The sequence below is a fragment of the Castanea sativa genome, chromosome 4 (assembly GCF_040712315.1).
Source record: "Castanea sativa cultivar Marrone di Chiusa Pesio chromosome 4, ASM4071231v1".
In the NCBI taxonomy this organism is placed as follows: domain Eukaryota; kingdom Viridiplantae; phylum Streptophyta; class Magnoliopsida; order Fagales; family Fagaceae; genus Castanea; species Castanea sativa.
Window position 1 is genome coordinate 37,591,962 of NC_134016.1, and position 68,180 is coordinate 37,660,141.

At 35.0% G+C, this 68,180-nt stretch overlaps 3 protein-coding genes and 1 long non-coding RNA gene across 4 annotated transcripts; all 4 read left to right on the forward strand.

Moving 5' to 3' along the window:
• The first annotated feature begins 3,215 nt into the window (after positions 1-3,215).
• On the forward strand, positions 3,216-10,762 carry LOC142631938 (uncharacterized). The gene is made up of 10 exons (XM_075806305.1): positions 3,216-3,480; positions 4,414-4,580; positions 4,699-4,763; positions 5,805-5,845; positions 5,973-6,061; positions 6,149-6,262; positions 7,553-7,630; positions 8,440-8,505; positions 9,226-9,306; positions 10,475-10,762. Exons 1-10 carry the CDS (start codon positions 3,336-3,338, stop codon positions 10,607-10,609), a joined length of 981 nt encoding a protein of 326 aa, XP_075662420.1. The 5' UTR covers positions 3,216-3,335; the 3' UTR covers positions 10,610-10,762.
• A 4,649-nt stretch (positions 10,763-15,411) lies between these two features.
• Positions 15,412-19,368, forward strand: LOC142633149 (transcription factor bHLH47). Its single transcript, XM_075807420.1, has 5 exons — positions 15,412-15,730; positions 16,286-16,394; positions 18,018-18,136; positions 18,341-18,468; positions 18,697-19,368. Exons 2-5 carry the CDS (start codon positions 16,327-16,329, stop codon positions 19,075-19,077), a joined length of 696 nt encoding a protein of 231 aa, XP_075663535.1. The 5' UTR covers positions 15,412-15,730; positions 16,286-16,326; the 3' UTR covers positions 19,078-19,368.
• A 310-nt stretch (positions 19,369-19,678) lies between these two features.
• Positions 19,679-21,860, forward strand: LOC142630698 (uncharacterized). Its single transcript, XR_012843415.1, has 3 exons — positions 19,679-20,211; positions 20,940-21,048; positions 21,607-21,860. It is a non-coding gene; the product is annotated as an uncharacterized LOC142630698 (long non-coding RNA).
• A 16,805-nt stretch (positions 21,861-38,665) lies between these two features.
• LOC142632823 (uncharacterized) lies at positions 38,666-55,153 on the forward strand. Its single transcript, XM_075807151.1, has 4 exons — positions 38,666-38,734; positions 40,304-40,382; positions 54,640-55,045; positions 55,144-55,153. Exons 1-4 carry the CDS (start codon positions 38,666-38,668, stop codon positions 55,151-55,153), a joined length of 564 nt encoding a protein of 187 aa, XP_075663266.1.
• The last annotated feature ends 13,027 nt before the right edge of the window (positions 55,154-68,180 follow it).

The window sequence follows — 68,180 nt, forward strand, 5'->3', positions numbered from 1 at the left end:
TCCCTGCAAGAAAATCCTGTAACCCAAAAATAGCATGATTAGACTATCTAAAAACCATGTATTCTTAATTTATAGCCATGGTTGGCAAGGATATTTGGGATATAAAAAGGTAAAGCTTAATACATCATAGGTGCTAAAGAATCGGCAGATTCTATTAATTTGGCCCATAAAATCTCTTAATTCCCTTTTGATTTGTTGGGTTCTGGGCCCAGAAAATCTATTAATCCCACTGTTCTTTTTGGATGATAGATGCATGTAGTTACACACCATCACATGCTTGCCTACTGCAATTTTAGCCTACAAGCCGGTTGTTGGCATGAAAGTTAATTTGGTCAAGACCCACCAACACATTACACATCCACATCCATTTCCACCAAGTATTTTGTGTATGTGAATGTGTGTGTGTGCTTGTAATTGGTGCATGGTGGCCATGTTGGGGAACTTGGGATGGGATGTGTAACATGTGTTTGTCTGTGGACAAATTTACATTACTGATTTTGATGCATTGACGCATTTAGTATACCAACTTGTCAGTTCCAAAACTGGTTATTCATGACCTTCAGCTTTACTTTGAAGCACCACCCCCTTCATTTACTGGTTGATTATCAGAGCAAACAGAACCAGCTTGGCCCAAAGTCCATCCAAGTACCTATTGAAAGAAATCAATATCTGTAGTTAAGGGCCCAGTTAAATAAGAAACAAAGGGTGCAAATGGGAATAGCAGTCTGCTAGGTGAAAGAGGTTCACGAGTGTTTTTTATTTCTTAAGTTGGAAGTTGGCACTTGCCACTTGGGGTATCCACAGTTCAACGCAATTAATTGGTATCCCCTTTTCTCTTTTTTATTTATTTATTTTTTTAAAAAAAAATTTTAAAGTTATTGTTTTTTTGTTAAATAAAAAAAGGGATCTTTGATGTGGACTCATCGACCCTACGTCACATGATGGTAAAAGTAGTACTACGTGTACCACCAAAGTCTTGATGGGTCTATCATTGTGGGCATAACATATCTGTTAAAGCGTTGTGTAAAGTAATACAAAGACTTCTACTACCAAACCACACCCATAGTTTTTAATTGGTATCCAATTAGTTTCTTCTTTTTTTTTTGGAGAAACAATTAGTTTCATATATTAGCTTCTCAAATTATCCAATGAAATTAAAAACTGTGTCTTGTTCAAATGAAGATATTCTCTGTCACGTATAATAAGCTTTGTTGTGATATGACATTATGAATTTTCTAATGTCAATGACCTTCTTTTTTTTCTTCTTTTTTTCTTCTTCTTCTTCTTTTGTTTTACTCCTATTTTTGATAATTCAATAATTATGAAAAGATTTAAATCCTTGACATCTTCCTTCTAAACTTCATTTCAATACACATAAAAGTTTGAAAACATGAAAGATAAAACTTAACAAATGCATAAATTCTTAAGTTTAAAGTTGAAGGTTCACTTGTCTAATCATTTCACAAAAAATAAAATAAAAACCAGATTATCGCACATAACATACATTCTATACTTAGAACATAATCACCATATTTTTCTTATCTAAATCCTTTATATGTGTCAAGAGTCTTGTAACTCAATTGACACCTCTTATTATTCCAACAGGGATATTTATGGTTTAAATTATTGAAAGAAACGATCGAGGAATGAAGAGAATGGTCTATTTCTTTGTGAGAGAAAGACCGAGACTTGAGAGACTAAAATAAATGCTAAAAGATGAGTTTTCCCTCCCTAAATAAAAGGGTAGAGTAGTGCAACCCAGTGTTTCAACATGCCAAGTATGGATCAATCTAAATTTTTTAGACTAAAGTATACTTTTGCCCTTAACTTTGAAGTTGTTTTCATTTTGGTCAACATTTTAAAATTTTACTTTGGCTAATCATATTTGACCATATTTTCATATTAGTGACTAAGGTTGTTCACAAGTCTGCCCGAGTCGGGTTTATACCTAGCCCGAGTCGGGTTTATACCTAACCCGAGCTCAAACCCAATCACTTTAGGCCCCCAAGAAGTGCACTTGCTACCGATCAGGAAGAAGAGTGGGTTTGGGCAAGTCGAGTCTCTTCAAGTATTGGTCAGTTGTCATTTGGTGTCAAGGAAAAGCAAATCGGGTCAAAATTTCGTTGGGTCTCGCACAAATCCTGTTGGATTTTGGTGAGATCTCGGCTAATCTAGTTCATATTGGCAAAAAAAAAGAAAGAAAAAAGGCAAGAACAAGTGAAGAACAACAAAATTTAGTGGGTGGAGATCAATCAGGTCAATTGAAATTGGGTTTTCATGTAAGAACTCGCCAATCGACTGCCTGTGATTGGTCTTTGGAAGGCAAAGACTTGTTGTCAATTGTCATAGGCAGCTAGTCAATCGATTTTAGGGTCGGACCAATTATTTTAGGCAATTGGGTCGGTTCCATAGGTTGGTTGAACAACCCTATTGGTGACGTTGTCTATATCAATAACACCCAGCATTATATGGGTGACACGTGCTAATGAACCAACATCATTTATCTATCACTTAATGGTTAGATAGATTATTAACATAAATGGATGACAAAAACAATATAAAAATAAGATAGATTTTTATATAGATAGATTTTTATAGCTTCATATTCCATTAAAAAAAAAATTATAGTTTCAAAACTTCAAAGTAAATATATCTACTCAATAAAAATTATGACAAAGTTTAGCTACAAAATTGGTTGTAACCTAAAGTTACAACCTTATTCAATAAAATAAATATTATTACATATTTTCAAAATCTAGCTGTTAAATTGTATGTTCTTTATGTTTTTAATATACATGTCAAATTTTGTGTCAGTTGAATATTATTTGTTATATAATCTATAAACTTATATTTTATGCAGAATTTTAAATTACAAAAACTTGCAATTTAAACAATTTAGTGATAGCATAGCTATAGATATTTAATTTTCAAGAAATTTTACAAGTGAGAATATAAGAAAAATATTTAATCCAACAATAAATTAACTTCCAATAAAAAGATATTAAATTAGACAATAATCAATTTTATATCTAAATTTGGTCTTAAAAATTCATAGAAACAGACAAAAAGTCTTTTAACTTTAGTCTTTTTTTTACGGTAAGAAATCACAAGGAAATTAAAAGAAGTAAAGCCTTTATATGGCAATCAATCATCAGAAAAATTCCTTCTCAAAAAAAATTATCAGAAAATTAATTCTAACAGTAACGAAAACCAAAAAAAAAAAAAAAATCAAAAACCGTCCATGTGATGTGAGACTGTTGAACTTCTTCATCACGGTTAGTTCAGCAGCCCCTCACATACGTTACCATCCAAATGGGTGTATATAGCAGTACATTATGCACAGAGCACACAGATCAATGGTGAATAAGAATTGGTGGAAGTGGAATCACCCAAAAACTGTAGCTCTCATCTTTGTAACCTCTGCTTTCCTCTTCTACTCTCTCTTCAACATGGCTCTCCACAACCAATCTTCATCTTCAGGTGATCTTTTTTTTTTTTTTTGGCAGTATTCTATTTATCAATCTAATCAAAACCCATGTTTGCAAATTTAATGATGTTTTGGTTCCATTCTAGTTTGTGCTATTTTGGAAATTACCCACTTGCATTAAAACCCAGATTCATTTATTGAATTCATTGTTGTTGTTGATTTTCTGCGCGATTGGTGGGCTAAGATTTTTTTGCAAATTTCAGTTACTAGAAACTGATACTTTTATATCTGCACTATTGGATTAGTTTGTTTTTCATCAATCAAATCAAAACCCATGATTGCTTATTTAATGATGCTCGGTTTCATTCTACTTTATGCTATTTAGGAAACTACCCACTTGCATTAAAACCCAGACCATCTTTTATTTTTCTCATTTGTTTATTATTATTGATTTTCTGTTTGATTTGTGGACTAAGATTTTTATACAGACTTGAATTTACCAGCTAATATTCTTTTTTGCAAAAAAAAGATCACATTGTTATGCAAATTTCAGTCACTAGATGCTGATATTTATATATGCACTATTGAATTAATATTTTGTTAATCAATGTAATCAAAACCCAGAATGACTTATTTAATGATGCTCGGTCTCATTCTTCTTTATGCTATTTAGGAATTCACCCTCTTGCACTAAAACCCAGACTATCTTTTATTTATTTATTCATTATTATTATTGATTTTCTGCATGATTTTTGGACTAAAATTTTTATACAAAATTGAGTTACTAGAAGCTGATATCCATATATGCATTATTGAATCGGTATTCTATTAATCAATCAGATCAAACCCTTAATTACTTACTTAATTTGAGTTACTAGAAGCTGATATATATATATATATATATATATATATATATATATATATATATATATGCACTATTAGATTAGTGGTGGGTTTATGTTTAACTTGGGAGAAACTTGCATCAGATTCTGTAATTTCGAATGAGGAGCAGAGGTCGAGATTGTATGATAAGATGGAGAGGGATTTGGATGAGAACGGGCCTGCTTTTCTTAAACAAGGCGAAACATCTCAATCATTGTCACTTTCGGATATTTTCACTTTGAAGGATGGACATGTAACACCCGTACTTAAGGTATGAATCAAACAAATAAGCTTTTTTTTTTTGGATTACATGGTACTACATTGTTAATTCTTGTTTCAATTGAGTGAGCAAATGATGGATTGCCTCTTTTGTGTGTATCTTTGTGTAGGCAGCAAACCCTCCTGTACGGGCTACTGTTTTGTATCTTAGCACCGAATACTCAGTGCGCATCTCGTAAGCATTTCATTTTCTCATAATTCATGCTGTTACAGTTTGTTGTATGTTGTTATATGTTTGATCCATGTATTATGATTTATTTTTAATGAATCTGTGTATTGTTTTTATTGTGATTTATTGCTAAGAAAATTTAGGAAGTTTTTAGTTTTAGAAATGATTGAAACTTAGGCGATTTAGTGAGAGTTAAAACAATGGGAAATGATGCAGTCATATAAAGTTCAAGTCCCTATTCTGAGGACTTGCCTGATATTCTTAGAAGTTGAGATGGCCAAACTAATTCAAACATGTTAATTTTTATTAGAAGGTGGCCACTGTTATATGGCCTTCTACCCTCTGATTAATTGAATTCGCATGCTTCTTGGGTGTAGGAATGCTGTTTATCAACAGCTTTCTTTTTGTCAGCAGCCTTGTGATTGCAATGGGCAGTCACTTGTCATCCTTTGTGGGTTACTTACTGAAAGGGTTCCATCCAGCTTCCAATCTTTGCTCGGAAAAATCAACATAACTGAATGGATTTATTATGTAATTGCATACATTATGGCCTAATAATGATGGATGCCATTGATGGGATTAATTATGCAAACAATTAGCATGCTTTTAAAGATTTTTTGTGCATTTGATTTACATTTTTCTCATCTATAAGATTATATAAAACACATGCAAATTAGATCGTTAAAACCCATTAATCATGATGACGTTTTACATACTGATCCCAAACTCATCAGATAATGAACCTAAGTCTTCAGAATACAAAATGAATAGTGGAAATATGGTTTAAATTGTTTAATGGGATTAATGTTTGCAGTCCTAAGAAAAATATAAATTTGAGCATCATAATAATAACATAATTATTAAGATAGTAAAAAAACTGTGGGGAAAAGGATGAAATTTCAGTGCGATAATTTTTACATTAGCATCTTAATCTCATAGGAAGTTTTCTATAGTTTTTTTTTTTTTTCAAATTGATGCATGCTTGCTGCAGGCAGCAATTACATAGTAGTTTATTTTGTAATTTCACACATGCTTTGATTGCCACAGGGAGGCTGTGAAACATATTTTTAATCCGTACTTCGATAAAGGTAGGCTTTTAAATTGCTTACTTTTTCACATGTGTTATTTGAATTTGAGTTGTGGTTACATTTTTAAATAAAATTATATTTTGTGCTTTTTTTTTTTTTTTGGCATTCTTATTTGTATTTTGTTTAGCAATCTGGTTTCAGAACTCCAGCTTGTACCATTTTAGCATGTTTCATGCTTCACATCATATTACACCTGTTCCTGCTACTGAAGATGAGGTAAACCTCCTTTTTGTGTAATCTTATGTTTCTATTTAATTCTTGTTGGAGTATCATTTGATTCTTGGACCTTTTTTGGTTTTTCAGATAGAAGTGGAAGCAAGTGCTGTTCGTGCTGTTGCAGATGATCTCTGTCCTTTAAAAATTGTTTTAGACAGGGTGGTTTTAACCTCAACTGGTGTGCTTTTGGGTTGCTGGCAGGTTACTTTCTGAACTTTTCTACACTCTTTGGGCTTTCCCCTACCTTTTGATGTAGCTATAGATGAGGTACACACTAAAAATTTAAGAAAATTACCCCTTGTGGTTTGGCTTTATCACACCATAAACTTCCAACTGTTACATTTAATTAATATAAAATTGTTAGGGTTTCATTTAAATAAACAGAGTTTACAATTTGTGGAAATATTATTCACCTCTCTGTGATTTGGCTGTCACAATTTAGTACCTTTAACTTTTCAATTGCTGTAATAGTATATTGTCACCCCTTAAAGTTTGGATTTTTGAAATTCTAAACCCTATTTTGGATGGAAACATAATAATTTCATTTAATTCCTAAGTCCAAACCTTAGTTGGTTACATATAGCAACTGAAAATTTGCAGTCTTAATTGTGACAGGGCCAAATCACATGAGGGAAATTGTTTTTACCCTAAAATTTTTATACATCTCAATATGAGTTGCAACTTTGCTCTTTGGAATGGTGGTGTTAATTTTTTAGTTGACAACCATTTACTACACTGCGGTATGGAATCATGAGAATTCTCCCAAGTGATTGTAATAGCTGCAATTATATTGCAACTTCTTGGAGTGTCCTCCTTAGTTTGAGTAATATGAATTCCTCCATGAGGGGTGGCAGGGGGGGGGGGGGTTGAGGGCAGAGTCAAAACAGCAACCAGTCCAACATAGGAAGTGGTGTATGATCTGTCCTTACAGTGCTTAAGCTCTTCAAATTTCTTAACCCACAAAATGCAAAAGAACCTATAGAGTGTTTTTTTTAACTTCTTTTTTCACAATTCCATTTATTTTCATTTGTGGGTTTCTGAGGCAGAAATTATGATTTAAAATTGTCATCATCCGTGTGTGTGTGTGTTTTCAATATTAAATTTCACCGCTCAATGCTCAAGCTGAACTATTACTTGGTGACAAAAGACAAGTCAGTTATTACTTTGGCCTTCTTATATTTACCTCAGGGAGAAATATATCAATGTTTTGGCCAAAGCTTTTTTTAAAACTTAACCGTTGAATTTTCATCTTACAAATCTTTTGTTTCCGTTAGTGGATGAATGTTACCATCAGATTGGATAATAGCTAGGGAGATCAACTGGGTAAAGAAAGTCCTTTAACGCGGGAACCACTCTGTGTGTGACTGAAATTTTTAAATAGCATAGTTTTTGGAGAATTTCACTGTGAATCTAATGACTGAAGGATTTTTGTAGGTAATGAGATGTATCAACAGTTTATATAATGAATTAATGAATCATTATTTAATATAGGTAATCTCTGGGACAGATCCCATAACCATTCGTGCCAAGCTGAGGACTGCGCTTCCACATGCGCCAGAAAAGCAACTTGTAAGAATAATATGAATCTCTTAATTCCTGTTGAATCCTTAGATAGATATATATATATGATCTCAATGGCTTGAGGTATGAAATATGAATGTCTCATGCAGGGATTTTTCAGCACTTATTATTTGATGATTGGTACTAGGATACTGACTCTTAAGATTTGCAATAGATGATTGTAACTGTTGCTTGGCTTATGAAATTTTATAGGACCTCTTTTTTCCTGGCTAACAGAGTAACAGATACTTGCATGCTTGGTTTTGTGTCTGAGGAGGCCATGGCCCCCCAGAAGTTTAAAACGTCCTCTCAGAAAAAAACCTCATTTCCCTTTCTTAGAATAAGTTTGAAATGTCTTTTCTGGGACTCCTTTGTATGCTCCCCAAGGACTTTAGTTCTAAAATTATGTATGTAAAAAGAAGAGGCCCTCAAAAATAATAGAGACTTCAAATCCCAAATTTGACGTTATCCTAGGCACTTTTCAAAAGAGCATATTTTTCTCTATGGCCTCCCTTAAGGAAAACCTTTTTTGGTACACTACTGCCTGGTGTTTTTTTAAAATATAGTGACTGATGACATATGCATCCAATAATGCTGGTTTTCTTTTAAAAATAAAGAGATGGTGATTTATCCTTTGTTGGAACTCACTGCTGCATGGTGGGTCCTATCTTTATGTCCTGGCCTTATTGGTGCCTTATTCAATAGTATCGGTAAATGTAAACTGGATATCTTCTCTTCCTCAGGTTAAATGGTGATACAATAAATGATGAGTATGTGGTTGCTATCATTTTCTAATCAGTAGTCTTTTTCTGCTACAGTATGATGCTGCTATTCTTCACACATCATTTGCAAGGCTTCTGGGACACCCAACAGCAACTCCAATGGTAGTACATCATGAGTATCTCTGACTTCTTTTTGCATCTTAAGTCATGATCAAGTTAGTGCTTGACACCACTCTTTTTTTTGTTGTTGTTTGGGTAGAAACTAGAAAGGGATAGTGCATTTAACTGAAAAGTGGCAATTGCAATTAACTACGAAGTATGTGCGTTGGCTGTCTCAGCTCTAGTTTATTAGAATCCTATTGAAACAAATGGACATGCAATATACTTTTCATGTCAACTTGGCACACCATACAAATGCAAAAGATATCAGCGCATTTTAGTGCACATGCAAGACAACTTGCACAAGGAATAAGCATTACTTTCATGAATATGAACTATAGATTTGTTTATGGGAATATTGATATCTTTTCTGTTTTTTTAATTTTTAACCCCTTTTTTTTATAATAATTTTATGGGAGGTGTTTTGGGATGGAAAATGGTAGTAACAGGATTTGAGGAAAAAACAGAAGTAACGACTAAGCTTGAAATTATAGTATATACAAAAGTCCAAAAAATCTTTCTTACTAATTGTGTATGTGGTCATGACTTGATTACTTGTAAGAAGTTTGATACAAGTGTCTTGGAAAATCTGGCATTTTGAACTCATTCAAAATGAGAGTTGAAGGAACATCTGTCAGTTCTCATGTTAAGATGAATTGCATGTATATTTTCTTTTATATACTTAGTTCTAAGTTCGACTCTTGCAATTCTTGTCATATTTAGGAGCTGCATAAAACTTCAGATGAAGTTCAATTCTTCCATGACCTAGTTGCTAAGCTAAACAATCAAATCCGTGCAATGGAGGTAAGTTCTTATGTTTAATTATGATTGGCAGTTTATATTTGAAGTTTTGAATTACATAGTTGAAGCTGAATTGGGCTTTTATTTAGTAGCATGCAGTGCTATAGTTTCACCAATTTCTGTTTCTACTCGTGTTAAAAGATTCCATTACGTGGGAATTTTAAGGCATATATTTGGAAGAATCGTTGCATGCGACCATGTATAAATAACCTTCACTTCTTAGTCATCTGATAGTCTTTTGTGAATGTGGCATACCATTTGATGATCGCATCTAGGTCATATTGTACATTTCAGTCTGGTTGATACATAAATGGAATTATGGATTATGGGTTTACAGTTTCCCACTTTTCTTTCAAATCGATTTGAAGTACACCTTTTTCACATGGGTGGTTTTTTATTGTACATTCTAGCACTCACTATAATGATTTCCATCAGTAAAGTGTATATTTTCTGGAATAATGGCAACAACCAGTATGTCAATATCATTGGGACTGTATTATCCTTCCTGTGAAATTAAGTTGAAACTTCATCCTATATTTTTGATAGTTTTGACTTTGAAACTGAAAAATTTTTCAAGGTAGATATTTGGTTATAGTGAATAGAAGATTCACATGGCACTTTGCATTTTCAGTGACAAATCATTCTAACTTTTTACCAATTGGGGATGTATTCTCCTTTTCAAGATTCCTTGTTGACAATAAGGTTGGAAGTAAATGTTCAAATGGACATTTCCTGTGATCACCAAGCAACGTCTACTCTTTTTCCTGTAGCATCCTATATAAGTTATCCGTCTAGAGTCCTAGCACAGCTTTGGGATCAACTTTAGGGAAGAATGATCTCAATAGCCACATTAGTGATATAAAATCTACCGCAACATTGACATGACGAATTTTTTTTTATTTCCACTTTGATGGGTTTTCAACTTTTGTTACTCTTCTGGAAAGGCAGTTGATTCTTCTCTGTTTTTGAAGTCAATCATTCAGTATCAAAGTATTGACCATGACCATCTAGACATCATGACTATAGACTTCACACAAATGGTTACAACTTTTAGACTTCTGGCAAGGCACACCCTTAATTTTTGCAAACTCTTATTTGATTCTTTTAATGATTTTTTTTTGGGTATGAAATCTATGTCTCATACGGTGGCATTTGGCCTATGAATATTCAGGCTGTGGTGTCTGAGCTCTGGTATGTGGAGGAATATGATGTGCTTGCACTTGCATTGGATGGAAGAACGAAGATTCGCAGGTTTCAACTTGGCTGCTCAAGAACCCAAGATTCCAAAGCTGACAAACATAATTAAAAGCATATTTCATTGCTTATACATATATAAAACATATCAAAAGCATAGTTCATAGATTTACAGGATCTTTCACGATGGAAGTGTGTATTTTAATATACATTTTCGGTTAAGATGGTCCTAATATTAGAAAATCTCGTCACGGCTTACATTCCATATCTCATTTCTATATTCTGTGAGTACGCTTTTAACCCCAATTAAATTGTTGATTGAAAATCCCAAAATTAAGGAAGCCATCTTCTCCAAATCACTCAAATCCCCCAGTACTTGATGGTTTTCAACCCCATTTTTCTTCTAGAGATTTTGGGATATCATAGGGAATTTAGTATATTTTTATTTTTTTTCATAACTTATATCTTCTAGACCAGGAAAATGCCGAGTAACTTTGACTTCATCTACATCCTCCTCTACCTCAACCTAAAAATAGATCACCCTGAAAAGGTAGCCAATTTTCAAATTCATTGGTACTCTTTATAAGAGTGTCACTACAATTTTGGTTAAGAGATGGCCTTTCCTCAACGATTTCATTCCTCCCTCCCCCCCCCCCACCCCCACCCACCCACCCACCTCCAAAGCCATCTTCATTGAATATTTTTTCCATTTCACCTGGTCCTTTCTTCTTCCGTGGACTCTTTGTTCTTTGTTCTTTGTTCTTCTTTGTTCACCTGGTCTTGACTTTTTCCGTGGAATCCTTCATCGTGTTCAGATCTTCCCGTGCGAACTATTCTTCTTCTTCTTCTTCCTTTGGGTTCTTCTCTTCGTCTTCAATTTCTTCAGAATCTCTCTCTCTTCAATTTCTTCAGAATCTCAGATCTTCATCGTGTTCTTCATATTGTTCTTATTCTTTTATGGAAATCGAGTCTTTAAGACTCAAGATCTATGTGACATATTAGTGTCTAACTTAGCAAGTAGGAAGCGAGTCTTTAAGCCTCGAGTTCTATATGGAACTTGAGTTTCTAAAACTCGAGATACTAGTTTGCTAAAATCTTTCAAACACGTGTTAACTTACCATGTTCTATCCCCTTTATATGCTAGTCCCCAAATATTCCCCAACTTCATTCCTGGAAGGAAAGCTAGGAAATCATTTCACTCCATGTCAGTCTCCAAAAGTAAATAAAATATATGATAAAAGTTGCATCTTTAATGTTATGATTACACCAAGTGAATGTGTGTGTATATATAATCAACATGTTATATATATCTTGCCTTATATTATATAATATATACAATATCATATCATATATTATATAACAGGTTTGATTATGCCAACTTTCATAGTTTATATATATAATTTTTCTCTTTTTGCCATGTGACATACTGTAGTTATTAAACTGTTGTGAGAGTTTAAAAATACTGATTTTATTAGAATTTTATTGCCAAAAGTTTCTTTCAATTAAACGTAAGTACTACACGTCAAAGAGCTTGCTTTGGCTATGTAACGCATTGTAAGTACATTAATATTATTAGCATGGATTGCTTTAAATAAAATTCTATTATGAAAGTTTCAAGAAATATAAATTTTATTCTAATGAAAACCCAATTCCAAAAATCTTAAAAAATTAAAAGATTATTTTTTTAAAAAAATAATATTAATTTTAGTGTGCTTTCGTTATTATTTTATTTCCCAATTCTAATAATAGTATTAAAATATTTGTAGTTAACACCTGCACCAGAGGAGAATGAAGTTAAAGTAAACTTTATAATAAAAAAAAAAAACTATTGTAAAATAGAAAACTATAGTGTTTTGTGCGCATGGGATTAGTATCACTCCATGAAAATTGGCAGCAATATAGGAGAGTTAAAATTGTTGTTATTGTGAGCTATTGCATGTGGAGGAATATGCTACATGTGCGTGACTTAAGCACAGTCAGCAAGCCTTTTCCCATTCCATTGCTTGTTGTTTTAAGTGCGTTGTGCATTGGTGGATTGAAATGATGAATGCATTCTTGTGGATAGCACGCGCTTTCTTTGTATGAGTGTGACAAAACCATGACAACAAAGTACTGCAATATAATAATATCTTGCTCTCAAATCAATACAAGTTTTAGATAAGTATGGTTCTTCGTGCACGCCACACTCCCCCTTGTGGGGAAGTAAAAATTTGTTGGCTTAGAATCCACAAATCAATAGGTGAGATTGAAAATGTTTGAATGAGAACTAGTTTTTATTATTATTTTTTAATAGAGTAAAACTATTCAAGACTCGAGATTAACTATTGTACAAGTAATACAAGTGAATAGACAAATTAAAAATAAATTAAATTTTATATAAGTGTTTTTAAGGTATTTGTTAATAGACTATTTTAAAAAACTTTTAATATTATTTTTATAGGAAATATAAAATAGTATTAAAAAGGTAAGTTCCATTTCTTTTTTCTTTTCTTTTTTTCTATAAAGAGTTTCTAAAAATATTTTCTAAACCAATGTTCTGAGGGCATTCGTTAACTTTTCTTTCAAAACTCTAATTGTGAAATTGGGAAAAGTGAGAGTTATTTAATGAAACATTAAATTCTAATAAAATAAACATTGTATTTCTGAAATTTATAAAAATTGTGGCAATTTTAAAACAAAATTTGAAATCATAATTTTTAGGTTAAAATTGTGAGTTAAACGCATTATTTTAAATTCTTTCTTAAACATGTTAACATGAAATCATGATTTGAACTTGTTTTTTGAAAAATAATTTTAAAAAAAGCTAGAAGTTTCAAAAAGAAGATGGACAAAAATTGTATTTTAGTAAAAGAAGAAATGCACTTTACTCTTTGTACTTAGAGCAACATCACTTTGCCTTTCTAACTTTTCCAATATTACACTTTATGCATTTGTGTGTAGAAAAGTGAAAGCATTATCTTTTTTATTATATTTACAAAATTATATAAGTGTGACACAATTTGGGAACCCTATGGTTTAAACATTCAATTTGTCACTATTTAGTTACAAAAAACACATACAACCTAGTAAAATTAGCACTTTCAACTTGCCCTCTCCCTATTCATTTTGCTTAATATATTAAATATATAATTAGGCTTCTTTTTATAATATCATTTGAAATTATGCTATCAATAATATAAAAATGCTACTAAGTGTATATTTGGTATCAGTTTATTTAGTTTTTTTGTTAAAAATATGCTCAAGTATACTTGTATTTTGAATAAAATGAGAAAAAAATTAAGTTTCAAAAAGCTGTATGTAAAAGCTAAAAGCTAACTAAAAAGCTAGACACAAATGGACACTAAATTAGAATATAATAAAAGAATTAAATTAAAATATATATAATTTTTTTTGTGTTGTATATTACATTAAAGCTTATCATGTATTTTTTACATATGTATTTATACTTTTTTGTCTCAATTTTATTCTTATAAGATATTTCAAAACATTTTTGTAAGATATGAATAAATAAAATGCACACGAAATCCATATAATATAAAATAGTCTTGCCCAATGGGTAAAAGACTAGTCTCACTCCACTATTTGTTTTTTTTTTTTTTAATACAAAACACTATTTTTTGTAGATAAATGATATGCTTATAACATTTTCACAAAAAATCACAAGTAGCAGGTTGTTATTAGTTATTATAGGTGGCAAAAAAGGAATTTAAGTAATAGATTTGAATTAGAACCAATAATAACTTACTATCTATAATTTATTGGTTTCTCAAAAAAAATCTATAATTTATTGTGAAAATATTGTAAATATAACATTTCTCCATGCTCAAAGGACATTGGTTTATTAAATTTTTAAAAAACATTTGATGGGAAAAGAAAAAAAAACTAATTTTTTTCACAACTTTTTAGGGTCTGTTTATTTGGAGGATTTTTGTTTTTGTTTTCAAAACAGTATAAAATTTTTTTTCAAAAAATTGAAATTGAAAATTAGTTTTCAGATAATAAGTTTATATTGTATGTGTTTGGTTTCCATTTTAAGAGCAATTCTCAAAATACTAAAAAAAAGAAGTGTTTGGGAGATCATTCCTATTTTTGAGCTTTTAAAAAAAAAATTACAAAATGTAACGTGTAAAATAGGTAGATTGCTTTTTTTTTTTTTGTATGGATAATGATAAGGAAATAGAGCTATGTAGTAATTTCTTTTTTTGGATAATGATAAGTTTTAAATTTGAAGTGTGAGAATTTCTTTTTGTGGTAAAATTAAGCTTCTTAATTTAAGAGATAGAAGAGTTTGAACAAATATATAGGGTCATTATTTTCAATTTATTTACAACTATGCCATTAAAAACATTCTCTTTATCTTGAAAACATCATCTCAACCGTTTTCAAAATTTTATTTTGAACAAGAAAAATATGATACAATTTTTTGAAAACTTAATTTAGAAAACATCATCCAAAAATAAAATTCAAGAATATGACCCACCATTTTATGAATTGTAAAAAAAAAAAGTTATATTTAAATACTCTAACCAAATATACTCTAGTTTCAAAAAATTTCTAAAATAATCCATTTACAAATTTTAAATCCATTAACAAGATGGTTAAACATATCTAGCACCAACCACCAAAAGAAGAGTGTGACATTATTCTTTATCTTTTCTTTCTTGTATCCAAAACTAAAACATTTTCCAACATAAAAATAAATAAAAAATAATAATAAAAAAAAAAAAAAAAGAAAGAGAAGGAAAGAGAGTAAGGAATTTAGCAACGAGTGGGGATCCAAATAGCTAGAAGACAAAAGACAAAGAAAGAAGGAAAGGAAAACAGCACATGGGGAGGTGTGTGTGTGTGAGGTCACATATAAGCCAAAACAAAAACACTAACACACACACACACACACACACGTCCTGGTTCATTGCACCAACCCCCCACGCGCTCTCGTGTGTCTTCAACACTCCCGCCACACACGCCCACTCCTTCTTTTCCTTTTTTCTTATTTTTTCTTTCTTTCTTTCTTCCTTAAACACCTTACAACCTACGCTATTTCTTTTTTCATCTCTATCTCTGAGTTTTTGTTCTTAATTTCCTCGAAAATTCTACGATTCATTTCATCTGAGTACTATTTTTTTTTTAAAAAAATTTATAAAGAAAGGTTGTTAGGGACCGTTTTCTTGTGGAACTGTTTGTGGGTTTGACTTGTAGACTTCCTGGCCTTTGGTTTCTTTTTGATCTCCAGGTATCAATAATTCAATATTGTTAGCTTTTGCTTTTGTGATCTGTGGCTTTTTTTATATTTGATTTGCTTGGGGTTTATTTAGTGATTTCATTTCTGGGTTTTTAGCAACTTTTCTGTTTTGTTTCTAAGAAACTGGAATCTTTTTAGTCATTTTGGTTCCAATCAATATGTCAAATTGGAATTAACCCAAGTCTTGCCCATCTCTTTAATGGGTTCCAGTTTTTCTTTTCTTTTTTTGGTTCTCCCGGAAATGAACCATAAAAGTTTTTTTTTTGGTACTGAAAATGAAATGATACATAGTTTTCTGGGAAAGAAACCAAATAGAAGCTGATCGAATTAAGAAGCACCCATGTTTGGAAAATAAACAAAGTCTCTGTTTTTTTACATAACTGTTTGATGCATATACGGTAGAATAGTAAATTAGATAATTTTTCAGTCATAATATGTATATGTAGGTATGTATGTGCGTGTGTGTGTATGTCATTTATTCTTTTTTATTTAGTTATCTGCAATAATAAGACAAGAAAGTTTGACTTTTTTGGTTTGTGATTTTAGGGGATTGATCCTTGGCTGGATTTTAATTTATTGGGACTAGCATGAGTTCAGAGGCTCAAAGTCCATTGGTGGACATGGCCAATGTGGTGGCGGAGGACTCCATAGACAGGTAATTTGCTTATAGATCCTAAGTTTGTTGCTGGATGGTAGTGTGATTCTAACTATGAGATATATGTTGTAATTTAAGCAGTGCATCTTAATGCTTGAATCATAGATTGATATGCATATTGAGTAGTGTGGAATGTACACATGTAGTTACTACATGGTTGGTTTTCTCTATTTGTTAACTAGTTTACATGAAACTGCAAATTACAATTTAAGAGAATGTTTTACTTGATAGAAGGTATTGTTAACATTAAATGCAATTGGGTATAAAATGTATAGACCTGTAAGATTTTAATTAGGAGAATGATGTTATGGGTTGGACATGCCTTACAAATGACCGGTTATATGAGTTTACTAAATTATTGCAATATAACACAATTTTTTTGGTGCTCCCGCAAGCCCCTTCCTCGACGAATGAAAGGTTAAAATGTTATTCCCACTTGTTAAGTTATAGGTGCACCTATATCCTTTGGGTCTTGAATTTATGATGTCACCCTCCACCTATTCTTGGGATAGAGGAGGAGGTGCTGTTAGAGCCAGAGCCTATTCTTATTAAAGGTGTACAATTTAATGAAAGGTTGATGTCAATTAGGTGCCATCATTCATTTTGAGAAATTTGTGAGTTCTCTGTTAATTTGCAGTATACTGCTGGGAAATTTTCAATATCCATTAAAGTTGGTGGTAGGTGGATTATAGCTTGTGTAAAATATAAAAGGAAATCTTAAATATGCTTTGACAGAAAAAAGAAGCGACAAACATATATGAACTTGAAATTAGTTTGCCGTAAATAACTTTCTGTCATCCATGTCAAGGAGGGAGAATACGAATAACAATAACAATTTGATTCAACCCCATTTCTGAAGAATTACAATTTGATTTAAAAATTTTATATCATTTTTTATTTTGTGCATTCTATCTCTGTTTGTATTTGTTTCTAGTACATTCTGTTCATCATTGTGAACATGACGTACTTTATTTTTAATGAAGATGTCTATTATCTATATAAAAAAGGGGGTTTATGTGATGTTATGCTGGCTTAGATTGTCTTCATGATTTCTCCAAATTCTTAATTCACCTTTTCTGTCAAGCTCTAATTCATAGTGTTAATATGAGGCTACCGGGGGCTCTATCTATCTAAAGGACGTATGGACCCCTCCCATAGTATGGTATGGTACGATTCAGTTGAGGAACCCACCTTTCTATCACATGCAACATGAAGAACAAACTCTATATCTATTCAGGCTATGTTATCTTTGTTTACCAACCTTTAGACATCTTGGCATTGTCTCAATCTTTTCATCTATTACTATTAGCTAGTTTTTATTTTGCATTCTTTAATGCCCCCCTTCATTTATGTTTTCCTTAATACTTTTGTTGGAGTAGCACACTTGAGCTATACTTGGATGCATTGTTCTGCATAAGCAGGCATCTTTGGCATATTCCTACAGATGCTAAATGCTTATAACTTTTTCCTAGCAACATACGTTTTGGCAATAACCAGTGTGCATGATTAGTTTTTGAGACTAGTTGGTTATAACACATCTAAGTGGCTTCACATGGTTTGCATATTTGGATGAAAATAGCTAGGGCACCTTGTTTAGATGCCTTAAAGCTGTTTGTGTCGCAGGGATTGTCCTGGCAAAAAGAATAAGGGGAAAGTTCCTAAAAGAATACAAAAAGCCGAGAGGGAGAAATTGAAGCGTGAACATTTGAATGATCTTTTTCTCGACCTGGCCAATGCTCTTGGTAACTTTCATTCTTCTCATGATATTTCTTTGCCACCTACACATGTTTTAGATTTATAAAACTCCACTGTCAACATGTTTATTCTAATCAATCTTATAGTCTTGATTAGTTTTTTGGTATTCAGTATATAAACAGCAGATGTTTTTGTGTGATGATGGATCATGGTGATAGATCATTACTTGTGTCAAAAATTTTCATGTGTAGAACTGACCCAACAGAACAGTGGAAAGGCCTCTGTACTTTGTGAAGCTACTCGACTGTTGAGGGACTTGTTAAGCCAGATTGAGTGCCTCAAAAAGGAGCACACATCTCTCTTGTCTGAATCTAACTATGTAAGGCCCTTAACTATCTCTGACTGATCTTTGGTAAATAGTTTTATCCCATTTGTGAGTTTATCCAGTTTAAGTGGTAGAAACATAAGTTCATCCATTCAAGTAGTATTTTTATTTTCTACTAGTTACCTTGAGCTGACCCTCAACCGTTGTCCTTTTTGTAAAAGAGGCCTGTAAATCTTGAATTTCTGAGAAGAAACTATATGAAATTAAAGTTGTCTTGAACAGGTGACCGTTGAGAAGAATGAGCTGAGGGAGGAGAATTCTGCCCTAGAAATCGAGATTGAAAAACTGCAAAGTGAACTAGAAGAGAGAATAGCCCAATCTAAACCCGACTTGAACGTACCACCTCCCGAATTTCAACAACCAGAACTGACATCACATTTCCCGGGAGACTGTGTCAGATTGCCTGCTGTAGAACCCTCATCACAGCAAATATCTGCTGTCTTTGTCCTCCCCATTCGTCCAGAGGCATTGCCTGATGTTACCCAGCAGACATTTAAGCCCAACTCAAATGTGAGCAAACCACATGCCAGGTATCCCACGCCAATGGATTCATGGCCATCCCAACTTCTTGGGGAGCAACCAACAGCAAGGAAGGAATTTTAACTTAGTGGTAGCAATTCCTATACTGGAAAAGGTGGCCTTGAAAGAATTTAGTACTTTGGGGGTGCTTATTAGTCTGTAGCTTAGCAGTTCCTCATTATTTTTTTTTTTGGGGGGTGGGGGGGGCTAATTGGTCATGCATTAGGAGGTTTGTGTATCAATATAGAGAGTGGTTATAATAGTGTCCTCGATGTGTAGTGGCTAATGTTTGATGTCTGGCCACAGCAGGTGGTGGCTGCTCACCAATGCAATTATAATTAGAAAAAGTTATAACATAGTGGGGTTTACTGATTATTTGTTAACTGGTCCATGAAACCTCTCTCTCTCTCTCTCTCTCTCTCTCTCTCTCTCTCTCTCTTCTGGGTTAATGTAGGTAATATTTTTTTTCCCCCAAAATTACAAAGAAACATTCAGAACATAGCTAATTACAGAGTCTACTTAAACCAAATAAGAATAATGAACCTGACCATTATATTAAAGAGTACATAGACACAGACAAAACAGGTAGTTCATAAAAAGAGAAAAAAAAAATCTACCTATTTGTTTACAACTTATTCCACAAGTTTTACAATTTTGAACATCACTCCAATTTTCATCCTTTCCTTATAAGCATAACTACTTGTCTCTTGGCACTCTTGCGTAAGCTTAAGAAAGGAAAAATTGGTGTGCAGTTGAAAAATAATCCATGCAAGGTTATGAGTTTTAGCTAATTTAGGCTGGTGATCTTACAATATCTTTGCAAATATGGAGAATTAATAAGAACAATAAAGTTATAGTTGTTGGGCTTAAATTTTTTAGCATATCATGTCTTAATGAATAACATTTTACAACTTGGATGCCGCGTAGGAAGCATATGAAAACATACCTTCAGGGCAACATAAATGTAAGTTACAGCACCTATTTTGATCGTTGCACTAGTGAGTTCTAGAAAAGGGGTTAAACTAGAAAGTGAATATCATGGAATACCCTTCTTTTTTGAAAATTTTCTTCTTCACGATGAATGCTCAACTTATTAGAAACATTTTTTATTATTAGGAGGTCCATACCAAAGCTGATGAAAAGCCTAAAAGAAGGTCGTTGTTTATGTTAAGAGTACCAAGAGAGCTTTTTCTAACTTGGATCTCTCCTAAGCAATAGGTAACCAATCATGTTTTCATTGTTATTATGAATAATTTTAATTTTTTTTTTTTCTAGTAAAATGTTAGCTCTTTTGCTCTTTCTAGTAAAACCTAAGTGAAAATTTTTATTTTCTTTTATAGATGACAAAATAAAATATGTTTCAAAATTTTAACCATGAAAATCATGACATATTTTCTTCATGAGAAATATAATATAGAATATGTTTTTTATATTTAATTTGCTTGGGGTTTATTTTGTGATTTCATTTCTGGGTTTTTAGCAACTTTTCTGTTTGGTTTCTAAGAAACTGGAATCTTTTTAGTCATTTTGGTTCCAATCAATATGTCTAATTGGAATTAACCCAAGTCTTGCCCATCTCTTTAATGGGTTCCAGTTTTTTTTATTTTTTTTTTATTATATTTTATTTATGGTTCTCCCGGAAATGAACCATAAAAGTTTTTTTTTTGGTACTGAAAATGAAAAGGATACATAGTTTTCTGGGAAAGAAACCAAATAGAAGCTGATCGAATTAAGAAGCACCCATGTTTGGAAAATAAACAAAGTCTCTGTTTTTTTACATGACTGTTTGATGCATATACTGTAGAATAGTAAATTAGATAATTTTTCAGTCGTAATATGTATATATAGGTATGTATGTATGTGTGTGTATGTCATTTACTCTTTTTTATTTAGCTATCTGCAATAATAAGACAAGAAAGTTTGACTTTTTTGGTTTGTGATTTTAGGGGATTGATCATTCGGTGGATTTTAATTTATTGAGACTAGCATGAGTTCAGAGGCTCAAAGTCCATTGGTGGACAAGGTCAATGTGGTGGCGGAGGACTCCATAGAGAGGTAATTTGCTTATAGATCCTAAGTTTGTTGCTGGATGGTAGTGTGATTCTAATTATGAGATATATGTTGTAATCAGAGCATCTAAGTGCTTGAATTATAGATTGATGGATGATGCATATTGAGTAGTATGGAATGCACACATGTAGTTACTACATGGTTAGTTTTCTCTATTTGTTAACTAGTGGACATGAAACTACAAATTACAATTTAAGAGAATGTTTTACTTGAGAGAAGGTAAAACATAGTGGGGTTTACTTATTATTTGTTAACTGGTCCATGAAACCCCTCTCTCTCTCTCTCTCTCTCTCTTCTGGGTTAACGTAGGTAATATTTTTTCCCCCCAAAATTACAAAGCAACATTTACAACATAGTTAATTATAGAGTCTACTTAAACCAAATAAAATAATTAACTTGACCATTATATTAAAGAGTATTATATAGACAAGACAGGCAGTTCATAAAAAGAGAGAAATAATATATTAAAGAGTATATTTTTTCCCTATTTGTTTACAACTTGTTAGACAAGTTTTACAACTTTATATAATTTAATTTGCGTAGGCAAGGGTACAGTTGTTGCTGCTATTGGTTGGCATTGGGCACAGAGGCCAGATATGATGAATATGCCTTTGTTGCTGTGGGGCACTAGCACGGGGCTTGTTAGTGAGTGTTGCATAGCTATAATGAGAGCACTGGGCTTGCCATTTGCTATCCCTACTCTACCCTACTTTTAATACATACTTTTTGCATTTTATCCCCTCCACCATTGCCCCCGTTCTTTTGTTTCCACTCTAAATTTTATCCTCATTTTTGGGAACACCCTAACTTTGTCATCTCTTTTACTTTAATTTTGAACAAAAAGTAAGAAGTAGTAAGAGGTATTGTAATGCAGTTAGTTCACCAATTTTTTGATTTTATGTTTTCAAATTTAGAACACAGTTTTTCTAAAATTGTATTTGAAATCAGTTGTCAAAACACAATTTTACCACATATTTTGTTTGATGCCTATTTTAAAAAATAAGTTCTCAAAACTAAAAACTGAGAAAAATGGTGTTTGAGAGCAATTTTGTGTTTTATAAGAATTGAGAACCAACTTAATTTAGTTCTCAGTTCTTATAAAACACTAAAAACTTATTTCCTATTTTCAGTCTTGTACGGTAAAAGTTGGATTCAGATTTTTTGAACACAAAAAAACATTTGCCAAACAACATTTTTCTTGGTAGGGCCCACGATTTTTAGTAAATGAAAACAAACAAGTTGAAAACACCTTCACCAAGGCAAAGAGTATCGAGTTGGAATTCCCCACCAAATCCCTATTATTCTTTAGAAAATAATTTAGAGCCTATTTGGTCAAAATTTTTTGTTTTATGTTTTCAAATCTAAAAAATAGTTCTCAAAAATTGTAAGGAATAAGTTTTCAAACACACAATTTTACCGCATTTTTTGTTTGGTACCTATTTTAGAAAACGAGTTCTCAAAACTAAAAACCAGAAAAAAAAAAAATGATGTTTTATATAAATTTTTAGTTCCCAAAATTACATGTTATTCTGACAAAAGTAACAATACAAAATTGTTAGGACTACAAAAACCCACTTAAACAAACCCCATAAATCCACCACCGTGACTATGTCCTACCACACCAAAACAAACCTAGCAATCTCTATATTGACAACCTAAAATCGCGAAAATCATATCATTAAATATAGTTATGTCCTCAAAAAACATCAAAAAATTGTTTAATGTTTTGAATTTGGAATTTTGCAAATTTGAAAACCAAAAACTAAACATACTTGTCAAACAATATTTCTCTTTATGTGGTCTAGGGATGGAGCCAGGACTTAAAGTTAGGAGGGGCAGCTTTGCTGTTAGTTGCGTGTGGCGACTCTAGCATCTGACTCGATTGCTTAACAACTAATGGGTTTTTTTTTTTTTAAATTTTTTTTTTATGTATGTGTCCAAGTATGGACAAAATTATTTTGTTTAAAATTTTCTAACGGGCTAGGTTGTTTGTTTTGGGTAAAATTGGTTGATTAAGTTTAATTGTTTTTAACTCTATTGGTAATTTTTGTTGTTGAATAATTTTTTTAGGCTTATTTATTTTACTTTAGATTTTAGATCTAGTCTTTAAAAACAGAAATGTGCTAGAATTACAAATTTTTTTACAAATTATTAATGTGGTGATGGTTATTAGTAAGTAAAAATGCGATATAAGTGATGAATCTAGGTGCAAACCAATAAAATTTTACTACTGCAACAGTTTGTAAAAATGTTATAGGAAAGTTTGTGGCTAGAGTAGTACTCTTAAAAGAATCAATAATAATGTTAAGTGGGGTAAAGTGTGATTTTATATAACAAAATTGCTAAAATGAGTGCCTACATATATATATATATATATATATATATATATATATATATATATATATATATATATATATATATATTAATTTAAAAAAAAATAGGGGGGCCACTGTCCCCTCGTCCAAGTCTCCCTGACGTGGTCCACAGTATTTCTCTTTTATTTGTTGTATTCTTGTGGTGAACAGTTTCCGAAGGTACTATTGACAGAGATGTTGTTTGGGTTTATTTGATGACCCAGGTGGAGATTTTAGAGATGAGTGTGCCAATTAAGGAATTTTGTTCTTCACTTTTCAGTGCAGCAATCTTCACCTTTTTTTTTTGCAAACAAATGTATTATATGTTCACATCATTTTCACAATATGGCAAGTTGTTACTAGTTATTATTATTGGGGCAAAAAAGTAATCTTAGTGTTAGGTTTAAATTTGAACCAATAACAACTAACCACCTATAATTTGTTGTGAAAATATTGTAAAAATATTATGAACGTAGTACCTCTCTCCCTTAATATAATTTTTACTTTATCTCCCCTCCAAGCAAAACATTCTCATACCAACAAATTTAAATTTTCGTACTGCATGGACAGATTTGGTAGATGCCACCTGTCTCACCCGACAAGTTTGTAACCTTATTATTATTATTATTATTACATAACCTTGGGATCCAAATCCCTTTAAAGCATCTTTTGCCCTACCTTTTCTAAGAGCTGTTTGTTCTCCACTTTAAGCTGCTTCTTCATCACTTTGAGCTCCTCCTTCTTCTCAGAGCTGCTTCTTCTCCACTTTGAGCTTCTCCTTCTCCAAAAATGCCATCTGTTTCTCTCAAACCCACCCTTAAGCCCCACAAATTCCATTTCTCCAAAGCTCCTCATCACAACTTTCCTTTTTCCCAACTCTATTTCTCCAGATCTACATCTCATAACAACTTTCCTTCTTCCCTACTAAGCTTTCCAAATAGTTACAACTCATGCTTTCTGAGTTTAACCAATAGATGTTATTGCAAAGTTGGATCGTACGAGCACTGGGTATCCTCTCTCTTTTTCTCTCTCACTACAAAAAAGGGGCAATCCCAGCGTATGCAAAAGCGTTGGGCTATCCCGACCCTTTTTTTCCCAGCGCTTTAAACCGCCACACAGTGACAGTTAGTATAGGGTTGCCAGACCTATATTATTATTATTATTATTATTATTATTATTATTATTATTATTATTACTATTATTATATAACCTTGGGATCCAAATTCCTTTAAAGCATCTTCCGCCCTACCTTTTCTCGGAGCTGCTTCTTCTCCACTTTGAGCTTCTCCTCCTCCAAAAATGCCATCTGTTTCTCTCAAACCCACCCTTAACCCCCACAAATTCCATTTCTCCAAAGCTCCTCATCACAACTTTCCTTCTTCCCAACTCTATTTCTCCAAATCTACATCTCATAGCAACTTTCCTTCTTCCCTGCTAAGCTTTCCAAATAGTTACAACTCATGCTTTCTGAGTTTAATCAAGAAATGTTATTGCAAAGTTGGATTGTACGAGCACTGGGTATCCTCTCTTTTTTTCTCTCTCACTACAAAAAAGGGGCAATCCCAGCATATGCAAAAGCGTTGGGCTATCCCGACACTTTTTTTCCCAGTGCTTTAAACTGCCACGTAGTGACAGTCGATATAGGGTCGCCGGACATATACTATACTATAAAATACTATACTATTATTATTATTATTATTATTACTATTATTATTATTATTATTATTATTATTATAATTATATAACCTTGGGATTCAAATCCCTTTAAAGCATCTTCTACCCAACCTTTTCTTAGAGCTGCTTTTCCTCCACTTTAAGCTTCTCCTCCTCCAAAAATGCCATTTGTTTCTCTCAAACCCACCCTTAACCCCCACAAACTCCATTTCTCCAAAGCTTCTCATCACAACTTTCCTTCTTCCCAACTCTATTTCTCCAGATCTACATCTCATAGCAACTTTCCTTCTTCCCTGCTAAGCTTTCCAAATAGTTACAACTCATGCTTTCTGAGTTTAACCAAGAAATGTTATTGCAAAGTTGGATCGTACGAGCACTGGGTATCCTCTCTCTTTTTCTCTCTCACTACAAAAAAGGGGCAATCCTAGCGTATGCAAAAGCATTGGGCTATCCCAACGCTTTTTTTCCCAGTGCTTTAAACCGCCACGCAGTGACAGTCGGTATAAGGTCGCCAGACCTATACTATACTATACTATACAATACTATACTATTATTATTATTATTATTATTATATAACCTTGGGATCCAAATCCCTTTAAAGCATCTTCTGCCCTACCTTTTCTCAGAGCTGCTTATTCTCCACTTTGAGCTTCTCCTCCTCCAAAAATGCCATCTGTTTATCTTAAACCCACCCTTAACCCCCACAAATTCCATTTCTCCAAAGCTCCTCATCACAACTTTCCTTCTTCCTAACTCTATTTCTCCAGATCTGCATCTCATAGCAACTTTCCTTCTTCCCTGCTAAGCATTCCAAATAGTTACAACTCATGCTTTCTGAGTTTAACCTAGAAATGTTATTGCAAAGTTAGATCGTATGAGCACTGGGTATCCTCTCTCTTTTTCTCTCTCACTACAAAAAAGGGGCAATCCCAGCGTATGCAAAAGGGTTGGGCTATCCTGACGCTTTTTTTCCCAGTGCTTTAAACCGCCACGCAGTGACAGTCGGTATAGGGTTGCCGGACCTATACTATACTATACTATACTATACTTTTATTATTATTATTATTATTATTATTATTATTATTATTATTATTATTATTATTATTATTATTATTATTATATAACCTTGGGATCCAAATCCCTTTAAAGCATCTTCTGCCCCACCTTTTCTCGGAGCTGCTTCTTCTCCACTTTGAGCTTCTCCTCCTCCAAAAATGCCATATGTTTCTCTTAAACTGACCCTTAACCCCCACAAATTCCATTTCTCCAAAGCTCCTCATCACAACTTTCCTTCTTCCTAACTCTATTTCTCTAGATCTACATCTCATAGCAACTTTCCTTCTTCTTTGCTAAGCTTTCCAAATAGCTACAACTCATGCTTTCTGAGTTTAACCAAGAAATGTTATTGCAAAGTTGGATCGTACGAGCACTGGGTATCCTCTCTATTTTTCTCTTTCACTACAAAAAAGGGGCAATCCCAGCGTATGTAGAAGCACTGGGCTATCCCAATGCTTTTCTTTCAAGCGCTTTAAACCGCCACGTAGTGACAGTTGGTGTAGGGTCGCCGGACCTATACTATACTATACTATACTATACTATTATTATTATTGATGATGCAAAGAAGATCAGTAGGCTAGATGCTTTGGACTTGAAAGGACTACTGGTTCTCTTTGCGGCCTGAAAAAAGAAAGAAAAGCAAATCAAAGGCGACCGGGGCTGCTGGCCAAAAACCCTCCGATGGCAAAGTTAGTTTTTCTCTCTATGTTATCTGAGTTCCAACTTTTTTGGAGTAAAAAATGAACATACCTTGGCATTTTCTGAAACAGCCTTTATATAGTGTTCTTATAGGCGGTTATCAAAATTGGAACTTCTCCTGGATTCAAGGAGAGGTAGAAATCAAACGTAACTTGCATAACCGTTTAGAAGTTATGCTTCTGTTCCACAACGGATACCTGGCGGTTATGCATGGGATAAGGGATTATCACGTCATATTCGGAGATTTTCCTAAGTATGATACCCTCGTCCTGGAGTTCCTTAGTTGAGTGTGCTTTGGTACACGCGCAGGGGCTGTCTCGTCTAACAGGAAAATTCCTTCAAGACGAGGTTGTCGGCACTCTGGATGAGTGCATCACTCTGGTGGTGCTTACCTCGTCCAGAGCTCTTCTCCCTTGGACGAGGTAATTGTAGGTAAGTTTCTGAGGGTGTTTGCAATAGTAGGTGGGTTATGGACGACCTGTATGGACGACTCGGAGATAGGCTAAATCAGTTCCCTATCAATTATTATTATTATTATTATTATTATTATATAACCTTGGGATCCAAATCCCTTTAAAACATCTTCGGCCCTACCTTTTCTTAGAGCTGCTTCTTCTCCACTTTGAACTTCTCCTCCTCCAAAAATGCCCTCTGTTTCTCTCAAACCCACCCTTAACCCCACAAATTCCATTATCCAAAGCTCCTCATCACAACTTTTCTTCTTCCCAACTCTATTTCTCTAGATCTACATCTCATAGCAACTTTCCTTCTTCCCTGCTAAGCTTTCCAAATAGTTACAGCTCATGCTTTCTGAGTTTAACCAAGAAATGTTATTGCAAAGTTGGATCGTTCGAGCACTGGGTACCCTCTTTCTTTTTCTCTCTTACTACAAAAAAGGGGCAATCCCAGTGTATGCAATAGCGCTAGGCTATCCCAATGCTTTTTTTCCCAGCGCTTTAAACCGCCACGCAATGACAGTCGGTATAGGGTCGCCGGACCTATACTAGCACTTTTCAAAAGTGCCGGGATAGGTCTCGGCACTTTTCAGACCTTGTTCTAGTGCTTTTACTTGTGTCGGGACAGTCCTGACCAACAACTTTGAAGACCTGTACTAGCGGATTTCAGGGCCTATACCGGCGCTTTTTAATAATAATAAAAAAAGCGCCAATATAGGTCTATCTATACTAGCGGTTTATAACCGCCCCTATAGGGTATTTATGAAAATATGAATACATCGGCATAGGCAGTAGCTATTCTCGCGTTTTCGAAAGCGCTAGTATAGGTCTTCAATAAATTAAATAACAAGGCCTATACCAGCACTTTTAAGACGTCGTAATAGGCCCTGCTTATACCATACACTTTTCTGGCGGTTTGTAAAGCTCTGCAATAGGGTTTTTTTTTTAAAAAAAAAAAAAAAAAAATTATAGCACCTATAATGAACCTACAATTCATAGCACCTGTAATCTATACTTTATATAACCTACAATTCATATTTTCCAAAAGCAAATACAATACCACTTTAAACCAACAAACCAAATATATTTAATTACACCATATCAATAATTACATCCCAAATATCTAGATTATTATACACAAAATAATACATCCCAAGTGTCTAGAATTTTATAATAAATTTTCCAACTATAACATATATAGATCAAAGTTTGAAAATTTATTATACATATCAAAATGTCCAGGTAGTTACTCCAAAATAAGGCCCACTATCTACGTCAACATCGCCTAATGTCTATCATCGATGATACGCGATTATCACTGGGAGAATGGACATCCGCTTCCAAATCATCACCATCCTACAATATAATAAACACACAATGGATTAGTTTACATCAATGTATTAGTATTTTGTCAGTACCAACATTAAATCACATCTATTTATAATTATTGTGAATGTCAAATTTTGTATCAATTTATAATATAAAACTCATGAATCCATGCATATAATAAATTCAAAACAATATTAAAAGAAAAAAACTATAGTTTTGAATAGTTTACTAATGAGATGGTTTTATCTCCTATCATTTTGAATAGTTTTGGACATTTTTTTGCGTTTACGTGGGCATTTTGGTCACTTTTTCGATTTATGGGGGTAATTTGGTCTTATTCAAGTAATTGATGGTATTTTGGTCTTTTTCGATGTTTTGGGGGTACTTTGGTCATTGGCCAAGTTTTAGGAGGGTATTGGTCATTTATTATGAGAAATCCTTAGTCTAGCTCTTTTCAAAGCGCCGGGATAGGTATACCCCATAATGGAATGGAGTAATCCTATTCTAGCACTTTTAAAAGCACCGGGATAGGACTACTAGGTCTCCCCCATAAGGGAATAGAGTAGTCCTATCCCAGGGCTTTTATAGCACTGGTATAAGTTAACCCTATTCCAGCGCTTTTAAAAGTACTGGAATAGAGTTAACCTATCCTAGCGTTGTATGGACAGATTTGGTACGTGCCACCTGTCTCACCCCAACAAGTTTGTAACCTTATTATTATTATTATTATTATTATTATTATATAACCTGGGGATCCAAATCCCTTTAAAGCATCTTCTGCCTTACCTTTTCTCAGATGTGCTTCTTCTTCACTTTGAGCTCTTCCTTCTCCAAAAATGCCATCTGTTTCTCTCAAACCCACCCTTAACCCCCACAAATTCCATTTCTCCAAAGCTCCTCATCACAACTTTCCTTCTTCCCAACTCTATTTCTCCAGATCTACATCTCATAGCAATTTTCCTTCTTCCCTACTAAACTTTCCAAATAGTTACAACTCATGCTCTCTAAGTTTAACCAAAAAATGTTATTGCAAAGTTGGATAGTATGAGCACTGGGTATCCTTTCTCTTTTTCTCTCTCACTGCCAAAAAAGGGGGGCTATCCTAGCGTTTGCAAAAGCGTTGGGATAGCACTAAAAGGCGCCAGAATAGGCCAAAATGCCTATCTCTATACTTTTTTTTTCCTGTTGCTTTAAACAGCCGGTATAGGGTCACCAGACTTGTACCAGCGCTTTTCAAAAGCGCCGAGATAGGTCCCGATGCTTTTCAGATCCTATTCCAGTGCTTTTACTTGTGTCGGGACAGTTCTGATGTACAATTTTGAAGACCTGTACCGGCAGATTTTCAGGCCTATACCAGCGGTTTTATAACCACCCCTATAGGGTATTTACGGAAATATGAATACAACCTATACCAACGCTTTTAAAAGCGCGGGGATAGGTATATCCCATAATGGAATGGAGTAACCCTATTCCAACACTTTTAACAACGTTGGGATAGGTTAATTCTATTCCAACGCTTTTGAAAGTGTCGGGATAGGTCTCCTTCATAAGAGAATAAAGTAATCCTATCCTAGCACTTTCGAGAGTGCAGGGATAGGGCTAACCTATTACAGCGCTGTTAAAGCATCGAGATAGGATCTTTTCAAATAAGAAAATAATTTTAAAAAAATCGATAATTTTGACCTATAGCAGCGGTTTGAAAACGCTGCAATAGGGCTTTCTATACTAGCGGTTTTGAAAACCACCACTATGGGTCTTCTATTGCAGCGATTTATGAAGCATCGGTGTTCAAATGCTGCAATAGGATTTCCTATACTAGTGGCTTCAAAAAGCGCTGCTACATGCTCTTTTATTACGGCAATTTTTAAAAGCGTCAGGGAAAAAACGCTGCAATAGGACGATTTTTTTTGTAGTGTCTTTGTTCTTTTTTTTCTCTCTTTTTCTATGTTTTTCTATGAAGAAGCCGCTCTTGCAGCTGTTGCTTCTGATTCTCCTACCATGTATTGTGTGTGTATATATATTATTATTATTATTATTTTCCTGCTGTGAACATAATACAAATACAATAATATTCAAATATTTTGTCTTACGTTTTTGTTTAGATTCTGGTGTAATGTGAAGGGATATAATATAATATATATTTGGGGGCATTGATCTATTTTTATTAGGGCATTGCTTCAAATTAAATAAAAAATACAAAAAAATTCAAGTTTCTATTGTTCTTGATTGCTACTATTTGTAGTGGGTTTGGGATTCAATTTTCTTTGATTTGAATTTTATTTATTTTATAACATAATATATATTTGCTATTTTGTTTTTTTGTTTATCAGCTGTTGGTTTGAAGTTTCTCTTAGGTTGTTGTGTGTTGGAGTTAGTGTTGTGGTGTATGTATGTCTTTGGTAGTATGTGTTGCATAATATTTCTCACGGTGTTGTGTGTTGTTACTTTTCTAAGTCTTGTTGTACTCTCTGCTTGTTCTAGCTAATAAAATCCCTCCTTTTATACAATATATATATATATATATATATATATATATATATATATTTATTTATTTATTTATATTTAATTCAAATATTTGATTTTTCAGCCTGATGACTATATCCCCAAACGGGACTAGCCAAGCAAAAGAGGCATCATTGCTAACCTGCCACATCAAGGGGATCGAGGTAAGTTATTTGTGCTGTGCTATTAATTAATAACTAGCTTGAACAATAGTGTCAATATTTTTGAGGTTATTAAATTATTAATATTAGTTCATTTTTGAAAAGTACTTTTTAGCTTTAGCACTTATTGGGGCAGTCATGTGAATTGGGGTCTTTATATATTTCATTAAGATAATAATGACTTTTTAGCTTTTGGTTATTGTTTATTTACTCCATTCCATTATGGGGTATACCTATCCCGGCGCTTTTAAAAGCGCTGGAATAGGGTTCCCTTCCCCTATTCCAGCGCTTTTAAAAGTGCCGAGATAAATATACCCCATAATGGAATGGAGTAACCCTATTCCACCGTTTTTAACAGCGCTGGGATAGGTTAACTCTATTTCAGCACTTTTAAAAGCGTTGGGATAAGTCTCCTCCATAAGGGAATAGAGTAATCCTGTTGAAAGTGCTGGAATAAGGTTAACCTATTGCAACACTTTTAAAGCACCAGAATAGGATCTTTTCAAATAAGAAAATAATTTTTAAAAATTGGTAATTCTGACCTATAGCAGCGGTTTAAAAATGCTGCAATAGGGCTTCCTATACCAGTGGTTTTGGAAACCGCCGCTGTAGATCTCTTATTGCAGTGATTTATGAAGCGCCAATGTTGAAATGCCGTAATAGGATTTCCTATTCCAGCTATTTCAAAATTCATTGTTACAGGCTCCTCTATTACAATGGTTTTTGAAAGCACCAAGAAAAAAATGCTGCAATAGGACGATTTTTTTGTAGTGTCTTTGTTCTTTTTTCTCTCTTTTTAGTGTTGTTCTTTTTTCTCTCTCTCTTTTTTATTGTGTTTTTTAGTGAAGAAGCCGCTCTTGCAACTGTTACTTCTAAGAAAGAAGTTGCTTTTGAGAAAGAAGCAACAGCTGTTGCAGTGAAAGAAGCCGCTCTTGCAGCTGTTGCAATTTAAGTAGTGCATCTTAGTGCTTGAATTATAAATTGATGGATGATGCATATTGAGTAGTATGGAATGTACACATGTAGTTACTACATGGTTGGTTTTCTCTATTTGTTAACTAGTGTACATGAAACTGCAAATTACAATTTAAGAGAGTGTTTTACTTGAGAGAAGGTAAAACATAGTAGGGTTTACTTATTATTTGTTAACTGGTCCATGAAACCTACCTCTCTCTCTCTCTCTCTTCAAGGTTAACATAGGTAATATTTTTCCCCCCAAAATGACAAAGAAACATTTAGAACATAGCTAATAATAGAGTCTACTTAAACCAAATAAGAATAATTAACTTGACCATTATATTAAAGAGTATATAGTCAAAGACAAGACAGGTAGTTCAGAAAAAGAGAGAAAAAAAAATCTCCCTATTTGTTTACAACTTGTTCGACAAGTTTTACAATTTTATATAATTTAATTTGCGTAGGCAAGGGTGCTGCTGTTGGTTGGCATTGGGCATAGAGGCCAGATATGATGAATATGCCTTTGTTGCTATGTGGCACCAGCACTGGGCTTGTCACTTGTCAGTGAGTGTTGCGCAACTATAATAAGAGCATTGGGCTTGCCATTTGCTATCCCTACTCAACCCTACTTTTAATACATTCTTTTTGCATTTTATCCCCACCCCTATTGCCCCCTTTCTTTTGTTTCCACTCTAAATTTTATCCTCATTTTTGGGAACACCCTAGCTTTGTCATCTCTTTTACTTTAATTTTTGAACAAAAAGTGAGAAGTAAGCGGTAATGTAATGCAATTAGTTCACCAATTTTTTGGTTTTATGTTTTCAAATTTAGAACACAGTTTTTCTAAAATTGTATTTGAAATCAGTTGTCAAAACACAATTTTACCGCATTTTTTGTTTGACGCCTATTCTAGAAAATAAGTTCTCAAAACTAAAAACTGAGAAAATGGTGTTTGGGAGCAATTTTGTGTTTTATAAGAATTGAGAACTGACTTAATTTAATTCTCAGTTCTTATAAAACACAAAATTGCTCCCAAAACACCATTTTCTCAGTTTTTAGTTTTGAGATCTATTTTCAATCTTGTACTATAAAAGTTGGATTCAAATTTTTGAAAATAGAAAAACATTTTCCAAACAACATTTCTCTAGGTGGGGCCCACGATTTTTAGAAAATGAAAACAAACAAGTTGAAAACATCTTCACCAAGGCAAAGAGTATCGAGTTGGAATTCCCCACCAAATCCCTATTATTCTTTAGAAAATAATTTAGAGCCTATTTGGCCAAAAATTTTTGTTTTATGTTTTCAAATCTAAAAAATAGTTCTCAAAAATTGTAAGGTATAAGTTTTCAAACACACAATTTTACCGCATTTTTTGTTCAGTACCTATTTTAGAAAGCAAGTTCTCAAAACTAAAAAAAAAATGATGTTTTATATAAATTTTTAGTTCCCAAAATTACATGTTATATTGACAAAAGTAACAATACAAAATTTTTAGGACTACAAAAACCCACTTAAATAAACCCCATAAATCCTCCACCGTGACTATCCTACCACACCAAAACAAACCTAGAAATCTCTATATTGACAACCTAAAATTGCGAAAATCATATCATTAAATATAGTTATGGCCTTAGAAAACACCAAAAAATTGTTTCATGTTTTCAATTTGGAATTTTGAAAACTAAAAACTGAAAATACTTGTCAAACAATATTTCTCTTTATGTGGTCCATACTTGTCCACACTTGTATGGAATTTTGTCCATACTTGTCATATCATTAAATATTTCTCTCTTGAAGTAAGGAGGGGTTACTTTGCTGTTAGTTGCGTGTGGTGACTCTAGCATTCGACTCGGTTGCTTAACAATTGATGGTTTTTTTTTTTTGGTATTTTTTATGTATGCGTCCACGTATGGACAAAATTACTTTGTTTTAAATTTTTTAACGGGTCAGGTTGTTTGTTTTGGATAAAATTGGTTGATTGAGTTTAATTGTTTTTTAACTTTACTATTGGTAATTTTGTTGTTGAATAATTTTTTTGGGCTTATTTATTTTACTTTAGATTTTAGATTTGGCCTTTAAAAAGAGAAAAATGCTAGAATTATAAACTTTTTTACAAATTATTAATGTGGGGAGTGGTTATTAGTAAGTAAAAATGCGATGTAAGTAATGAACCTAGGTGCAAACTAATAAATTTTACTACCGTAACAGTTTGTAAAAATGTTATAGAAAAGTTTATGACTAGAGTAGTATTCTTAATAGAATCAATGATAATGTTAAGTGGGGCAAAGTGTGATTTTATATAACAAAATTGCTAAAATTAGTGCCTATATATATGAAGGAAAAATTCTGGTTTTGTATCTCATACAAAACACATAGCGGAAGCAACAAATAAGGATATATTTCATTCATGATTGATAACGTGCACTATGTAAATTTTAGAATTTAAGAACAAGATGGCGTACCTTGGTGTGGAGAAATTCAAAACAAATATTAGAAGCACTTGGGAACACTTTTAATCTTCACTCCAATTCCACTTTACGCCCAAGATGTGTAGTCTCTCAATCAGTTTTCAAATGGAGAATGAAAGTGTGTTTCACACTCTCTCACACACCGTTTTTTAATTTCTCTTTTTCACTTCTAAAAATTCTGTATGTTTCTCCCTTTATAACTAACTGATTATCTAATTGGGCTGGCCTATTAGGCCTTTCCAATTGGGCTTTAGTGTGTGGTTTGGAGTGGGACCAAAAGGGACCAATAAGACACTAGTTCCAATGGGTCTTGGGCTTTTCCGTCAACTTTTGACAAGCCCAAAATTACCATTAATTATATTTAATACCACTATATAAATATAATTGCACTCTAGGCCTTACTAATAAATTATATCCCAAGACTTTATTATGCATACAACCCCTTCATTAAAATATTCGTAGCAATTCAAAGTCATGAATATAGACTGACACTTTGAAGATTACTACATCTTAATCCTTGAGTACCTGGTTTAATCCTTTATGTTATTCGTCATATATTTATGAAATCCAATTTCATAAATATATACTTTAGTAACTCCTTACTAAAGTGGTTGGGCCCAACACTCTGAATAACTAAATCCATTAAACTTATCTCAAGGGAATATTTTGTATCTCCATTAAGAGACTATGAATTCCATCTTGAGAATATATGTTCCATCAACACTAAATGCGGATGCCCAACATACTGAGGTTTTGACCGTAACTAATAGATCTCACTCCTGATATATCAAAACAACCTACATCTCATGATCAGGTCCATTATTCTCTCAGGATTTAGAGTTGATGTAAATAGAAGTCGTGAGATTTATTATTCATTTGACAGTCGTTAGGAGAATAATAAATCTCACAGTCCAATTCAATATGTTTTAACTTTTAAAACATATCAACATACCAACTAGAAGTCTCCACTTCCATGATCAAGACAAATCATCTTAATTGATATGTTATAGTCTTCGCAGATGAAACGCCCAATTTCATCACCGACTACGAACTAAACTTCTGAGTTTACAAAGAACTTGTGATTTATATCTTCTGTGACTTTTCACATAAATCACATACAATGCATCTCATGGACTATGATAATGTCTTAGTTCATTTATAGATAGTCTCATATAATTAAACAATTTAATTATTAAATACATGCCAATAAATTGAGTTTTAGGGCATAAACCCCAACAATATATTAATTTAAAAAAAATAGGGGGCCACTGCCCTTCGTCCAAGTCTCCCTTCGTCCTTGATGTGGTCCACAATATTTCTGTTTTATTTGTGGTATTCTTGTGGTGGATAGTTTCCGAAGGTGCTATTGAGAGATTTGGTAAGTGCCACTTGTCTCACCCTGACAGGTTTGTAACCTTTTTTTTTTTTAATTATTATTATTATTATTATTATTATTACTATTATTATTATTATTATTATTATTATTATATAACTTGGATGGATCCAAATCCCTTTAACACACTTTTCACCTTTCCTCTAAGCTTCTTCTGCCCTACCTTTTCTCAGAGCTCCTTCTCCACTTTTTCACCAACTTTTCTCAAAACTTCTTCTCCATTTTTTCACCACCCTTTCTCAGATCTACTTCTCCACTTTTTTCACCTACCTTTGAGCTCCCCCTCCTCCGCCAAATGCCGTTCATTTCTCTTAAACCCACCCTCAACCCCCACAAATTCCATTTCTCCAAAGCTTCATCTCATCACAACTTTCCTTCTACCAAAAAATTGTTTCATGTTTTCAATTTGGAATTTTGAAATTTTGAAAACCAAAAACTGAAAATACTTGTCAAACAATTTTTCTCTTTATGTGGTCCTGGGACGGAGGTAGGACTTGAAGTTAGGAGAGGCAGCTTTGTTGTTAGTTGTGTGTGGCGACTCTAGCATCCGACTCGGTTGCTTAACAACTAATAGTTTTTTTTTTTATTTTTTATTTTAATGTATGCGTCCAAGTATGGACAAAATTATTTTGTTTAAAATTTTTTAACGGGTCAGGTTGTTTGTTTTGGATAAAATTAGTTAATTGAGTTTAATTGTTTTTAACTTTACTATTGGTAATTTTTGTGAGCTTATTTATTTTACTTTAGATTTTAGATCTGGCCTTTAAAAAGAGAAAAATGCTAAAATTACAAACTTTTTACAAATTATTAATGTGGTAAGTGGTTATTAGTAAGTAAAAATGCGATGTAAGTGATGAACCCAAGTGCAAACCAATAAAATTTTACTGCCGTAATAGTTTGTAAAATGTTATAAAAAAGTTTGAGGCTAGAGTAGTACTCTTAAAGGAATCAATGTCAATGTTAAGTGGGGCAAAGTGTGATTTTATATAACAAAATTGCTAAAATTAGTGCCTATATATATATATTAATTTTTTTTAAAATAGGGGGCCATTGCCCCTCGTCCAAGTCTCCCTCCGTCCTTGGCGTGGTCCATAGTATCTCTCTTTTATTTGTGGTATTCTTGTGGTGGACAATTTACGAAGGTACACATATCATCACATGGAGTAGAAAAGGGGAAAGGTATGCACGAAGCGACCCGGCATCCAGAGATGCCTCCTAAATGGTTACATCCAAATAAGGCCTCATGGGTGTCGGATGTAACCACACAACCACAAACCTGCTAAGGGCGTCAAGTGTGGCAAAGCCTAGAACTAGAGAGGCTAACATGGAAGATAAAGCATAGAAGCATGCAAGCATGGACACACAAATAAGGATAATCCAAACCCTTTGATGTGGGCCAAGGTGCACAAATGATGACAAAGACCATAGGGTCTACATCGAGTTCTAACTATTAGGCCAAAACACAAGAAAATGCGATAAAAGGAACAAAAAGGCTACAATAGCACATGACATGACAAACATAGCCTAGGTCTAGGCATACAAACATGGCATGGAGCGCACAAGCACATGGAATATAGCATAAAACATAAACACATGGTATGAGCACATGGAAGCATGTTGACCTAAACACATAAGCATGTAAGGATGTAGATCTAAGCATGGATGGGGTAAGAAGCATGGAAGCCGGCATGTGAGCATGTAAACCTAGGCATGGCATGCAAACATCACACAAGGTGCAAATCAATTATTCTAAATGAAGGTAAGCAAAAAGTGTGGATTTAAAGATGATTAGAAGACCTTGGATGTTGTTTGAATGACTTCAAACAACTTCCAAGGGGTTTGGGAAACCTCTTTGTGATTTTTGGAAAGATTGAGGGTTTTATTGCAGTTTTGGAGAGACTTGAGGTCAAGATGAAATTTTGTGAACTTTTGGATCAAAGTGTGAATTTTAGAGAAAGGCCGAGGCCAAAATGTGATTATGGGAAATTTATGAACTAAAACAAGATTTAGGAAATTTTGGGATAAAAACATGATTTTAGGAATTTATGAATTAAAACATGATTTTTGGGAATTATGCAAACGTAAGAAAATATGCATGAAGATGCAAAATATGAGAAGAAGAACTAAAATGCGAGCAATGTGAATGCAAATGTAGAAAAAGGTGGCATTTTATTGATTAAAAGAAAACATGCATGGACCCTTTTATTCTAAAAGGTGGGCCGTAGGCTATTTAAAACAGAATGCAGGCTAAAGCAAAAACGGGCTGACAGTTTATGAAATATGAGATGGGTTTAAACTTTAAAATGAAAAAGTGGGCCAAGGCCCAGTACTGTGAAAGGATCAGGCACAAGGTTCCGAAAGGTTAAAGGGCTAGTGAAATGGCCCTAAGACCATTCACGGATCGGGCTTGATGCCCAAACCCCATCTAGATTCTAGACTTGGGAACGGATCTGGTAGGAACCAGGCCACACGGACCGGGTCACAAAGCTTGCCCCGTCTCTTTCTATTAAACTTCTCCAACCCTAGCCATATCTCTTATTAGTTCTCTAGAACCATGCCACACCTCTCAGATCTACGCGATTCGCCAGAGCATCGCGAAGGCACTCGTCGCTTTCTACCAGAAGTACGTGGACGAGCAGAGCAAGAAGGAGATCAAATTCACCTACAAAATTACAAAAATGGTGGTGAAACAAAAACAAAAGACCCCACGCGCTTCTCGCGTCTACAACAACACTAAAAACCAAAAGCCAAAACAAACCTCTCTTTCTTCTTCTCCTTTTTCTCCTCTTCCTTAATTCTTTTTCTTATTCAAAACCCCATTTTTTTCCTCACTAATCTCCACCAAGTTAGGGACAAACAAAGCTAGCTTTACCAGGAGACTTCTGGGTCATTCATCCATGATGTTTTGTTGTTAAGGATAGCAAGCAAGCAAAGATTGTGTCTTGTAAAAAGGAGAGAGAAAATATCCTATGGGAAATCAAGGTCTCACTGAGTCTCAAACCTAGCAACCACTCTCCGATCTACAAGCCAAGAACGCCTTGAACGGCGCGTGAACCACCAAAGGTGGATGTGGAGGTGAAGGGTCTGACGGGTCTGCCAAGAACCGATACCATGATGGTGCACGGATCTACACGCGATGGCGCATGAACAAGTGAACAGCTCCTGACCAAGGGTAAGTTGTTGATCTTGTGTTTGTGTTTGTGTGCTCGGTGTTGTGTATGAGAATGTAGTGTTTAGCACGGATTAGGAGTATAGTGTGTGTGTGTGGTGACTCTGTGAGGATGTGTGTATTGTGTACAGAGTGAAATAGGGAAATGTGAGGTGAGTTTAAGGTCTACCCAGTTGATGTACTCCCTTTGCTTTTTGTTTTTGTTCTCTCTGCTTTGATGCCTGCTGGTTGCTGTTCTTTTTGTTGTTGATTCTAGCTTGATTTTGTGTCTGTGATAGCCTTGAATCTGCTTATCCTTGTTGATGTTTGGCTGAAGAGAAAACACAAAGATGGGTTAAGATTCAAATCAAAACAAAACAAATAAATGAGTAAAGGAATACAGAAAGAGAAATCTCATGGTTGTGTGAATGGGTTCTCTGTAGATGCCATGGAAGTCCTGTGTTTGCTACTTCCCTTTCCTCTCTCTTTTTAGTCTTTCTCTGGGATTTTTGGAGGAAAAGGGGGAGAATGAGAGAGGGCTAGAGAGAACCCATGGGTATATTATTTCTCTCTCTTCTTCTCTCTTTGTTCTTTAGCAGTAGTATTAATTAATGATTTTGTTCTTTTTTTCTCTCTTTGTTCTTTAGCAGCAGTATTCGTTAGTGATTGAAGCCCCCTCTTTTTCTGTGTTGTTCTTTTGTTAGTCTTTTGTTAGTAAATCACCTATGTAAATAACGGAGATGGATGAGAATTTCAAAGTGAAAGTGAAACAGCTTCATCAATCGAGATTTTAGTTGAAAAATTAAAAATTTAATTCCCAAAATAATATAAACTAGAATATAAAATTCATAACCTTTAAAATTCATCTAAATCCAAATCCAAATTAAATAATAATAATAAAAAAATTCATGTTTCTATTGTTCTTGATTACCACTATTTGTAGTGGGTTTGGGATTCAATTTTCTTAGATCTGAATTTTATTTATTTTATAACATAATATATATTTGATATATTTATATCTGATTCATATATTTGATTTTTTAGCCCGACGACTATATCCCCAAACTAGACTGGCCAAGCGGAGGAGGCATCATTGCTGTCTCGCCACATCAAGTTACTCGAGGTAAGTTATTTATGCTGTGTTATTTATTAATAACTAGTCGCTAACAAGTGCTATGCACGGGAACATGTCTATTTGTGAGGTAGACTAAAATAATTTTATAAAATCTTAAATTGATTAAGAAACTACACCATTGCATGATTGCTCTTATATGACTTCAATTTGTATTTACAATATGATGAAGAAGCTTAAAAGTGCAATGGCTACAAAAAAAAGCCATGTTTAAGATAATATTAATATAGGATTTATTCAAGTTTTTTTTCTTTCAACAATTAAGTTTGAGTTTAAATTAAACTTATTAGAGAAATAGAGTTTCACTCTTTGTTAAGTTTTGACTAAACAAAAATAATTTTATTTTAAAAAAGTGATAAAAAAATGATGAGTTTGAGTTTAAGTTAGACTTATGAGAGAGAGTTTTACTTCTTGTTAAGTTTGGACTAAACAAAAATAATTTTATTTAAATATTGTTTTGACGTAGAAAAGAGACTTCGGTTTTATATAGACTAGCTAATATCCTCCGCGATGCGCGGTGCATTTTGATAAATTTTGTAAGAAATTATTTATGACTCATTGATTTCATGAATACTATTATTGTTAGTCACACTTAATCTATGAGGTTTTCTACTAAAACTAAATTAAAACTAAATACATCGGGGGGAAATTCCTCTAATTCATGTAACCAAGAAATGTTACCAGATCATAGTGAAATTGTCACCTACAAACCTGTTAGTTCCTACATGTCTTTCTTGTATTATTTGTGTTTTATATATCAATTAGCTATAAAAACTTCTAGAATTTCATGATACAACAATAGAAAAAATAATGTCATAGTGATGCAATAATATCACAATTTAACTTTCAAATTTTAATTGAACTAAGAGTAGCCAAAAATAGATCCTTACCAGGTATACGCATCATACAGAAAACCAAAAATATAAATTGGCACATAATAAGAAAAAATAAGTCTAAATAAATTACAATGCTACATAAGTAAAACCGTATACATAAAATGTAAGCAAAATATTTAAGACGAACGTAATATTTTAAAAATTAACATACCTCTTAGAAAGTAAAACAAAGATATTGCGAGAAAATTATGGAAGTTTAATTTTAAGTCCAATGGAAATAAAGATTTATACTGGACAAATGTGGAGACAAATAATATTTGCTCAATTCATTGAATTCGACTCTTGCAGTTTTACATTGAAGTTAGTTTTATGCAAAAAATTGAAAAGTTTTTTTGATTCCTAAATTTTCCATGACTTTTTAGATCCATTTGTATCAATTCAAAGCATGTAAAGTTATTAATGTATACAAATTTTTTGAATTTTATTCCTACATTTTCCATGACTTTTTAAATCCACTCGTATCAATTCAAAGCATGTAAAATTATAAATGTATACAAATTTTTTGAATTTTATTAGTAATACATTGAAATAAATGCATTTGCCATTAATATATATATATATATATATATATATATATATGTATGTATGTATATATATATAAGCAGAGACCTCATGTGGGAAAGTATGAGGTTCTGCCAAGTGGCACATTGTATAGCATCCTTCTCATTTAGGCTTCCACCTCATCTAAATTTAGCATTTATGTCAACTTATTAAGTAATGACAAATACATTTATTTCAATGTATTAATAAAATTCAAAGAATTTGTATACATTTATAAATGTAGGAATAAAATTCAAAGATTTTGTATACATTTAAAAATTTACTTCCTTTGAATTGATAGGGATGGATTTAAAAAGTCATGGGAAAGGTAGGAATCAAAAAAACTTTTCAATTCTCTACATAAGACTAATTTCAATGCAAAATTGCAAGAGTTGAATTCAATGAATAGGGCGAATATTATTTTTCTCCACATCAATCAATAAATCAATATATATATATATATATAAAAGCAGGAATCTCATGTGGGAAAGCACGACATTCTGCCAAGTGGCACATTGTATGACATCCTTCTCATTTAGGCATTCACCTCATCTAAATTTAGTATTTATGTCAAACTATTAAGTAATGAAAAAATGCATTTATTTCAATATATTAATAAAATTCAAAGAATTTGTATACATTTATAATTTTACATACTTTGAATTGATATGGATGGATTTAAAAAGTCATGGAAAATGTAGAAATAAAATTCAAAGATTGAAGTTAGTATTATGTTGAAAGTTGAAAAGTTTTTTTGATTCCTACCTTACTCATGACTTTTTAGATCTATTCGTATCAATTCAAAGCATGTAAAGTTATAAATATATACAAATTGTTTGAATTTTATTCCTACATTTCCCATGACTTGTTAAATCCATCCATATCAATTCAAAGCATGTAAAGTTATAAATGTATACAAATTCTTAAAATTTTATTAATACATTGAAATAAATGCATTTGTCATTGGCTAATGGGTTGACATAAATGATAAATTTAGATGAGGTGGAAGTTTAAATAAGAAGGATGTCATATAATATGCCACTTGGCAGAACATTATGTTTTCCCACATAAAGTCTCTGCTTTTATATATACTAGTGTTCAGGGTCAGCTTTACAACACTTACCAAAAAAAAACCTTTAATAGGTTTGACTTTTGTCTTTCATATAAGACATGCAATATAATACCCTATATTGATGTTGTCGTTAAAAATCTTGACTTCGCATTGTCATCAATATGTGTTGCAATATAAAAGGAATTTTTTAAAGAAACGTAAAGGTTATTATAAATTTTATAAGTTGTATAAGTACAATTGATACTTTTGTCTCTAAGTTTTATTCCAAGTCTTCTATTTCAGTGAAATGTTACCTTTATAAATTTTCACAATAGCTCAAGTGACTATTACAATGAATGACCCTTTATATGTTTCTAAGAATCATAATCTGTCTTATTTGCCTTTATGCATTTACAAAACCATGTGGAAAGGAAAAAGTATTTAGAATGGATGAGGCTTTAGAAACTGAATTTCATTTATTGTATGTATACCACCTTAACATATATAATTATCTAAAATCCAGAAAAGCTTGTTGTGTTTAAACAAATGAACTAAAACACTTTTGAACTTTGTTTAACACCAAACAAAATTTGTACTATTTAATTTAATATTCCCATTAATTTTAGAGTGGAATAATGAAGTCACAAAATAGAGTATATATGCTTGGACAATGAAAATAAAACTAAACATTATCTTGATGAAGGAATTAAAGAGAAAAACACAACCATAAAATGCCAAATTCAATCATTTTGACAGGAAGCCAACTTACTTAGAACTACCACCTAAAAATTAAAGAATTAAGATACCTACTTTGGCATTATAGGATATCTTAATAATTTCAATAACGTTAAGTCTGATCATAGCTAGAAAAAATAAGCACCAAAATAGTTCTCATCATAGTCAAACTTTCTTTAAAATGTTGATTTTCAATTGGAAATCTTATAAATTATATGTTAGCAATACTATTAACCACTCTTCAATTGGCATATTTGATCCACATATAAGGAAAAATGTACCATAGAGAAAACATTGAAATTAGAGACCCTATATAAAATTGGACAAACAATAGTTAATATTGCCATAACAATTCAGTAGGGTTCAGTCTTTGCTTCATTTAAACATCTACAATAATAATAATCTCTAAGAAAATGCATCAATTAACTTTTTTTTAACCACAGTAAAACAAATATGTACAATTTGCAAATCTCAACAATAATAGATGATTTAAAGGTTCTCTTTGACCAAATAGAATAACATCCCAAAACAATAACTAAATATATCTTTCTACATCACTCTTGTAGACGACATCCATCCCATATAGCATCTTCCCAAACGGCTCTCTTATAGGAGTCTATTTTCTCTAATTTGACTCAGCTTGACTTACTTGATTCAGCGGTTCGCTTTCATACAGCAAGAGTCATTGGTTCAAATCCAATAATATGTAAAATCGGGTGAAACCCCTGTTTTTGCTAGCATGACAGCAAGTACAAACTGGCAGCAAGGAGTCAACTGAATGACCAAAGCATTGGTAAGTCCTTTGTTGTACTACGTGTCTCTAAGCAAAGAATACCCACTGCACCACAACCATACACACCCCATAAAATTTAGTTTAGAATTCAGAAAGTTACATGTCAGAGATTATAGTACAGTTTTGAAAGGTGATAAAAACAGAGTCCTCTGTTATCTCAGAATAGCATTTTTGGCTTCTGAACTTTATTTATATTTACATATATTAATTTACATGTTTTATCCAAGTATTTTATTTTTTGGCATCAACCAAGTGGGGCCTCAGTTTCTGAACTGAATCCAGATCAGAAACTACACTACAAATCATATCAAAAACAAAATAAAACTCTCCCCTTTTACGATCAAACATCCCTCTTCATCCATGTATCAATAGATCAAGGAAATCTCAATCCTGGCATAGAGGCATCAATGCACTTATTCTACTGATAAAATAAATTTATGTACACAAAATTTCAAAAGCTTACAGACACAATAAAATCAGAATGGCCTATTCACTATTAGATGAATGGTAAGTGAGAGTTAAGAACTCTTGCACTTATATACACACTATTCTATAAATAACTTCTTTAAAATACTAATGGATGAAATCATGAAACTCCGTTAACTCATTCTATAACCCACTTGTAGATACCTTTTAAGTAGAAAATTAATCAGACATATAGATCATGATAGCGTATTTCAATATCATAATTACAAAATCAAACGGTACCAAAATATTTTGACCAAAGAATCCAAAGAAATAAAAAAAAAGCAATACAAATTCTGTTAGGTTCAAACAGTAGTATAATAATTGGTAAGAAGTAAATCATAGCCACAACAGCTAAGCCAAACACTTCATCATTTTTCTCTTTTATGCTAAGATTTTCTCAAAATTAGTACTCCTTACTACTAAATCGGAGATCTCTTACTAAATTTGAAATCTTTTATATAATCCATCCAAGCATTGTATTACTTCTATGCTCATCCGGTCCTTTAAAACTGGATGAAATGCAAAGTATGTAAGGATTTTCATTAAAAAAATAAAAATAAAAATTAAAAACAGAAAAAAGGAGCTTTCCATAACTAGTCTCGCATTCCTGTAGCAAATTTTAAACATTCTTATAATATCATGTATTTTTAGATGATACTGTATAGCCATGCATTCTTTCTTTTCCTTTTTTTATTCTCTCTCTTACTCAATCTCTCATCTCAAACACACAATCCTTTTTTATTCATTTTTTATCACTTAAACACGCATGACCTGTGCTAGGTGTAAAAAAAATATTATTTTAATATGGTGTATTGTAAAATAAAGAATGTGATGTAAGGACTCTTATAAGAGTAGTAATGTAAAATAAATCAAATTGGCTTTTGGTGAGACGATGCATTTTTTTTTTTTTCAATAAGCAGTTGTATATGCTCTTAACAGAGTATGAACTAAGACAATATATAGCGATTATCACTATCATTAAGTCTTGACATGTGCACTGAATTGTAAAAGGTAAAAAAGAAACGGAGAAAATACCTTGTATATGATAATATGCAACAAAACTGTTGCAAACCAACTTCAACGAAAAACCTTACACACAAAAATTCAACGCCTGTGATCAATAGGATTTTGTGAATCCAACAAAAGGCAAACGTATTAAAGCATTAAGATTTTTTTTTTTCATAAATTTTAAAGCATTAAGAAAATGAATTGGGTAAATTACCTCTTCATATAGACAATAAATTCAAGTGCATGATCACGTTTTTAAAAGTACTCCTCATGCCTCAAAACATTAAAAATGAAAACTTATGTTAGATTCCATCTAGCAGTCTCTCCAAAAATATTAAAGCTCAAAGTTAGCAGCAAAATTGCTTACATACCTGCTATGGAAATCCACAATGGGATGTAGATGCCTAAGTTTGATGTAATTATCTTGAATAGATAAAAATTGCATAAAATAAGTTAACAATTGCAATTATTCATATTGAAATTTGACTGTAATTGAATAGTAGAGAGTGAAACCATCACTTTAGAACCAAACACAGTCCTGAACAATAAAAAAAATGAATATATGAGATGAATTCTATTTGAAAATAAAACTGAGTTAAAACACAGTAAATAAAAATTGTTCAAACTCAAAACTAATGATGATAACTTTACAATGCAACATAGAAGTAGCTATGGCACTTACGAATGTCATATTTTCACAAATGATATGCCACGATCTCACACAACATTAATCTGTGCCTTCTAATATTCCTAATTCTTATGAGTAGTTTGTCTCCATTTGATATTATTTTATTTCATAATGCTGTAATTTTCTTCCACTTATAGTTCTCACTATTTTAAATATCGTAAATTATTCCATGTTTTCAGATTAGACCTGTTACATTAGCCACTCCATGAGTCCATGATCCACAAACTGGCTTTGGAAGTTGCAATGCCTCAACTCTTACTACGTCACTTTGCCTTGATCTCCCTTATTCATTGTCAAACATTTTTTCCCCTATATCAATATTCATAAACAAAAAAAAAAAATCAGTTTGAAGTTTATATGATATCCCAAAGCATTAATAGTTAACATATGAAACAAATCAAACAAAACACACCGAAAAATTTATTTGAAATTTCTCAAAAACGACTCTCGAAACCCAATCTTTACTGCCAATCTCTTCAATCAAAAATAATCTCCACAATCACAATTTAGATGAGAAATACGTACCCATTTAGACAGCCATTGGTTTCTGCTTAGAGAATTTTGTAAGGGGATTTTGGAACTATGAGAAATCAATCAGAGGGGCAAAAACTTAGTACCTGATCCTGAAATCAATGGCAAAAAAAAAAAAAAAAAAAAAGAAAAAAATCAGTGAAAAAGGAAAGACAAAAAGAAGACTGCTTAACATGTTTTCTGAATTGCAAGGTAATAGGGTGGTGAGACCGTTCTCTCATCTTCTTCTTCTACTCCTCTAAAGGATGATTGATACAATTTTAAACTAATAAAAGCAACTATAACAATCAAATCATGTTCTTGTGTTTTTATTTTCAGAACATATGAAGTGGTCTATTTCATCAGCAAAGCATAGTATCTTTAATTTTAGTATGCAATAGGAAATGCAAATAATACGTAATATTGTTCAAAGAGCTAAGTTGAAATAATGTCTTTGAGTGGAATCTTGTAAAATGTGTGGATTCCTCTAAGAACTTCATCGAGCCCATGCTACTTAAGACAACAGAAACTAAATTAACGAAATTAAAGATTAATTTTCCTCAAGTCTAAAAAGTAAATTATAGTCTATTAACACTCCTAAAATTTGAAACTCCTAAAATTTAATCTATATGAGTTGATCATTTTTTAAATTCATACCAAAACTTGTAGTTGGTCAAACCTAAGCCTAAATCAAAATCAAGAGCATATCTGAAACCTTAAACATGATTTATTTTAAAGAATTTCACATTCAAAAAATTACATACCCAAACCTAAGCCTAAATCAAAATCAATTCGATCGAAATCCCCAAGCCTAAATCATATTTAAACGATAAAATTTTAAAACAAATAAAAAAACCTTACCGGTAAAGGTTTTAATGTGGTGACAGAATGGTAGGGAAAATAGTGAATCGGTCTGCTTAATTAGCCAAATGATAAAGCCGCATTATTTCTTTTGCTTGTTTGTGTTGAAAAAATGGGTTTAAGGTTTGGATGAGGGGAAAAACCTTTATTGAAACCATAAATAACCGAAATGCCTAAATCAAAACAAAGCAAATACCAAAACTGCCAAACATAAATCATTGTTATCGCAAGATTTTGGTTTTTTCTTTTAAAAATTTATTTTAAAAAATAAAAAAAACAAATAAAGCTAAAAAAGAAAACTCACCCTGTAACAGTGTACCACCGGTTGAGGAATGCAAATTTTTTGGTGGTTAGAGTCCGACAGTGGTGCTGGCCTGAGATGTCTCTCCATCTCCCCTACGCCTACGATTTTTGGTAGTCCACGCCAAACTGTAGAAAAAACATTGATAGAACTGACTGTTTTGTTTTTGTAAGAACCAGAGATGATAATTTGAAATGAAAGCATCAAAGAAAGAGAATAAAGCCGTCTATTTTTCAAAAGGGGTCAAAGAAGAATCCTAGACGTCTCAACAGGGGAAACTCAACGGTGAGAAGTTTTAGAAAACAAAAAACAGTAGAGTTTTTGCATGTTTATAAATTTGACTAAATCTAACCCAAAATACCAATCTAAATCATAATTAACACCCAATTGATTCTCCAAAAAAAAGCCAAAAACCCTAAATTTTTAAATTTAAAATAGAACTTTATCAGTAGCGATTCTGATAGCCAGGTAGTGGGTGGAGGCTTATAGTGATGACAGAAGATCTGGATGGCGCCCTTACGGTCTCTGTCTTCCTTTTCTCTCGATCTCTCTTTCTCCTTTCTTCGTGTAGCAATCTTTTTTTATTTTATTTTATATGAACTCTCTCATTCTCTCTCTGGGTGGCGCCCTTATGGTGATGGCAGAAGATTTGGGTGGCGCCCTTCTCTTTGTCTCTTTGTCTCTGTTGCTCTATTTCTTTGTCTCTCTTTTCTCACGATCACTTTTTCTCCTTTCTCCGTGTAGCAGTCTTTCTTTTCTTTTTTTCTCCATTTAAGCGGTTAGTTTTTCTTTTATACCTAGGGCTCCCAAACAGTGTTTTGACAGAGTGAAACATTATCATTTATCGCTTTTAAACGGTGTCGTAACGTTAATAAACAATATAATGTATCGCTTTTTAAAGTGAAATGTGTCTGAATTTTAGATAGACAGTTATCCTATTTGTCAACACGTCCTTAAATGCAGGAACCAACTTTCTCTCAGCTTCGTCTATTATATAAATATAGATATAGATAATATATAGACTAGCTTACATAATTGTGTCAATAATATTGAGGTTATTAAATTATTAACATTATTTTATTCCTGAAAAGTACTTTTTAACTTTAGTACTTATTGGGGCAGTCACGTTAATTGGGGACTTTATATATTTCATTAAGATAATGATGACATAAAAAAATAGTGATTTTAATAATTAATTAAGGGAATAATCTTATAATTCACTTAATTTTTCTTTAAAATGAATGCATAATATATGTACCATTTTGAGGGGGAAAAAATAAACCTAAAAGAAGGGTGTCACGAATTTTGTGTTTTGAAAATAATTTTTGGTTATTGTTTATTTACATTTGGTTATTTTTATTTTCTACATTTTAGATGTAAAAACTCACATAATTTTTTTAACATAATATTTTATGTAACAAGGGAATAAAATGTAATTTATCCTACTTTTTTAAGTAAATGAAAATATTGTTGAAATGATTAAGAAAGTACTTAGAGAATTTATCAAATTGGATACCGAAATGATTAAGAAAGAATCTTTTTTATAAGCTGAAAAGTATTGGATTTATTTTCTCTACAAAACTCAATCAAACCACAAAACTTCTTTTTATTTTTGGAGAAGAACCACATAACTAATTGATCTCCATTTACCACCCCCCCCCAAATAAAAAAGCATGCAGATTTTTTTATAAAAAATTGGAAGGCATTGGAATTAGTTTTGTAATGGTTTATGCTATGCCCTATCTTTTTATTTTTCAATGCAAGGCGTTTATCCTTTTTTTGTATATATATAAAAATAAAATGCGTGGTATTTAATGATAAGCAATCAAGGAGGACAGATTTTAGCTATTGGTGATGTCCATGAGGATTAAGATAAATCCCAATAATTAGCAAGCGCAAAAAGATTTCATCCGAAGACTACATAAAACTTAAAACTATTACTGTCAAAATGAAATAAAACATAAAACTAGGGTCTTTCTAGTCTAACATAAAACTCTTACTGTCAAAATGAAATAAAACATAAAACTAGGGTCTTTCTAGTCTAGGATGAGTCAGACTGTAATGTGCTCTTGCCACTTCTGTTTCAGCTCTTCTCCTTTGACATTCTTCAAAATTAAAACTACTTGTCTACTTTATATTTTGAGAATCAAACTAGGCTATATTAAAACTACTAATGTCAAAATGAAATAAATGAACATAAAACTAGGCTCTCTGTAGAGACCATCTCTTTCTCCAATCTTGTAACCACTTCGGTATCAGCTCTTTTCCTCTGTCACAAAACAAATTTAGTTTATAAAAAATATTACTATATTAAACAGGCAACTAATTAAGACCAACTTTATTTTAAAACTAACTTAATTCATTACCTACCATTCTTCAAAATAAAACTAGGGTCTGCCTAGTCTAGGATGAGTTAGACTGTAATGTGCTCCATTCTCCTTGCCACTTCTGTTCCAGCTCTTCTTCTTCTCTACCATTCTTCAAAATTAATAATGCAAATTTCAATGGTGCTTGATATGTACCTACCCTTTCAACTCTAGGTAAAATGTTCACTCCTGTGACCCATCAAACAGCTATAGGTAGTCGTATCCATCATAGTGCCACTCAGTCCCATTAACTGTTTTTAAATTGTAGAGATATACGACGCTTCAAATATCCCCATCCAATAATTAATATTGCGTGGTTGACTTTCTCAAGCTTTTGTATAAATTAAACACAATTTTTATTATAAAAGCATAAATAAAATTAGTCACACTATTAAAAAAATGGCATGTAACACATACATACATATAGATATATTTAAAAAGTTTAGTGAACACATGACACAATTTTAAGTGAATAATTATGGTGTGGTCCTCACATAAAGTTAAACACATTACGCAAAATTAGATTTTAATTTTAAATTTTAATTAAACTTTCACTGAGTTATGTCTATTAATCTATGTGTCTATATATATATATATATATAGATAGATAGATAGATTAGACTATTAGTGCTAAAACAGCAATAATAAATAATTACATATAACATTACAATTATTAATAAAAATCTCATAAATAAAACAATTAAACATTAAGTATACATACCAATGCCCCTATTAGTGGGACATAACTGAGAGCCTCAATCAGACACTCTTTTCTAAGTGAAACTAGCGCAACACCATTAATAGTGTACTGATGAGGTGAGATCTCCTAAAAAAACCAAATAATTAACTAAAGCACACTTTTAAAAAAAATAAATAAAAAAATAAAAAATTAATTTTGCCTTATTCCTTTTATCAAGTTGTTGTGGACTCCCTACAAAAGGGTAGGATCTCTCATCTGAGAGTCCATGCTCCATAACGTAGGTCATAGGATTAAGAAGTGTAGCTATAGTAATCGCGTGCCAAATTATAACATCCAAAAACTCCTGCACGGCTGGCTTTGGCAGCTTACCACTTTAACAAAGTACATGGTAAGTAGCCACAAGCACCAGCGCCCAACAGATAACTACGTAAAAAAAATACATAAAAAAAAACAAACATACTAACCAAACTCCATAATAAATAGGGGTGGTAAAATCAACCAAAACTCCTTGTCTACCCAAACTCACCAAATAATTAATTGGGTTAAATGGGTATCAATCGAATTATTAATAAAAACTGGTATAGTTAAAGAACTGGTAATCACTCTCTTTTTCAACTCTTTTACTGTACCGGTTTTTATTAATAATTTGGTTAATACCTAATTAACCCAAATAATAATTTGGTGGGTTTGGGTCGATTTTGCCACCCCTATTTATTTTGGAGTTTGTTTGGCATGTTTTTTTTTTCAAATGTATTTTTATGTAGTTATATGTTGGGCGCTGGTGCTTGTTGCTGCTTACCACGTACTTTGTGACAGTGGTAAGTTGCCAAAGCCAGCCGTTCAGGAGCTTTTAGATGTTATAGTTTGGCACCTTGTTACTGGAGCTGCACTTCTTGATCCTGTGACCTACGTTATGGCGTGTATGGACTCTCGGATGAGAGGTCTTACACTTTTGTAGGGAGTGCACAGTAGTTTGATAAAAAAAAGAAGGTAAAACTAATTTTTGATTTTTTTTTTTCAATAAAAAGTGTGCTTTAGTTAGTTAATTTTTTTTTAAGAGATATCACCTTATTAGTACGCTATTGATGGTGTTGCGCTAGTTCCACTTAGAGAAGATCGTCTGATTGTGGCTCTCAGTTATGGCCCACTAATAGGGGCCTTTGTATGTATACTTAATGTTTAATTGTTTTATTTATGAGATTTTTATTGATAGTTGTAATGTTATAAGTAATTATTATTGTCGTTTGGGCACAAATAGTCTAACATATTATATTAATAGGCAAAACTTAGATAAAGTTTAATTAGTATTTAAAATCTAATTTTGCGTCATTTGTTTAACTTTATGTGAGGACAACATTATAATTATCCACTTAAAATTGTGCCATGTGTTCACTAAATTTTTTAAATGTGTATGTAAGTGCACAATTGCACCTGGACCCCAAAGACAACTACGGACTCAGGCTCAATAAGCCTTAAACAATCAAATTTGTAGAGTGTGGGCTTGAAATCTAGGATAGAGGTACTGAGAACTTGATAACAGGCTAAGAGTTACAAACACTTGTAAATAACAAATAATAATTGCAAATAGGCCTCCTCGGACATAAGCCGAGGACTACTTCTATATTATTTCTCTTTCTTTCTTAAAAGTTATAATTCTTAATTTCTTTCTTAGTTACAGAAAAAAAACCCCCCCTTCTTTGGCGTTCATCCCCCTTAAATACTTCTTTTCCTGATGCTTTATCCACGTGTTGCTCCAACCCCCTCCCTCCTAGATATTTCTTTTCTTAGTGCCTTTGAATAGTGACCAGAAGTTTCAGTTCTACTGTTCAGGGGTCACTTCCTCATTAATGCGGCCAGGGAGGTAGGTGCAGAGTCTTTAATGTGGAGGTGGCAGCCTTTGATTTTGGTATTTTTCTAACACCGGTGTACCTCGAAAGTTCAGGGTTTACCCCCTTTAACCAACAGTCTTTTCGGAATATTGCCTTGACCTTCATAGTGAAGCTTCGAGTTCTCCTGGGTCTATCCGAGGAGAAACTTACCCTCGGATGTGTCCTCGGACCCTCGGCGTATGGGCCGATTCGCAGTACTAACAAATTCTTAGCTCAAGAGCAGGTCGGCCCTCCTTGCTACAGCCCAAAGGCCCATATGCCCACTTGGGTCCTCTTACTCCCCACAATAGCCCCTCAAAACTCTATTTTTCATCATCCGAGGAGAAAAATAGGGTTTTGATTCAACGAGGACTTACCCTACACGTTTTGTAAATAATTGCACGTGTGGAGACCGTTTTGTGTTCCAGAGGACGCCACTTGGCGGTTTTATTTTCAAAAACGCGCGCATTTATTAGCATAAGTTACACCTTGTCCCCCACGTTCAACGGTGAGATGAGCATCCAACGGCCCTTGTTACTCCATGAAAATTTGGGCAGGACAAATGCAATTTCGAGGCCGCTTCCCGCATGTCGTGACGCTTCGGGAACCTGCACCCTCATTTATTTCCTCAGAGGCTAATCCCATCAAAACATCAGTAATCACCTTTTGTATGCAGAAATCCGTGGAAATTCGCACAACTTGAAATTTGTAAGTTCTTATTATTTTTCCTTAACCCTTTTTCCTCGGATCCTGTCCTCGGCTCCCCTTCTAACTGTTCCCCCTCTTAGAACTTAGTCTTTCGTTTCTTTCTGATGGGAAAGTTTAAGTGTCTAGTAGATACCGCCGCTGGGATGGAAGGTTTTAGGGCCAAATATCGCATTCCCAGCGACGTAGGCTTAAAAGACTTCCCGGCGGAAGCCGTAGCCGGTTCTAGAAAAATCGGAGAGGTCATCATCCCAATGGTCGCCTTCGTAGAAGGTGGGATGACCCTCCCAATGAAACCCGTAACTAGGGAGTACCTCCGCAACCACCGGTTGTGTCCCGATCAGTGCGCTCCCAACGTTTTTAGAGTTTTAGGTAGCGTTGACGCTCTAAACGAGCAGATGGGTCTCAACCTTACCTGACACGACGTTGTTTTCATGTACGAGTGCCATAAACTTACCAATGTAGGTTATTACATCAAATTCCGTTCCAGCATAGTTAGGTTAATCTCCTGTTTGCCCAAGTCTAATAAAGGCATGAAGGATGACTACCTCATCGTCTCTGGCAACTGGCACGATGGCCCCCACTGCCCAGTTGAGTGGGGAGATCCAGGTGCGACACCTTAGGATTTAACTTTCCACCTCATAACTCCCTCTAACGTCTATAAATGTGCATTTGCATTTACTTGAGCGTGTAACTTTAATTTATTGCATATCCTACGAATCTGATCGTGTTTGTTTATTTTGATGTCTTTTTTGCAGATAAGCAACTCGTGCGCCCACGTTTAAGCCATTGCAACGTTGCCGATTTGAATCGAGTGCTACGCTCCGAGGTATTCGTCAGCGAAGACTTACAAGTTAGGGCGGCTCATTTGATACTAGGGTATGACCTTATCTCTTCGGACTTCCAGGAGATCGAGAACGCAATAATTGCGGGTGACCGAAGGCGTAGGAGAATTCACGTAGCCCGACCCCACTTCTTGGCTGACCACGACATTCCCGACGCCCCTCACACCGTTCTGTACTATCGTCCTATTGCGGCAATTCCCCTCGCCACGCACTCTCAGGCAATGGTTATCCCAGAGGAGCAAGTGTCTTCGGCGAACACGTTGGACGAGGAGATAGATAGGTTCCAACTCGAGGATGCCCCACGACCTCGCGGAAGCCCGTTCGTTGTTCTTTCTGACGAGGAAGAAGAAGCAGCCGAGGCCTTTGGGATCGCGGGTCTAGTGATAGCGCATCCAGACGACGGTTTCATTGAAGAAGAGATGGATGAGTTGAAGGACCTTATGATCGCGAGAGGCGCACGTGTAGCAAAGAAGGGAACGAGGGGGTCCCAAGTTCCCCCGGCTTTACCACCACCTCCTCCTCCTCCAGCCAACCCCAAGCCTTCGGCCGAAGATCCCAAGAAGAAAAGGAAGGCGGAGGCCAAGGGGGCTGGTGGTGAAAAACAAAAGAAGATGAAACAGCCCGCGCCGGCCCAGCAGTAGAAATTGGACAAGGGCAAAGGGTGCGCCCGCTCAGTTGAAAGCGGGGAGATCAGAGACGTGGCCGAGGTGCGCCGAGCACCAGCTACCTGGTCTCTTGACTTGAGACTGGACGGCGCACCAATTCCCTGCCACTCCAGCATTAGGACAGTCCAACAAGGCCACGCCCACCACTTGGCCGAGGTGTTGGAGCGTCCTCTTCTGCTGCCCAAGGACATGAAAAACTTGGAGAAGATGGGCCAGCCGCAGCTGTTCCTCTCATTAAAAAGGGGTTTAGCTCTGGTAAGTTCCATCTTACACTTGTACTCTATATTCATTTATAGACACTTTACCATTTTTAACCTCCTGACATTTTTGCAGTCCATCTAAGAAGTTTTCGCGGCCGAGAAGTTTGTGGAGGACTATCGGAAGCGAGCTGGGATGGAGCAAGAGCTAAGGCAGGAGACAGTAAGGTCCTTAGGCCAGGCCCTAGCAGAGAACGGGAAAATCACGTCGTAGCTGGCCGACTTAAAAAGAGAGAGAGATGGTGCCGAGGCCAGCTTGAAGACGATGGAGACCCAAGTGGAGGGGCAGCGTAAGCTCTTTCGCCAAAAGGACGACGAGCTCTCTCAAGCCCAACGAGTACGCTTTGACTTGGAGAACGAGCTTACGCAAATGAAGGAGAAGGCTCGTAGCCATAAGCTCGCACTGGAGGCCGCGAAGAAGGCCAGCTATCAGGAGGGGGTAACTATAACGCAAGTACAGTTGACAGAGGCCTTCGCGGCATTGTGCCAAGAGTACTGTCAACAGGTCTGGGGAGAGGCCATGGATGCAGCAGGGGTTCCTCCAGCTTCCGAGCTGAGGAAGCCCGAGAACATCTGGCTTCCCTTAGACATACAGGAGATAGAAGACCCTACTGTAGCAGCCTCTCCTGCCTTTCCTCTTGTGATGCAAGAGCTTGTTCCTGATCCTACAGAACCTGAAGGTTCCCATAAAGAGAAGGACAAGTGTGATGGCGCCGAGAAGGAGCAAGTTCAAGACATGGAGCCCCTCATCCCTTCAACAGACAAAGGGAAGCAAGTTTTGTCCACCTTTGAGCTGGAACTGAAGAGTACCGAGGCTGGCAGCAGCTCCCTCCAAGACCCCCCTGCACAAGCTTAAGGCCTAGGATAGAGCTTTTTGTACTCCTCCCCCCCCCCCTTTTTTTTGATGTATATAATTAATGAAGAACAGTTTTATTCAACTTTCATTCATGTTGTATTTGTTCTACTTTATTCTTTTTGTGCTTGTCATGAAAGTTCTCACTAATAAATAGTTAAAGGGAGAACAGTATAAATAAGTCTAACTCTACCAATCAAATAACTATAACTTCAAAACAGCTGTATGACTTAGTTTGAATATTAAACAATGCCTTAGTTAGAAAACTCACATGATGGTTAAACCTTTGTAATCTGAGGTATTGCTTTTAGTAGGATGTAAGGTCTGAGGACCATTCCTTACAAAAATTTGTTTAATACTTAAAGATATAGAACTTAAGATCCAGATTAATGAATGGTAAGATACTGATTTGCACAAGACGTGTGATAAGAATAAGAACAGTGACAAGATATTAGGAATAGTAACTTCAAATGTTAATTTCCCCAAAGTAGGAGGTCTAAAGACCCGGCATAACTAAGGTTCTGTTTAACAAATGACAAGATATCAATTTCCACAAGGTTTGTGGTCCGAGAACTACACTTAACCAAGTTTCTGTTTGACTCTTAAGAATAGTAACTTCAAATGTTAATTTTCCCAAAGTAGGAGGTCCGAGGACCCGGCATAACTAAGGTTCTGTTTGACAAATGACAAGATATCAATTTTCACAAGGTTTGTGGTCTGAGGACTACACTTAACCAAGTTTCTGTTTGACTCTTAAGAATAGCAACTTCAAATGTTAATTTTTCCAAAGTAGGAGGTCCGAGGACCCGGCATAACTAAGGTTCTGTTTAACGAATGACAAGATATCAATTTCCACAAGGTTTGTGGTCCGAGGACTACACTTAACCAAGTTTCTGTTTGACTCTTAAGAATAGCAATTGCAAGCCCTTGAGGTATTTGTAACTTTGAACTGATAACAAACAAAAGCACATTTCATTAATAATAATACTTTCGAAAGTTATTTACATTCCATGGGCGTGGTACAATTCTTTCATCTAAGTCAGCTAGCTGATACGACCCTATGCTTGCTACTGAAACAATGCGATAGGGGTCTTCCCAATTTGGTCCTAGTTTACCCTAAGCTGGGTTCTTAGAAGTGCCCACAACTTTTCTTAGTACAAGATCCCCAAGTATGAGTGGCCTTAGCTTCACGTGGGCATCATATCCCCGTTTTAGCTTCTGTTGATAATACGCCATTTGGACCATAGCTGCCTCGCGTCGTTCCTCAAGTAAATCAAGACCTTTCTCCAGGAGTTCATTGTTATTCTCTGGACTAAAAGAACTTGTCTTCAGGGTGGGAAAACCAGATTCCAGAGGTATAACCGCCTCGGCTCCATAAGTCATAGAGAATGGTGTTTCTCCCGTGGACCTGCGCGGTGTAGTTTGATACGTCCATAGAACATGTGGGAGTTCTTCTACCCATCTGCCTTTCGCATCGTCCAACCTTTTCTTGAGCCCACTAACTATGACCTTGTTAACGGCCTCGGCTTGCCCATTTCCCTGAGGATAAGCTGGGGTGGAGTATCTATTTATGATGCTCATGTCACCACAATATTTCTTAAAAGCCTTGCTGTCGAATTGAACGCCATTGTCTGAGATAAGTGTGTGTGGTATTCCGAATCTAGTGACGATGTTTTTCTAGACAAACTTCTTGGAATCAACGTCTCTGATATTTGCTAAGGGCTCGGCCTCAACCCATTTAGTGAAATAGTCTGTCCCTACGAGAAGCCATCTTTTATTTCCTGCAGCCTTCGGAAATGGCCCCACTATGTCCAATCCTCATTGTGCAGAAGGCCAAGGACTGGAGAGAGGGTTGAGAGCCCCTCCAGGTTGATGAATATTAGGGGCAAACCTCTGGCATTTATCACACCTTCGAGCATAATCTTGAGCCTCCCTCTGCATATTGGGCCACCAATAACCCTGAGTTAGGCCTCTATGGGCTAAGGACCTTCCCCTAGTGTGGCTTCCACAAATCCCTTCATGCAATTCTTCCAAAAGCGTTTCCGTTGATTCCGGGTGTACACACAACAAGTACGATCTCGAGAAGGATCGTTTGTACAGTTTCTGATCCTCGGACAACCAGAAACGTGGCGCCTTTCGACGTACCTTATCTGCTTCAGACTTGTCCTCAGGAAGGATGTCATTCTTAAGAAAAGATACGATTGGGTCCATCCAACTAGGTCCAAGCCTTATTAGATGGATGCGAGCCGCATTGACAGCGGTAAGAGTTGGCTTTAGCAAATCCTCCACAAGGATTATCCTGGGCAAACCCTGAGCCGAAGACGTTGCTAACGTAGCCAAAGAATCGGCATGGGTGTTTCCACTCCTAGAGATGTGAACTAAGACGAAGAAGTCAAATTCAGCTTGATGACGCTTGACTTGGGCCAAATATTCTTGCATTCTTGGGTCCCTAGCCTCCATGGTCCCCGTGACCTGGCCGACCACTAACTGAGAGTCCGAGAATGCATGGACTTCCTTTCCACCCATCTTATGTACCATGTTCATGCCCACCAAGACTGCTTCGTACTTGGCTTCATTATTAGTAGCCGAGAATGACAGCCTTAGAGATTTTTCGAAGATAATTCCCTCAGGGGATATCAAGACAAGTCCGACACTAGACCCTTTCTGATTAGCTGCCCCATCCACATACATTTTCCAAGTCGGAAGGGCCGCGGCCGTGACAACACCAAATGATTTTCCATCCATGTGTGTTTCTTTCAGAGTTTCTTCTAGCAATGGTTCGGTAAACTCTGCCACCAAGTCAGCGAGGACCTGGCCCTTCACCGAGGTGCGAGGCTTGTATTTAACGTCAAAGGCTCCTAGAATGGTTCCCCACTTTGCCACCCTGCCAGAGTAATCGGCACTGCGTAACACCGCCTTGAGAGGCAATTGGGTAAGAACCACCACCGTATGAGACTGAAAATAATGAGGAAGCTTCTGCGTGGCATGAACTATGGCCAGAAGTGCTTTCTCCAAGAGTAGGTAGCACACCTCAGCCTCATTCAAAGACTTACTAACGTAGTAGACCGGTCTTTGCACCTCGCTTTCATTCCTGATAAGGACCAGGTTGACTGTGTGGACGGCCACTGCCAGATAAGCAAACAAAACCTCGTCTGCCTCGGGGCGAGACAAAATGGATGGCCGAGAAAGATATTGCTTAAGCTGTTGGAAAGCTAACACGCAGTCCTCGGTCCATTGAAACCATTTCCACTTGTTTAGCAACTGGAAGAAAGGACGGCACCGGTCAGCTGACCGAGATATAAATCTGTTCAGTGCGGCAATCATTCCGGTCAATTTCTAGATTTCCTTTGGGTTCCGAGGCGGCTACAAATCCTGAATAGCCTTAACCTGCACTGGGTTTACCTCTATGCCTCTATGAGTAATCATGTATCCCAAGAACTTTCCAGACCCCACGCCAAAAGAGCACTTTGAGGCGTTAAGGCGCAGCTTGTACTTTCTTAGCACCTGAAAGGTGTCGGCCAGATCTTTCACGTGTGAAGGTATTGTTTTACTCTTCACCACCATATCATCCATATATACCTCAATGGTCTTTCCTAGTTGCTGTTCAAACATTCTGGTCATCATTCTTTGGTAGGTAGCCCCAGCATTCTTCAACCCAAATGACATGACCTTATAGTGGTAGTTCCCTGTTGGAGTAATGAAAGTAGTCTTCTCCTGATCCTCCAATGCTAATGGAATCTGATGGTAACCCTGGAAGGCATCCAAAAAACTCATACGAGGATGTCCGACAGTGGCATCCACCAATTGATCAATGTGCGACATTGGGAACGAATCCTTGGGGCAGGCCTTGTTCAAATCTGTGAAGTCCACACATACTTTCCACGTTCCATTCTTCTTTCTAACCACAACCGTATGCGCCAGCCACTCGGGGTAGAAAACTTCTTTAATAGCCCCTGCCCTCTTGAGTTTGAGCACCTCTTCCTTCACAGCCTCGAAATGTTCTTTGGAAGAACGCCGAGGTGGCTGCCTTCTCGGAAAAACGACAGGGTTGACGTTTAAACGATGACAAATGAAGCTCGGATCTACACCTGGAGCCTCATAAGGATCCCACGCAAAAACATCGATATTGTCTTTCAGAAATTCCAACAACTCCATCTTCTCCTGGTGCGGCAAGCGTATGCCAACTTGGAAGAACCTCTCTGGATCATCGGCTATCAAAAACTTCTCTAACTCCTCACAATGGGCCTCCTCTCCTGTCACCACTCCAGGTGCATCAGGAGCTGTTAATTGCTATAAGTCTTTGGTGATCAAAGCCAAAGACTCGGCTTCCGTCTGGTGCAGCACTGCAGCCGATATGCATTGCCTGGCCACCGATTGACTGCCGAGGATCTCTTCAACGTATTCCCCCGAGGGGAACTTGACCTTAACATGTAAGGTAGATGAGACTGCTCCCAGAGCGTGCAGCCATGGCCTGGCGAGGATAGCTGTATATGGGGAGTACGCATCAACCACAATGAAATCCATCTCAACCGTTTCTGAACCAGATTGAACGGGTAAACGAATCTATCCCTTCGGCACAACTGCTCTTCCTTCAAAGCTTATAAGCGACGAATCATAAGGAGTGAGATCCTCCAACTTCAACCTTAGCCCCTTAAATAAATTAGGGTACATGATATCTGCACCGCTGCCCTGATCAATCATCACCCTCCTTACATCATAGTTCCCTATCCTAAGAGTAACTACAAGAGTATCATCATGGGGTTGGATAGTTCCCACCTTATCCTTCTCGAAAAATCCCAAGATGGGCAAATTCAGCTTCAACCTCTTCGGCTTGCAGCTTGACTCCTCGGCCTGAGGATGTGAAACTGCCATCACCCTGGTGGGACCCGAGCCGGTCCTGCCAGGTGCAGCAAAAATAACATTAATTGTTCCTAACGCCGGCCGAGATGAATTATTCCTCTGATTGTTTGAGCCGGATTGGCTGCCCTGCGCGCTAGGTTGACACAAGTGCTGCTTCAGTTTTCCTTCACTGACAAGCTGCTCTAAGTGGTTCCAAAGGGTCCGACAACTCTTGGTAGTGTGGCCCACATACTGATGGTACTGGCAAAAGAGGTTCTGATTCCTCTTTGTGGGGTCTCCTGCCATCTTGCTAGGCCACCTGAAGAAGGGCTCCTTACGAACCTTCTCCAATAGCTGGTGCACTGGTTCTCGAAACACAGTGTTCAAAGCTTGAGGTGCTACCGAACCGGACTGCCCGATATAATCTCTCCTCGGCTTGTTACTGTGGTATCTATCCGACCTAAAATCCCTTCTCTCCTGCGGGATAACCTTCTCCTTTCCCTTTCCTTGTTGTTGGTCTTCCTTTACCCTTTTGTATTCATCAATACGATCCATGAGGCGACGTACGCTGTGGACGGGCTTTTTAGTCAAAGACTTTCTTAAGTCGTGATCAGTAGGAAGACCTACCTTAAAGGTATTGAGCGCCACCTCATCAAAGTCACCATCTATTTCGTTAAACATCTCCCAGTAATGGTCGGAGTATGCTTTCAAAGTCTCCCCTTCCTTCATGGTCATGGATAGCAGCGAGTCTAATGGCCGAGGTACTCTGCTACACGTAATGAACCACGAAGCGAATGCTCTAGTAAGCTCCCCAAACGAACCTATAGACCTCGACTTAAGGCCGTTGAACCACCTCATAGCAACAGGTCCCAAGCTAGAGGGGAAAACTTTACACATCAGGGTCTCGTTGTGAGAGTGCACCGCCATCCTCTGGTTAAAGTGACTCACGTGCTCCACCGGATCAATCCGGCCATTGTAAATGGTAAAGGTGGGCTGAGTGAATCTCCTGGGGAGCCTCCCCTTCTCAATCCTCCGTGAGAATGGAGATTTGGAGAGTTGGTGCAACGCCCGACTCATAGCATCGTTCCCCAAGCCCCTGGAAGGAAGTTTCTTGCGCCTGCGAGCTGGCTAGTCGTCCTCCTCACAAGAGGACATTGCGCTGGGGGGTGAGCATGACCTTGAGCCATAACTACCTCCTCGGACCTCCTCTGAGGAAGGATTAGATGATGATGGTGAAGACCTACGTCTAGCGCGGCATAGCTTTCTCTTCAAACGATTAATCTCCTCCTGCATGGCTTTAGCACCATCCTCGTGGGTGGCGCTACCCCCGCCATGAGTATGGCTGGCCCTGGGGTATTCTGTATGGACACTTCCCTCACGATCCCTTTGACGTTCAAGACGCTCGAAAAGATCCTCAGGTTGTGATCCTTGAGACTCTGCATGGTGTGAGCCTAGGCCTGCCATAGTGTCCCAGCTCCTTCTAGATTGGATTTCCCACATACAGCGCCAATTGTAAGTGCACAATTGCACCTGGACCCCAAAGACAACTACGGGCTCAGGCCCAATAAGCCTTAAACAATCAAATTTGTAGAGTGTGGGCTTGAAATCTAGGTTAGAGGTACTGAGAACTTGATAACAGGCTAAGAGTTACAAACACTTGTAAATAACAAATAATAATTGCAAATAGGCCTCTTCGGACATAAGCCGAGGACTACTTCTGTATTATTTCTCTTTTCTTTCTTAAAAGTTATAATTCTTAATTTCTTTCTTAGTTACAGAAAAAAAACCCCCCTTCTTTGGCGTTCATCCCCCTTAAATACTTCTTTTCCTGATACTTTATCCACGTGTTGCTCCAACCCCCTCCCTCCTAGATATTTTTTTTAGTGCCTTTGAATAGTGACCAGAAGTTTCAGTTCTACTGTTCATGTGTCACTTCCTCATTAATGCGGCCAGGGAGGTAGGTACAGAGTCTTTAATGTGGAGGTGGCAGCCTTTGCTTTTGGTATTTTTCTAACACCGGTGTACCTCGAAAGTTCAGGGTTTCCCCCCTTTAACCAACAGTCTTTCCGGAATATTGTCTTGACCTTCATAGTGAAGTTTCGAGTTCTCCTGAGTCTATCCGAGGAGAAACTTACCCTCGGATGTGTCCTCGGACCCTCGGCGTATGGGCCGATTCGTAGTACTAACAAATTCTTAGCTCAAGAGCAGGTCGGCCCTCCTTGCTACAGCCCAAAGACCCATATGCCCATTTGGGTCCTCTTACTCCCCACAGTATCTATATGAATGCATGTGTTACATGCTATTTTTTAAATAGTTTGACTAATTTTATTTACACGTTTATAATAAAAATTGTGTTTAATTTATACAAAAGCTTGAGAAACTCAGCCACACAATATTAATTACTGGATAGGATATTTATAGGATCGTATAGTTTTATAGTTTAGAAAAAGTTATGGGACTTAGTGTCACTATCATGGATACGACTACCTACAGACGTTGGATGGGTCAAAGGAGGGAACATTTTACATAGAGTTGGATGGGTCAGAGGGTATATATCAAGCACTATTGAAATTTGCGTTATTAATTTTGAAGAATGGCAAACCATAACATGCTCCATTCTCTTTGCCACTTCTGGTCCAGCTCTTTTTCTCCTGTAACGTGCTCCATTCTCCTTGCTACTTTTGTTCCAGCTCTTCTTCTCCTCTGCTATTCTTCAAAATTAATAACGCAAATTTCAATGGTGTTTAATATGTACCCTTTAATCCATCCAACTCTTATGTAAAATGTTCCCTCCTTTGACCCTTCCAACATGTGTAGGTAGTTGTATCCATTGAAATTAATAATGCAAATTTCAATGGTGCTTGATACGACTACCTTTGAACTCCTCCTTCTTCGCCAAATGCAATTTGTTTCTCTCAACCCCCACATATTCTATTTCTTCAAAGCTCCATCTCATCGCAACTTTCCTTTTTCCCTAAGCTTTCCAAAACTCCATTTCTCTAGATGTCCATCTCATCATAGCTTTCCTTCTTCCTTAAGCTTTCTGAAACTCCATTTCTCTAGATCTGCATCTCATCACAGCTTTCCTTCTTCCTTATTAGTGCTAAAATGACAATAATAAATAATTACATATAACATATTTTGGCCTAAGGGAACATGAAATATTGTGTGATAGAGATATGAAGGTAAGTTCTAACTACTTGTTTATATATGTTCATTTATTTAATTACCAATCAAACAGACCCAGACTAGATTTTAAGGCTAAATGAATCAAGCTTGAACAAGAAAAACAATGTGTGTTGTTCAGGCTTACAAAAATAAATTTCGTAAACTAATTAATTTTTAAACAAGGGTGGTGATCATCTAGGCTCATAAGCAACTTGATGTTACAAAAATATATCTAAAAAGTATTGATATATTCTTGTTAAACTTCAACTATAATAGTTTGGTTTTCTTAATTAAATTTTTATGTTTAATTAAGCTTTTAATTATGCGCAGTTTACATAATTGCATACCCTTTTGGGCCATTACTTATCATTGTGTCCAGAATGTTTGATTTCTTTTTTTTTGAGAAGAAATATTTGGTTACTTGGTGCTCAAGTGGTACGTTTTATAAAATTTGTAAACTTGTCAAGCTAGCTTAACGGACTTATATTAAGTAAATATCAAACTTGGGTTTAAAAGTTCAACGTAAGCTTGATTCGAGCTCATGCTCATTTAATTTTTAACAAACAAAGCCTAAGAAAGTATAAAGCTTGACTCAACTATTTAACTTGTTTGCAGCTCTAAACTAGATGTAGGGTTATGATTTAAACTGAAGCAGCAAACCAAGTCATTCATAAACAATTTGAGCTTGACTTAATAAAAAGTTTTTTCATGCTTGCTTGTTTATAAATAAGCCAAGCTTAAGCCTATGTTATAAGTTTGTACATTAAATGAGTCGAGCTCAAGCAAAATATTTATGAACATAATTGTGAATAATAAAGCTTGATAAAAAAACAAGTTCTTGTGCAAACACAATAATAATGGAAACAACACAAAGAGAAACTGAATAATACGCTGAATATTATTAAATTGAAGAGATGAACACAACACTATTTGGACTGAGGCGCGACACTCGCTCTCTTTAAGGAGATTCAAGCCCTTGGTGGGCTAATCTTTGTAACCGGTGTAGACCTTCTCTGACTTGTTTCCCCCAGGATACAACAGCCCAACAAATGTTGTATGGCTAGAACAGCTTCTGCACAAAGTGTTCAAGCCCAAAGCTCCACCAGAAGAACACCTTTCTTTGACCCGAAATCTCTCAAGTATTAAGGAATATTATTGAATTCACTCTCTCACACAATACTTTTTGCTTTTAACTTTTTCTCTTCATTCACTCTTAATATGAAATTAGACTGTAGCATAGCCATATATATAGTCTTCCAACCCTTCACATAACCTACATATTATTTATTAATTTAGAAAACTTCTTTTAATTTATTAAATCTAACTTACATACAAGAAACTCTTTCTTTAAAAAATTTTATAACTCATCTCTTTATTCATCTTCAGTTATTTTGAGTTTCAACATATTTAATTTAAAATGTACTAACATTCCCCCACTTATTTTAATATTAAATTTGGAAAATAAGAGATTACCAAGCGAAGAGGGATTATTATGCATCATAAAAGTGTGCTTTGCATTGAACCTTCACTTAGTGAAATGACAATCTCTACTCCAAAGTCAGTAGTGGTCTCCAACTTGAACTATGACTACTTAAGGGAAATAAAGCATTATTGCTCACACATAATGATCCAGGTGTTGACATGAGCTTTTATAGCTAGCACTTTACGGCCGTGTGCTGATCCTAGTTTCATAAGTGTATTTGAGATTAAGTTCAAATCCCATAGGGAGCGGCCCCACCCCCACACTCACATAGGTGAAATTTTGTCAAGGGTGCTCCTATAATTCTGACACCTCACTCATACGAGCTACAAATTTCATTAAGAGTTTTTTACTCAACCTTTCCACATTGCAGGATAAATGCACTTACATCATAGAGATGAACAATTAAAAATTATTTACAAAATAAATAATTAAAAAAATGAATAGTGCATTTCTTACGACCATCGTATGATTCGTTTTTCCCATTGAACCCAATTCTCAGGATCTCAGGTCCTTGGGTTGGGTATCCTCATACATGGCTCATGATTCTATGGACTTTAATCCCATCCCCCTCGATGTATTCCAAACCCTAGCTATTATCACAAGATTTAACATATTCTATATTAATGATGCCATTACTCAAATAAGATCTCACAGTACTGTGTTTTCTTCTTATGTGTCTGGATTTGCCGTTATAAAAACGGTTACGTACTCTTACCAATTGTAGCAGTGCTATCACAATGAATTAAAATAGGTGGTATTGATTTTTCCCAAAGAGGAATTTCATGCAACAAATCTCTCAACCAGTTTGCTTCCTCACTTGCTGAAGCTAAAGGTATAAGCTCAGCCTCCATAGTAGAGTTAGCAATAATAGTTTGTTTTTTAGATTTCCAATATATTACACCACTATCCAAAGTAAAAATGTAACCAGTTGTAGACAGAGAATCACCTGACAAAGCATTTCAGTCGGCATCACTGAAACCTTCAAGTACAGCAGGATATTTTTTATAAAACAAACCATGTAATTTGGTACCAGATAGATATTTCATAACTCGCTCAATGGCTTGCCAATGATCTCTACTAGGCTTTCTAGTAAATCTGCTAAGTACTCTTACTGCATAGGCAATGTCAGGTCTAGTACAATCATTAGCATAACACAAACTACTGATTATGCTAGCATTTTCCTTTTGATTAACAACATCATTGTCATTATTAACAGGAAACAAATGAACACTAGAATCAAAAGGAGTAGCTACACTTTTATGATCATGAAAATTATATTTTTTTCAAAATTTTCTCAATATAATGAGACTGCTCAAGATAAATTCCATCACATGTTTTTGTAATTTTCATGCCCAAAATAAGATTAGCTTCACCAAGATCTTTCATATCAAAATGGCTTCTAAGCATATTTTTTGTTTAATTTATAACATGCAAATTAGAGCCAAATATTAGCAAGTCATCCACATAGAGGCTAATAATGACATGTGAGTTTTCCCAAATTTTATAATAGATGCACTTGTCAAATTTATTTGACTTATATCTATTTTTAATCATGCAGGAATCAAATTTTTCATGCCATTGTTTAGGAGCTTGCTTTAAGCCATATAGGGATTTAGTTAGCTTACACACCTTACTTTCTTGACCATGCTCTACAAATCCTTCGGGTTGGTCCATATAAATTTCCTTATCTAGGTCCCCATTCAAAAAAACTGTTTTTACATCCATTTGATGAATTTTCAAATCATATATGGCTGCAATAGCAATTAGTAATCTAATGGATGTAATTCTAGTAAGAGGAGAAAAAGTGTTGAAAAAATCAACCTCAACTTTTTGCTTAAAACCTTTTGCAACAAGTCTAGCTTTAAATTTGTCTATTATGCCATTAGGTTTATGCTTTTTCCTAAGGACCCATTTACAACCTATTGTTTTACAACCAGGTGGTAAATCTACTAACTTCCATGTTTTATTAGAAATAAGTGAATCCATTTCATCATTTACAGTCTCTTTCCAAAATACACAATCAAGTGATGACAAAGCTTCTTTCAAAGTAAGAGGATTTTCATCAACATTAAAAACATAATAGTCAGGGCCAAAATCTTTTTCAACTCTAGCTCATTTACTCCTTCTAAGTTCAATTTCAAGATTTTCTTGATTTTGTGAATGAGTTGAAGAACTAGGCTGAGATAACA

What these genes read in the sequence shown, in the direction of transcription:
- LOC142633149 (XM_075807420.1), top strand. Translation starts at nt 16,327, where the DNA reads ATGAGTTCAGAGGCTCAAAGTCCATTGGTGGACATGGCCAATGTGGTG. An exon ending in GCGGAGGACTCCATAGACAG is followed by an intron (nt 16,395 to 18,017) that starts GTAATTTGCTTA and finishes TTTGTGTCGCAG; the next exon opens with GGATTGTCCTGGCAAAAAGA. An exon ending in TCTTGTCTGAATCTAACTAT is followed by an intron (nt 18,469 to 18,696) that starts GTAAGGCCCTTA and finishes TGTCTTGAACAG; the next exon opens with GTGACCGTTGAGAAGAATGA.
- LOC142632823 (XM_075807151.1), top strand. Translation starts at nt 38,666, where the DNA reads ATGCCACACCTCTCAGATCTACGCGATTCGCCAGAGCATCGCGAAGGC. An exon ending in CTCGTCGCTTTCTACCAGAA is followed by an intron (nt 38,735 to 40,303) that starts GTACGTGGACGA and finishes TTGATTTTTTAG; the next exon opens with CCCGACGACTATATCCCCAA. An exon ending in GCCACATCAAGTTACTCGAG is followed by an intron (nt 40,383 to 54,639) that starts GTAAGTTATTTA and finishes TCTTTTTTGCAG; the next exon opens with ATAAGCAACTCGTGCGCCCA.
- LOC142631938 (XM_075806305.1), top strand. Translation starts at nt 3,336, where the DNA reads ATGCACAGAGCACACAGATCAATGGTGAATAAGAATTGGTGGAAGTGG. An exon ending in TTCCTGCTACTGAAGATGAG is followed by an intron (nt 6,062 to 6,148) that starts GTAAACCTCCTT and finishes TTGGTTTTTCAG; the next exon opens with ATAGAAGTGGAAGCAAGTGC. An exon ending in ATCAAATCCGTGCAATGGAG is followed by an intron (nt 9,307 to 10,474) that starts GTAAGTTCTTAT and finishes ATGAATATTCAG; the next exon opens with GCTGTGGTGTCTGAGCTCTG.